General features: G+C 44.6%; 2 long non-coding RNA genes and 1 pseudogene across 9 annotated transcripts; 1 reads left to right on the top strand and 2 right to left on the bottom strand.

Moving 5' to 3' along the window:
- Positions 1–34694: 34694 nt before the first annotated feature.
- Positions 34695–39200, top strand: LOC127925834 (uncharacterized). 8 transcript variants are annotated; one of them, XR_008122488.1, is made up of 6 exons: positions 34695–34860; positions 34924–35037; positions 35069–35131; positions 38671–38796; positions 38893–38955; positions 39017–39199. It is a non-coding gene; the product is annotated as an uncharacterized LOC127925834 (long non-coding RNA). The 8 variants fall into 8 exon arrangements; XR_008122490.1 differs by lacking the exon at positions 38893–38955 and having other exon boundaries at positions 39017–39200; XR_008122491.1 differs by lacking the exon at positions 38893–38955 and having other exon boundaries at positions 38671–38733.
- Positions 39201–41986: 2786 nt separating this feature from the next.
- LOC127925835 (zinc finger protein 436-like) lies at positions 41987–59425 on the bottom strand (annotated as a pseudogene).
- Positions 43442–44653, bottom strand: LOC127925840 (uncharacterized). The gene is made up of 3 exons (XR_008122499.1): positions 44403–44653; positions 43904–44155; positions 43442–43813 (listed from the first exon to the last, which is right to left on the bottom strand). It is a non-coding gene; the product is annotated as an uncharacterized LOC127925840 (long non-coding RNA).
- Positions 59426–59831: the final 406 nt, after the last annotated feature.

Raw genomic sequence — 59831 nt, forward strand, 5'->3', positions numbered from 1 at the left:
TACCGAGGTGGCTGACTTCGTTGCCATTTTGTTTTTAGGGAGAGTCCCGTCCCGTCCACGAGATTATGTACAACAACAAAAATAAACCGAAAGACTCACTGCCATCTGCTGACTGGAGTTGGTAAAGCAGTTATTCAACGACATTTATTCTCGCAAATAATAATATCAAAATGAGAAAATACATTTTCTCAAACCCCTTTACAGCCAATACTTTCCTTCATCACAAGATAAGATAATTACTTTTTTCATCCCAGTGGGGAAATGTTGTTTTCTGCTCTGTGTATGTACAAACAAATCATCAAACATACAAGGGACATCAAGAGCAGACAATAAATATGAGAATAAAAGATGAGCTTCTACTTCAGTCAAATTTATTGTAAAAGCCTTTACATTTTTACAAAATAATAAGTTATTATTGTTAGACAAAGATTAAACAAAGATGTATTCACTCATAACATTAATAACTATTTTAGTGGTGACTCAAATCTGTAGCCTATAGTACGGTGAGTGGTCTAGATAGCTAATTTAGAAACATCTGTAAAGTACAGTGAGTAGTCTAGATAGCTCATTTAGAAACATCTGTAGTACAGTGAGATAGTCATTTAGAAACATCTGTAGTACAGTGAGTAGTCTAGATAGCTAATTTAGAAACATCTGTGTACAGCCGAGGTTGATAGCTAATTTAGAAACATCTGTAGCCTATAGTACAGCAGTAGTCTAGATAGCTCATTTAGAAACATCTGGTAGTACAGTGAGTAGTCTAGATAGCTCATTTAGAAACATCTGTAGTACAGTGAGTAGTCTAGATAGCTCATTTAGAAACATCTGTAGTACAGTGAGTAGTCTAGATAGCTCATTTAGAAAACATCTGTAGTACAGTGAGTAGTCTAGATAGCTCATTTAGAAACATCTTTAGTACAGTGAGTAGTCTAGATAGCTCATTTAGAAACATCTGTAGTACAGTGAGTAGTCTAGATAGCTCATTTAGAAACATCTGTAGTACAGTGAGTAGTCTAGATAGCTCATTTAGAAACATCTGTAGTACAGTGAGTAGTCTAGATAGCTCATTTAGAAACATCTGTAGCCTGTAGTACAGTGAGTAGTCTAGATAGCTCATTTAGAAACATCTGTCTGTAGTACAGTGAGTAGTCTAGATAGCTCATTTAGAAACATCTGTAGCCTGTAGTACAGTGAGTAGCCTAGATAGCTCATTTAGAAACATCTGTAGCCTGTAGTACGGAGTAGCCTAGATAGCTAATTTAGAAACATCTGTAGTACAGTGAGTAGCCTAGATAGCTAATTTAGAAAAATGTGATATTATTCTTCCTTTCAACATTTAAAGTAATAATAGAAATCGACATCTCTGTCTAATTCAATCTCCATCTGTTTCTTTCTCGTAAGCCTTTTCCCATCCTGGAATCTGAGACTTTATGGGAATCTGTGGTAGAGAAGAAGAATGTATGACAATTTGGCATAGACACTATACATTACTCCCTAGTTATCATCATCGTGATTTCTATAGTTTAGGCTATAGCTAGTTACCTAGCTAGTGTTTGTGTTATCCAGCTAGCAAATAACAGTGTTTGGTAAACATTAATACGTTTGCTAGCCGTTTAGTTACATTGAAAAGGGGTAAACGTTACTCATAGTGTTGACTCAAGTAGCTAGCTATAGCTAGCAGTAAGGGACCCAAACATGCTGGGACCCAATCACCTGGAGAACAATATTACAGTAAGGGACCCAAAATACAGTGAAAACATTACAGTAAGGGACCTAAATATTACAGTAAGGGACCTAAACATTACAGTAAGGTACCTAAATATTACAGTAAGGTACCTAAACATTACAGTAAGGGACCTTAAATATTAATAACAGTAAGGGACCTAAACATTACAGTAAGGTACCTAAAACATTACAGTAAGGGACCTAAATATTACAGTAAGGGACCCAAATCTAAATATTACAGTAAGGGACCTAAATATTACAGTAAGGGACCTAAATATTACAGTAAGATACCTAAACATTGCAGTAAACATTACAGTAAGGGACCTAAATATTACAGTAAGGTACCCAAATATTACAGTAAGGCACCTACATATTACAGTAAGGGACCTAAATATTACAGTAAGGACCCAACATTACAAAAAGGGACCCAAATATTACAGTGGTAACTAAATATTACAAGACCTAACAAATAGGCCCTAATAGTTTGTCCAGAAACACTTATCGATGTTAAAACAGGACTTAGCCAGAATCTTGTTTGACCGAAAATTATAGTTTAAACTATAATCTGTTTTGAGGCTCATATTACAAATGTGTGTGTTTACATTTACATTGTTTACAAAACATTGGTGCAAATCAAGCGTGTATTTTGGAATCTGAGTATGACAGTTGAACTAAGCTCATGAGGCATTTTTATAAGTTGGGTGTTCAATCAAGAACTCAATGAGTATCATTAATTTTAGGAAGTTTTTTAAAAGTAGGCAGCAACTAAGGATTCTATCATCGAACCAAGTTGATTTTACGTGACATGAACAAAAACACTACTTCTCAGTCAAAAACTTAAGTCAGAACACAGCTTCTTCATTCTCTCATGTGCTTTCAGGCACCATAACGGGTAAAACTCTTGCCACACCGGGAACAGTGGTATGGCTTCTCTCCCGTGTGTGTCCTCTCGTGCTCTTTCAGGCTCCCTAACTGGGTAAAACTCTTTCCACAATGAGAGCACAATGGTTTTTCGCCTGTGTGTATTTTTCATGCGCTTTCAAATGACAACGCTGGATAAATCTCTTTCCACAATTGAGAGCATTTGAAAGGCCTCCTCTACAGAGTGTGTTCTCTCATGTTTTTCAGGTCCCATGGTGATAAAACACGTTTTCAACACTGGGGCATTGATACGGCTTCTCTACAGCGTGTGATCTTTTATGCCTTTTTAAGTTCCCTAAATGGGTAAAACTCTTTCCACACAGGAGCAATAAGTGGGCTTCACTCCTGTGTGTGTCCTCGTGCTCTTTCAGTTGCCCTGGCCCAGCTAAAACTCTTGCCACACTGGGAACAGAGGTATGGCTTCTCCCGGTGTGTGTTCTCTTATGTGACTTCAGGGCTCCTGATGAAACATATCTATTTTTCACACTGGGAGCAGTGGTAGGGCTTCTCCCCTGTGAATGTGTCATTTCATGCATTTCAGTTTCCTTAACTGGATAAAACCTTTTCCACATTGGGAGCAGTAATAAGACTTCTCCCCTGTGTGCGTTCTCTTGTGTTCTTTCAGGTGGCTTGACCGATAAAACTCTTTCCACACTGGGAGCAGTGATGAGTTTTTCCCCGTGTGTGTCCCTCACATGTTCTTTTAGGTTCCAGAACCTTGTAAAACTCTTTCCACACTGGGAACATTGGTAGGGCTTTTCTCCTGTGTGTGTCCTCTCATGGTTTTTAAGGCTCCCTAACTTGGTAAAAACTCTTTCCACCCTGGGAAGAGTGGCGTAAATCTTGGTTTGACGTCTCTGGTTCTTCTGAAGACGCTTTTCGCTGTCCAGAGTGATCTTGTCTCTCCTGCCAAAGACAAATAAATAGAGCATTTAGTTAAATACTAAACTGAAGACCCTAAAACAAACCTGAATTATACCTAGGGTTCAACCAGACTCGGTCTCTCAAAATCCTGAGTTCAGTTTGAAGAACATTCTAGAACATCCTGGTTGGGTTCTGGAATGCGTGGCTATATTTGAAATGAACTGACTTCTTTTTCAAAATAATTGTCAGATAGCCCAATGTTAAGGTGTGTGAGGTTCACCGAGGCCCGCATAATCTGTCTGTGGGAAGGGAACAATGGCTGCTCAACACCAGACACCAGAAAGAGTTGGCCACGACTATCAAGAGACTGTGCGTGAGGAAATTACCTCTCTGCCCTCCACTTGCAATTAAGACCGATAAATTAATCTCTTGCAGTGCTCACTTCTAAAGTGGACACCTACTAAGTCTACTTAATGAACTCAAAATGGCATTGGTCCTCGAGGGCTTTGAATAGGCAAATCAGCTGGATCGGATGGTATTCCTACTGAGGTCTATTTAAAAATGTTGGTATCAATATTAGGACTTTTGGTACTTTCTTTGCTTTCGGGCCCCTGGGGAAGGAGGAGTGTTCTGGGGTGGGGTCTCTGGTAATTTTTTGGGGGAGGGTGTAAGGGGGCTGAAAAGCTGGGGGGCAGCGGAGTAGAGGCTTATAGTTTCTGGCTGTGGAAGGGAGGATGAGGCGGAGTGAGGGCTGTGGAAGGGGAGGATGAGGGGCTGTGGAGGAGGATGAGGGTGGGATGAGGAGGGAGGATGAGGGGTCTGTGGAGGGAGGATGAGGGAGCTGAGGGGCTGGAGGAGGGAGGGAGGATGAGGGCGGGGAGGGGCTGAGGAGGGGCTGTGGAGTGAGGATGAGGGGGGGAGGGGAGCTGTGGAAGGAGGGAGGATGAGGGCGGGTGGGGACTGAGGGCTGTGGAGGGGGAGGATGAGGGCGGGTGGGGACCGAGGGGGTAATGGGTTGGTGGGGAGGAAACCTGGTTTCTGGCTGTGGAGGAGGATGAGGAGCAGGTGGGGGCCGAGGAGGGAGGATGAGGCGGATGGGGGCTGAGGGGCTGTGGGGCTGTGGAGGGAGGATGAGGGGCGGGTGGGGACGCTGTGGAGGGAGGATGAGGCGGAGGGGGACTGAGTGGGCTGTGGAGGGGGAGGATGAGGCAGGTAATGGAAGAGGGGAGGATAGAGGGCGGTTGGGGGCTGAGGAGGAGGATGAAGATAATGTCATGTTTATAGGCTGAGCAGAGCTCTATAATAATAGATAATGTCATGTTTAATGTCATAATAGATAATGTTTTATAGGCTGAGCAGAGCTCTATAATAATATATAATGTCATGTTTATAGGCTGAGCAGAGCTCTATAATAGATAATGTCATGTTTATAGGCTGAGCAGAGCTCCATGATAATAGATAATGTTATGTTTATAGGCAGAGCAGAGCTCTATAATAATATATAATGTCATGTTTATAGGCTGAGCAGAGCTCTATAATAGATAATGTCATGTTTATAGGCTGAGCAGAGCTCCATGATAATAGATAATGTTATGTTTATAGGCTGAGCAGAGCTCTATAATAATAGATAATGTCATGTTTATAGGCTGAGCAGAGCTCCATGATAATAGATAATGTTATGTTTATAGGCAGAGCAGAGCTCTATAATAATAGATAATGTTATGTTTATAGGCTGAGCAGAGCTCTATAATAATAGATAATGTCATGTCTTCATGGGCAGAGTCTATAATAATAGATAATGTCATGTTTATAGGCTGGGCAGAGCTCCATGATAATAGATAAATGTCATGTTTACAGGCTGAGCAGAGCTCTATAATAATAGATAATGTCATGTTTATGAGCAGAGCTGAATAGAGCTCTATAATAATAGATAATGTCATGTTTATAGGTTGAGCAGAGTCTATGATAATAGATAATGTCATAAGCTATGCATAGTGAGCTCCATGATAATAGATAATGTCATTGTTTACAGGCTGGGCAGAGCTCCATGAGTTAACAGATAATGTCATGTCTTCAGGCTGAGCAGAGCTCTATAATAATAGATAATGTCAGTTGTTTATAGGCTGGGCAGAGCTCCATGATAATAGAGATAATGTAATGTTTATAAAGAATTAGAGCTCTATAATAGATAATGTCATGTTTTAAGCCGAGCAGAGCCTATAAATAATAGATAATGTCATGTTTATAGGCTGGGCAGAGCTCCATGATAATAGATAATGTAATGTTTATAGGCTGAACAGAGCTCTAATAATAGATAATGTCATGTTTATAGGCTGGGCAGAGCTCTATAATAATAGATAATGTCATGTTTATAGGCTGGGCAGAGCTCCATGATAATAGATAATGTCATGTTTATAGGCTGGGCAGAGCTCCATGATAATAGATAATGTCATGTTTATAGGCTGAGCAGAGCTCCATGATAATAGATAATGTCATGTTTATAGGCTGGGCAGAGCTCCATGATAATAGATAATGTCATGTTTATAGGCTGAGCAGAGCTCCATGATAATAGATAATGTCATGTTTATAGGCTGAGCAGAGCTCCATGATAATAGATAATGTCATGTTTACAGGCTGGGCAGAGCTCCATGATAATAGATAATGTCATGGTTACAGGCTGGGCAGAGCTCCATGATAATAGATAATGTCATGTTTATAGGCTGGGCAGAGCTCTATAATAATAGATAATGTCATGTTTATAGGCTGAGCAGAGCTCTATAATAATAGATAATGTCATGTTTACAGGCTGAGCAGAGCTCTATAATAATAGATAATGTCATGTTTACAGGCTGAGCAGAGCTCTATAATAATAGATAATGTCATGGTTACAGGCTGAACAGAGCTCTATAATAATAGATAATGTCATGGTTACAGGCTGAGCAGAGCTCTATAATAATAGATAATGTCATGTTTACAGGCTGAGCAGAGCTCTATAATAATAGATAATGTCATGTTTATAGGCTGGGCAGAGCTCTATGATAATAGATAATGTCATGTTTATAGGCTGGGCAGAGCTCCATGATAATAGATAATGTCATGTTTATAGGCTGGGCAGAGCTCCATGATAATAGATAATGTCATGTTTATAGGCTGAGCAGAGCTCCATGATAATAGATAATGTCATGTTTATAGGCTGAGCAGAGCTCCATGATAATAGATAATGTCATGTTTATAGGCTGGGCAGAGCTCTATAATAATAGATAATGTCATGTTTACAGGCTGGGCAGAGCTCTATAATAATAGATAATGTCATGTTTATCAGGCTGAATAGGCAGAGCTCTATAATAATAGATAATGTCATGTTTATAGGCTGAACAGAGCTCTATAATAATAGATAATGTCATGTTTACAGGCTGAGCAGAGCTCTATAATAATAGATAATGTCATGTTTATAGGCTGAACAGAGCTCTATAATAATAGATAATGTCATGTTTACAGGCTGAGCAGAGCTCTATAATACTAGATAATGTCATGTTTATAGGCTGAGCAGAGCTCTATAATAATAGATAATGTAATGTTTACAGGCTGACAGAGCTCCATGATAATAGATAATGTCATGTTTATAGGCTGAGCAGAGCTCTATAATAATAGATAATGTCATGTTTATAGGCTGGGCAGAGCTCCTATAATAGATAACGTATTAAGGTGGCCCACTGTTATAATGGATAACGTCATTACATGTAGCTTTAATGATTCTCCAGTTGTATCGTATTGAGTGGCCCACTGTTTAATGGTATACCCGTCTTACATTACAGCTTTAATAATTCCCACAGTAGAGAACGTATTGAAGTATCGAACTTCAGTGGAATGCCCCTTTATAACCACACATTGATTTGCGCCCCTGTTGTTAAGATAGTACTCACTGGTGTTAATCAGATCTCCATTCTTCTCTTCTTCCTTCTCTATAACTGTGACAGTAATCCCCTCCTCTTCTTTCCCTGTAACGTCCTCCTCTTTCACTCTGAACGCGTCTTCCTCTTCTTCCACAGTAACATCCACCTCTTCTTTCACTGAAACGTCTTCCTCTTTCACTGTAACAGCCTCACCCTCTACTTCCTTTTTAACCGTGATAGCCTCATCTTCCTTCTCCTCTTTCACTGGACCTTCTTTCTCCGTCCAGCAGTCCTCCTCTTCTTTAGCAGGTGGGGACAGTGAACTCATGGTCGGGAACGTTAGACTATCCCAGTGCTAACTAAAACAGCTAGCTAGCTGACAACGTAAATATTAAAGTAACTAGTAAACAGTGTGTTTGAAACACTGAGGTTAATATACACACAAATTGTCTAAATATGACCGGTTTTATGTTTGCTAGCGAACAACCGATGTGGTTTAATCAGTAGCCTGTCGTCCTTGTTGAAGAAGTGTCCCGTCCCGTCCACTAGATTATACGTCACGCAACGAGCATCAGCTGAAAGACTCCCATCGCCATCTGTTGACTGGAGTGGGTACCGCAGTTAATAAGGAAAATATTCACCACATTGTTTATACTGTCTAAAATATCAAATGAACTGATATGTTTTCTCTTACTTCTTACAAGTAATACTTTCCTACACACATATATAGAAGCTGAATATAAAATACATATAAACTGAACAAAAATATAAATATATATATAATATAATATAAAATATAAACACAAAGTGTAAAGTGTTGGTTCCGTGTTTCATGAGCTGAAATAAAAGATATCAGAAATGTTCCATATACACAAAAAGCTGAGCATTTCTCCTTTGTTAACAAAACGAAGGAGCTGATTGTGGACTTCAGGAGACAGCAGAGGGAGCAGGCCCCCATCCACATCGACAGGACAGGAGACAGCAGAGGGAGCACGCCCCCATCCACATCGACAGGACAGGAGACAGCAGAGGGAGCACGCCCCCATCCACATCGACAGGACAGGAGACAGCAGAGGAGCACGCCCCCATCCACATCGACAGGACAGGAGACAGCAGAGGGAGCAGGCCCCCATCCACATCGACAGGACAGGAGACAGCAGAGGGAGCACGCCCCCATCCACATCGACAGGACAGGAGACAGCAGAGGGAGCACGCCCCCATCCACATCGACAGGACAGGAGACGGCAGAGGAGCAGGCCCCCATCCACATCGAAGAGCAGGACCCCATCCACATCGACAGGACAGGAGACGGCAGAGGAGCACGCCCCATCCACATCGACAGGACAGGAGACGGCAGAGGGAGCAGGCCCCCATCCACATCGACAGGACAGGAGACGGCAGAGGAGAACGCCCCCATCCACATCGACAGGACAGGAGACGGCAGAGGGAGCAGGCCCCATCCACATCGACAGGACAGGAGACAGCAGAGGGAGCAGGCCCCCATCCACATCGACAGGACAGGACAGGAGACAGCAGAGGGAGCACGCCCCCATCCACATCGACAGGACAGGAGACGGCAGAGGGAGCACGCCCCCATCCATCGACAGGACAGGAGACGGCAGAGGGAGCAGGCCCCATCCACATCGACAGGACAGGAGACGGCAGAGGAGCAACGCCCCCATCCACATCGACAGGACAGGAGACAGCAGAGGGAGCACGCCCCCATCCACATCGACAGGACAGGAGACAGCAGAGGAGCAGGCCCCATCCACATCGACAGGACAGGAGACAGCAGAGGGAGCACGCCCCCATCCACATCGACAGGACAGGAGACGGCAGAGGGAGCAGGCCCCCATCCACATCGACAGGACAGGACAGGAGACAGCAGAGGGAGCACGCCCCCATCCACATCGACAGGACAGGAGACAGCAGAGGGAGCACGCCCCCATCCACATCGACAGGACAGGAGACAGCAGAGGGAGCACGCCCCCATCCACATCGACAGGACAGGACAGGAGACAGCAGAGGGAGCACGCCCCCATCCACATCGACAGGACAGGAGACAGCAGAGGGAGCACGCCCCCATCCACATCGACAGGACAGGACAGGAGACAGCAGAGGGAGCACGCCCCCATCCACATCGACAGGACAGGAGACAGCAGAGGGAGCACGCCCCCATCCACATCGACAGGACAGGAGACAGCAGAGGGAGCACGCCCCATCCACATCGACAGGACAGGAGACAGCAGAGGGAGCAGGCCCCCATCCACATCGACAGGACAGGAGACAGCAGAGGGAGCAGGCCCCCATCCACATCGACAGGACAGGAGACAGCAGAGGGAGCACGCCCCCATCCACATCGACAGGACAGGAGACAGCAGAGGGAGCACGCCCCCATCCACATCGACAGGACAGGAGACGGCAGAGGGAGCAGGCCCCCATCCACATCGACAGGACAGGAGACGGCAGAGGGAGCACGCCCCCATCCACATCGACAGGACAGGAGACAGCAGAGGGAGCACGCCCCCATCCACATCGACAGGACAGGAGACGGCAGAGGGAGCACGCCCCCATCCACATCGACAGGACAGGAGACGGCAGAGGGAGCAGGCCCCCATCCACATCGACAGGACAGGAGACAGCAGAGGGAGCAGGCCCCCATCCACATCGACAGGACAGGAGACAGCAGAGGGAGCACGCCCCCATCCACATCGACAGGACAGGAGACGGCAGAGGGAGCAGGCCCCCATCCACATCGACAGGACAGGAGACGGCAGAGGGAGCACGCCCCCATCCACATCGACAGGACAGGACAGGAGACGGCAGAGGGAGCACGCCCCCATCCACATCGACAGGACAGGAGACGGCAGAGGGAGCAGGCCCCCATCCACATCGACAGGACAGGAGACAGCAGAGGGAGCACGCCCCCATCCACATCGACAGGACAGGAGACGGCAGAGGGAGCACGCCCCCATCCACATCGACAGGACAGGACAGGAGACAGCAGAGGGAGCACGCCCCCATCCACATCGGACAGGACAGGAGACAGCAGAGGAGCACGCCCCATCCACATCGACAGGACAGGAGACAGCAGAGGGAGCACGCCCCCATCCACATGGACAGGACAGGAGACGGCAGAGGGAGCACGCCCCCATCCACATGGACAGGACAGGAGACAGCAGAGGGAGCACGCCCCCATCCACATGGACAGGACAGGAGACAGCAGACGGAGCACGCCCCCATCCACATCGACGGGACTACAGTGGAGAAAGTGGAAAAGTTCAAGTTCCTCGGCGTACACATCTCTGACAATCTGAAATGGTCCACCCACACAGACAACGTGGCTGAAAAAGTTTGGCCCCCAAGACCATCACAAACTTTTCCAGATGCACCATTGAGAGCAACGTGGTATCACGCCTAGTACTGCAACAGCACCGTCCGCAACCCTCTCCAGAGGGCGGTGCGGTCTGCCCAAAGCATCACCGGGGGCACACTGCCTGCCCTGCAGGACACCTACAGCACCCGATGTCACAGGAAGGCCAAAAAGACCATCAACCACCTGAACCACGGCCTGTTCACCCCGTTATCATCCAGAAAGCAAAGTCAGTACAGGTGCATCAAAGCTGAGAGACTGAAAAACAGCTTCTATCTCAAAGCCATCAGACTGTTAAATAGGTGTTATTTTGCCCCCCCAAGTTTTCAGAGCTGTGACTCTACAGGCTCCACACAAAGAAATAAATAGGAGATGAGAAATCTATTTCCATTGATAGAAGGTGTTTGTACTGTTGTTTGGTTTGCATTCATTCCCCTCAAGGTCCATTCTGTTACATGACTGAACGTACATGGGCTGTACAGTGGGGAGAACAAGTATTTGATACACTGCCGATATTGCGATTTTTCATACTTACAAAGCATGTCGAGGTCTGTTATTTTTTTTATGTCCTGCAATATAATGCAAATGAATTACTTAAAAATCATACAATGTGATTTTCTGGATTTTTGTTTTAGATTCCGTCTCTCACAGTCTGAAGTGTACCCATGATAGAAAATTACAGACCTCCACATGCTTTGTAAGTAGGAAAACCTACAAAATCGGCAATGTAACGAATACGTGTTCTCCCCACTGTACACATTATGGTTCATTTGCCATTTTTTAAGACCAACATTTTATTCTAATCCCGATGAATAGGTCTTGTATTTATAAACCCCTTTTATACAGTTAGTGGGTGAATGCGTTTTTTTATTTCTACAAAAGGATTGTCGCTACAACAGTAATGTGGTGAAAACTCAATCCAAAGATTGACAGAGAATATTTAAGGTATAATACAAAACAAATCTTGAATCGAGCAGCTGCGAGGTAGATCTCTCTCTGATCTCAGTCAGGAAGGAAGCTCCCACAGTAAATGGTTCCATGTCTCTTATATAGCGAGGTAGATCTCTCTCTGATCTCAGTCAGGAAGGAAGCTCTCACAGTAAATGGTTCCATGTCTCTTATATAGCGAGGTAGATCTCTCTCTGATCTCAGGAAGGAAGCTCCCAGAGTAAATGGTTCCATGTATCTTATATAGCGAGGTAGATCTCTCTCTGATCTCAGTCAGGAAGGAAGCTCCCAGAGTAAATGGTTCCAATGTCTCTGATATAGTGGGAGGTAATAAGGTACAGTGCCTTACGAAAGTATTTGGCCCCTTGAACTTTGCGACCTTTTGCCACATTTCAGGCTTCAAACATAAAGATATAAAACTGTATTTTTTGTGAAGAATCAACAACAAGTGGGACACAATCATGAAGTGGAATGACATTTATTGGATATTTCAAACTTTTTTAACAAATCAAAAACTGAAAAATTGGGCGTGCAAAATTATTTTCATATCATTATCATATCCAAGGCTGAACAATGTTCTATCATGGACCTCTCAGATCCAAGGCTGAACAATGTTCTGTCATGGACCTCTCAGATCCATAGGCTGAACAATGTTCTGTCATGGGCCTCTCAGATCCATAGGCTGAACAATGTTCTATCATGGACCTCTCAGATCCATAGGCTGAACAATGTTCTGTCATGGACCTCTCAGATCCATAGGCTGAACAATGTTCTGTCATGGACCTCTCAGATCCATAGGCTGAACAATGTTCTATCATGGACCTCTCAGATCCATAGGCTGAACAATGTTCTGTCATGGACCTCTCAGATCCATAGGCTGAACAATGTTCTGTCATGGACCTCTCAGACCCATAGGCTGAACAATGTTCTATCATGGGCCTCTCAGATCCATAGGCTGAACAATGTTCTATCATGGACCTCTCAGATCCATAGGCTGAACAATGTTCTATCATGGACCTCTCAGATCCATAGGCTGAACAATGTTCTATCATGGACCTCTCAGATCCATAGGCTGAACAATGTTCTATCATGGACCTCTCAGATCCATAGGCTGAACAATGTTCTGTCATGGACCTCTCAGATCCATAGGCTGAACAATGTTCTATCATAGACCTCTCAGATCCATAGGCTGTACAATGTTCTATCATGGACCTCTCAGATCCATAGGCTGAACAATGTTCTATCATGGACCTCTCTAGATCCATAGGCTGAACAATGTTCTATCATGGACCTCTCAGATCCATAGGCTGAACAATGTTCTATCATGGACCTCTCAGATCCATAGGCTGAACAATGTTCTATCATGGACCTCTCAGATCCATAGGCTGAACAATGTTCTATCATGGACCTCTCAGATCCATAGGCTGAACAATGTTCTATCATGGACCTCTCAGATCCATAGGCTGAACAATGTTCTATCATGGACCTCTCAGATCCATAGGCTGAACAATGTTCTATCATGGACCTCTCAGATCCATAGGCTGAACAATGTTCTGTCATTGACCTCTCAGATCCATAGGCTGAACAATATTCTATCATGGACCTCTCAGATCCATAGGCTGAACAATGTTCTATCATGGACCTCTCAGATCCATAGGCTGAACAATGTTCTATCATGGACCTCTCAGATCCATAGGCTGAACAATGTTCTGTCATTGACCTCTCAGATCCATAGGCTGAACAATGTTCTGTCATGGACCTCTCAGATCCATAGGCTGAACAATGTTCTGTCATGGACCTCTCAGATCCATAGGCTGAACAATGTTCTGTCATTGACCTCTCAGATCCATAGGCTGAACAATGTTCTATCATGGACCTCTCAGATCCATAGGCTGAACAATGTTCTATCATGGGCCTCTCAGATCCATAGGCTGAACAATGTTCTGTCATGGACCTCTCAGATCCATAGGCTGAACAATGTTCTATCATGGACCTCTCAGATCCATAGGCTGAACAATGTTCTGTCATGGACCTCTCAGACCCATAGGCTGAACAATGTTCTATCATGGGCCTCTCAGATCCATAGGCTGAACAATGTTCTATCATGGACCTCTCAGATCCATAGGCTGAACAATGTTCTATCATGGACCTCTCAGATCCATAGGCTGAACAATGTTCTATCATGGACCTCTCAGATCCATAGGCTGAACAATGTTCTATCATGGACCTCTCAGATCCATAGGCTGAACAATGTTCTGTCATGGACCTCTCAGATCCATAGGCTGAACAATGTTCTATCATAGACCTCTCAGATCCATAGGCTGTACAATGTTCTATCATGGACCTCTCAGATCCATAGGCTGAACAATGTTCTATCATGGACCTCTCAGATCCATAGGCTGAACAATGTTCTATCATGGACCTCTCAGATCCATAGGCTGAACAATGTTCTATCATGGACCTCTCAGATCCATAGGCTGAACAATGTTCTATCATGGACCTCTCAGATCCATAGGCTGAACAATGTTCTATCATGGACCTCTCAGATCCATAGGCTGAACAATGTTCTATCATGGACCTCTCAGATCCATAGGCTGAACAATGTTCTATCATGGACCTCTCAGATCCATAGGCTGAACAATGTTCTATCATGGACCTCTCAGATCCATAGGCTGAACAATGTTCTGTCATTGACCTCTCAGATCCATAGGCTGAACAATATTCTATCATGGACCTCTCAGATCCATAGGCTGAACAATGTTCTATCATGGACCTCTCAGATCCATAGGCTGAACAATGTTCTATCATGGACCTCTCAGATCCATAGGCTGAACAATGTTCTGTCATTGACCTCTCAGATCCATAGGCTGAACAATGTTCTGTCATGGACCTCTCAGATCCATAGGCTGAACAATGTTCTGTCATGGACCTCTCAGATCCATAGGCTGAACAATGTTCTGTCATTGACCTCTCAGATCCATAGGCTGAACAATGTTCTATCATGGACCTCTCAGATCCATAGGCTGAACAATGTTCTATCATGGGCCTCTCAGATCCATAGGCTGAACAATGTTCTGTCATGGACCTCTCAGATCCATAGGCTGAACAATGTTCTATCATGGACCTCTCAGATCCATAGGCTGAACAATGTTCTGTCATGGACCTCTCAGACCCATAGGCTGAACAATGTTCTATCATGGGCCTCTCAGATCCATAGGCTGAACAATGTTCTATCATGGACCTCTCAGATCCATAGGCTGAACAATGTTCTATCATGGACCTCTCAGATCCATAGGCTGAACAATGTTCTATCATGGACCTCTCAGATCCATAGGCTGAACAATGTTCTATCATGGACCTCTCAGATCCATAGGCTGAACAATGTTCTGTCATGGACCTCTCAGATCCATAGGCTGAACAATGTTCTATCATAGACCTCTCAGATCCATAGGCTGTACAATGTTCTATCATGGACCTCTCAGATCCATAGGCTGAACAATGTTCTATCATGGACCTCTCAGATCCATAGGCTGAACAATGTTCTATCATGGACCTCTCAGATCCATAGGCTGAACAATGTTCTATCATGGACCTCTCAGATCCATAGGCTGAACAATGTTCTATCATGGACCTCTCAGATCCATAGGCTGAACAATGTTCTATCATGGACCTCTCAGATCCATAGGCTGAACAATGTTCTATCATGGACCTCTCAGATCCATAGGCTGAACAATGTTCTATCATGGACCTCTCAGATCCATAGGCTGTACAATGTTCTATCATGTCTAATACATCCACAGTGCGATGTCATCTGATTACATTTTTGGGGGAGTAAATTAACAAATTATTGTCTTTTGTTGTATTTATACAACATTTCAAACATAATCTGGTCCAAATATGGAGTGATTCCACTATATGAATCTGTTTGCTTCCGTTTCAAATGCGGGACTTTTATTTTGAAGACAAACCGCAAATTCTACTATTGAGCAAAGCGCTGTGACATTGATCAGAAACCACAGACACACAGACATTTACTTGACAACACCTCTCGTTATCATATTGTGTTAGTTACCACAGACAGACAGACAGACAGACATTGGCTTGACACCACCTCATTATCATATTGGTGTGTTAGTTACCACAGACAGACAGACAGACATTGGCTTGACACCACCTCATTACCATATTGGTGTTAGCTACTACAGACAGACAGACATTGGCATGACACCCCTCATTATCATATTGGTGTGTTAGTTACCACAGACACAGACATTGGCTTGACACGACTATTACCATATTGGTGTGTTAGCAATACAGACAGACAGAGCCAGACATTGGCTTGACACCACCTCATTATCATATTGGTGTGTTAGTTACCACAGACACACAGACAGACAGACATTGGCTTGACACCACTCATTATCATATTGGTGTGTTAGTTACCACAGACACAGACAGACAGACATTGGCTTGACACCACCTCATTACCATATTGGGTGTTAGTTACCACAGACAGACAGACAGACATTGGCTTGACACCACCTCATTATCATATTGGTGTGTTAGTTACCACAGACAGACAGACATTGGCATGACACCACCTCATTATCATATTGGTGTGTTAGTTACCACAGACACACAGACAGACATTGGCTTGACACCACTTCATTACCTCATTATCATATTGGTGTGTTAGTTACCACAGACACACAGACAGACATTGGCTTGACACCTCACCTCATTATCATATTGGTGTTAGTTACCACAGACAGACAGACATTGGCTTGACACGACCATTACTATATTGGTGTGTTAGTTACCACAGACACACAGACAGACATTGGCTTGACACCACTTCATTACCTCATTATCATATTGAGGAAGAAACACAGACATTAATAAATATATAAGATGAATAACATTTATTGAGATTGAAGAATTAAATAATAGATCATTATGGCAGGTTTTGTCCTCGTGATTCACAATTGATTATTTTGATTCACCAGAATCCTAACTAATACAAATGGTGAAGTGAATCATTTGTTTGCAAAACAAACAAGAAGAAAACAGTTTAAATGAATTGTCCAAAAAAGTGAATAAACTTTGCATGGCCTTAACCGGCAAGTGTCAGTGGAATAAATGCTAACAGCTAAACAGTTAACTAGCATGAATAAATGCTAACAGCTAAACAGTTAACTAGCATGAATAAATGCTAACAGCTAAACAGTTAACTAGCATGAATAAATGCTAACAGCTAAACAACTAGCATGAATAAATGCTAACAGCTAAACAGTTAACTAGCATGAATAAATGCTAACAGCTAAACAGTTAACTAGCATGAATAAATGCTAACAGCTAAACAGTTAACTAGCATGAATAAATGCTAACAGCTAAACAGTTAACTAGCATGAATAAATGCTAACAGCTAAACAGTTAACTAGCATGAATAAATGCTAACAGCTAAACAACTAGCATGAATAAATGCTAACAGCTAAACAGTTAACTAGCATGAATAAATGCTAACAGCTAAACAGTTAACTAGCATGAATAAATGCTAACAGCTAAACAACTAGCATGAATAAATGCTAACAAATGCTAACAGATAAACAGTTAACTAGCATGAATAAATGCTAACAGCTAAACAGTTAACTAGCATGAATAAATGCTAACAGCTAAACAGTTAACTAGCATGAATAAATGCTAACAGCTAAACAGTTAACTAGCATGAATAAATGCTAACAGCTAAACAGTTAACTAGCATGAATAAATGCTAACAGCACTTGAGGCCCACTCCACGGTGCTACTGTCTCTCTCCCTTGAGGCCCACTCCACAGTGCTACTGTCTCTCTCCCTTGAGGCCCACTTCACAGTGCTACTGTCTCTCTCCCCTTGAGGCCCACTCCACAGTGCTACTGTCTCTCTCCCTTGAGGCCCACTCCACAGTGCTACTGTCTCTCTCCCCTTGAGGCCCACCCACAGTGCTACTGTCTTCCCCTTGAGGCCCACTCCACAGTGCTACTGTCTCTCTCCACTTGAGGCCCACCCACAGTGCTACTGTCTCTCCCCTTGAGGCCCACTCCACAGTGCTACTGTCTCTCTCCCTTGAGGCCCACTCCACAGCTCTACTGTCTCTCTCCCCTTGAGGCCCACTCCACAGTGCTACTGTCTCTCTCCCCTTGAGGCCCACTCCACAGTGCTACTGTCTCTCTCCCCTTGAGGCCCACTCCACAGTGCTACTGTCTCTCTCCCTGAGGCCCACTCCACAGCTCTACTGTCTCTCTCCCTTGAGGCCCACTCCACAGTGCTACTGTCTCTCTCCCCTTGAGGCCCACTCCACAGTGCTACTGTCTCTTCCCCTTGAGGCCCACTCCACAGTGCTACTGTCTCTCTCCCCTTGAGGCCCACCCACAGTGCTACTGTCTCTCTCCCTTGAGGCCCACTCCACAGTGCTACTGTCTCTCTCCACTTGAGGCCCACTCCACAGCTCTACTGTCTCTCTCCCTTGAGGCCCACTCCACAGTGCTACTGTCTCTCTCCCTTGAGGCCCACTCCACAGTGCTACTGTCTCTCTCCCTTGAGGCCCACTCCACAGTGCTACTGTCTCTCTCCCTTGAGGCCCACTCCACAGCTCTACTGTCTCTCCCCTTGAGGCCCACTCCACAGTGCTACTGTCTCTCTCCCCTTGAGGCCCACTCCACAGTGCTACTGTCTCTCTCCACTTGAGGCCCACTCCACAGTGCTACTGTCTCTCTCCCTTGAGGCCCACTCCACAGTGCTACTGTCTCTCTCCCTTGAGGCCCACTCCACAGCTCTACTGTCTCTCTCCTGAGGCCCACTCCACAGTGCAGTGAGGCCCACTCCACAGTGCTACTGTCTCTCTCCCCTTGAGGCCCACTCCACAGTGCTACTGTCTCTCTCCACTTGAGGCCCACTCCACAGTGCTACTGTCTCTCTCCCCTGAGGCCCACTCCACAGTGCTACTGTCTCCTCCCCTTGGCCCACTCCACAGCTCTACTGTCTCTCCCCTTGAGGCCCACTCCACAGTGCTACTGTCTCTCTCCCTTGAGGCCCACTCCACAGTGCTACTGTCTCTCTCCCTTGAGGCCCACTCCACAGTGCTACTGTCTCTCTCCGAGGCCCACTCCACAGCTCTACTGTCTCTCTCCCCTTGAGGCCCACCCACAGTGCTACTGTCTCTCTCCCCTTGAGGCCCACTCCACAGTGCTACTGTCTCTCCCTTGAGGCCCACTCCACAGTGCTACTGTCTCTCTCCCCTTGAGGCCCACTCCACAGTGCTACTGTCTCTCTCCCCTTGAGGCCCACCACAGTGCTACTGTCTCTCTCCACTTGAGGCCCACTCCACAGCTCTGTCTGTCTCTCTCCCTTGAGGCCCACTCCACAGTGCTACTGTCTCTCTCCCTTGAGGCCCACTCCACAGTGCTACTGTCTCTCTCCCCTTGAGGCCCACTCCACAGTGCTACTGTCTCTCTCCCTTGAGGTCCACAGCTCTACTGTCTCTCCCCTTGAGGCCCACTCCACAGTGCTACTGTCTCTCTCCCTTGAGGCCCACTCCACAGTGCTACTGTCTCTCTCCACTTGAGGCCCACTCCACAGTGCTACTGTCTCTCCCCTTGAGGCCCACTCCACAGTGCTACTGTCTCTCCCCTTGAGGCCCACTCCACAGCTCTACTGTCTCTCTCCCTTGAGGCCCACTCCACAGTGCTACTGTCTCTCTCCCCTTGAGGCCCACTCCACAGTGCTACTGTCTCTCTCCCTTGAGGCCCACTCCACAGTGCTACTGTCTCTCTCCCCTTGAGGCCCACTCCACAGTGCTACTGTCTCTCTCCCTTGAGGCCCACTCCACAGTGCTACTGTCTCTCCTTGAGGCCCACTCCACAGTGCTACTGTCTCTCTCCCTTGAGGCCCACTCCACAGTGCTACTGTCTCTCTCCCCTTGTATGTGCAGGTGATGCGGTCACACAGCATTAAAGCATTCTGATCCTGGTTGATATGGTGATTTGCATGTGATTAATAACATATTTACAAACTATGCCTAAATAAATGGCTAACAGAAGTTCAATTCATTTCCATTGACTTTTTGAAAACACTTTTGGAAAACACAACAACAAAAAAATTCATGACTTTTCCCAGATTTTCATGATGAACCCAGGAAAACACATTCTCAGTCGAAAAGTGTGGAGCACTGCGTGTTATGAGATGTGAAAATCTCTTTCCACACTGGGAGCAGTGGTACGGCATCTTCCCGGTGTGTGTTCCGTCGTGGTCTTGCAGGTTCCCTAACTATTGTTAATGGATGCCTTTTCTAACCATTTCTTTCCACACTGGGAGCATTGGAAATGCTGATCTCCTGTGTGTACTCTTGTGTGTTTTTAGTGTGCTTAACCTGGTAAAACCCTTTCCACACTGAGAGCATTGGAAATGCTGATCTCCTGTGTGTACTCTTGTGTGTTTTTAGTGTGCTTAACCTGGTAAAACCCTTTCCACACTGAGAGCATTGGAAATGCTGATCTCCTGTGTGTACTCTTGTGTGTTTTTAGTGTGCTTAACCTGGTAAAACCCTTTCCACACTGAGAGCATTGGAAATGCTGATCTCCTGTGTGTACTCTGTGTGTTTTTAGTGTGCTTAACCTGGTAAAACCCTTTCCACACTGAGAGCAGTGGAACGGTTTTCTCCTGTGTGTGTTGTCATGTGATCTTTCAGATGTACATGACTGGATGAATCTCTTTCCACACTGAGAGCATTGGAACGGCCTCTGCCTCTCTACTAAGTGGGTTCTTTCATGTGATTTCAGGTCCCTTAATGCGGAAAGGTATTTTGACACTGGGAGCAGCGATATGGCTTCTCTCCAGTGTGTGTCCTCTCATGCGTTTTCATGGACCCTAACTGGGTAAAAGTCTTTCCGCACAGGGAGCAGTGGAAATTATTCTCTCTTGTATGTGTCCTCTCATGTGTTTTCAGGGCCCCTAACTGGGTAAAATGCTTTCCACACAGGGAGCAGTGGAAAGGCTTCTCTCCAGTGTGCGTCCTCTCATGTATTTTCAGGGCAGCTAACTGGGTAAAACTCTTTCCACACTGGGAGCAGTGGAAAGGCTTCTCTCCTGTGTGTATTCGCTCATGCATTTTCAGATTCCCTAACTGAGTAAAACTCTTTCCACACTGCGAGCAGTGGTAAGGCTTTTCTCCTGTATGTACTCTTTGATGAACTTTTAGACTCCTTAAATTAATAATACTCTTTCCACAATGGGAGCAGTGGTGTGGTCTCGCTGGTTTGGCCATCTTTGGGTCTGGTTGCCCTGAAGTACTCTTTCCTCTGTCCGAGTGAGAGTCTGGTCTCGCTCCTGCCAAAGACAAAAAAGTATTTAGTTTAATACTAAAAACATGGATGTTTTTTTTTGACTATACAGTGTTTTTTTACAATTACAAGCTTATCTTTGGGGTTCTGAGGGGTATACTACGACACTAGAGAGAACTAGTCAGGGTTTTCTAAAGCTAGCCAGCTTCCGTTAGCTTCACATTCCAGCTCAGGCTTCATCCCATATTATAAAGGTGAATATTGATCCTGCAGCTGCACAAAGACCATAAACACAAACAACTTTTAATACATTTTTCTGAAAGCTGGTTACCGTTTGCTGTTCTCCTATTGTTGTTAATTAGTTAAACTTGTCTTTCTAAAGCCTAAAGACCGTTTCTAATCTCCCTAATCTACGCTAATCTACTCTAATCTACTCTTGTATTAGAAAGGTACAGGTGGTGAAACCCCTATTGTTGTTAGTTAGTTCAACTTGTCTTTCTAAAGACCGTTTCTAATCTCCCTAATCTACTCTAATCTACTCTTGTATTAGAAAGGTACAGGTGGTGAAACCCCTATTGTTGTTAGTTAGTTCAACTTGTCTTTATAAAGCCTAAAGACCCTTTCTAATCTACTCTAACCTACTCTTGTATTAGAAAGGTACAGGTGGTGAAACCCCTAAAAACAGAATCACCTGGATGAAGGCAGGACAACAATATGACACCCCGGCCCGAACTGCCACGAGTATTCGGTCAGTAGTCATCTTCTTGTCCTTCATTTGTTTGCCCAGATCTTCTATCCTGATATCCTTCAACCCTGATCTTCTTCTTCTTTCTCTCTGCATCAACAACTACCTGTCTACTTCTAACGTGCTGCAGAGAGTACAGAGGTTTCTAGTTGTTCTTAATGATTTCATCTTGGTAAAGGACACTATGAATAATATGCATAACTGTAGTTTGAGTACTTTAATCAACTTAAATCTGAAGAAAAAAACATTTATGTTCAGGTTTATTGATTTATTAGGTGATAAACACAATCTCCATGTGTTTCAATGCAAACTGGGCTTATTTGGAACATCAAGGATTTATGGTATAAAAAAATACAGAATAGCAAAAATGTACTACACATATTTGGAAACCATTGGGTATAAATATACACAATATATTACAACATTATGCAAAGTTAGTATTGATCATAAAGTTAGTATTGATCATACTGAACAATATTTATTTATTTTGATTTTCATTTTGTATAGCTTTGTTGCTACTGTATTTCAGGACAAGCCTCTGAATGTCCTTGAGTGGCTCCAGCCAGAGCCCGGACTTGAGCCCGATCTAACATCTCTGAAAAGACCTGAAAATAACTGTGCAGCAACACTCCCCATCCAACTCACACAGCCTGATAGGATCTGCAGAGAAGAATGGGAGAAACTCTCCAAATACAGGTGTGCCAAGCTTGTAGCGTCAAAAACCCAAGAAGACTGAGGCTGTAATCGCTGCCAAAAGGTGCTTCAACAAAGTACTGACTTCTTATGTAATGTGATATTTCCTGTTTTTTTATTTATTTATATACATTACCTCAAATTAAAATAAAACAGTTTTTGATTTGTCATTATTGGGTATTGTGATGTCATTATTGGGTATTGTGATGTCATTATTGGGTATTGTGATGTCATTATTGGGTATTGTGATGTCATTATTGGGTATTGTGATGTCATTATTGGGTATTGTGTGTAGATTGAAGGGAAAAAATAAGTTAAAGCAATTTTATAACAAGGCTGTAAGAGTTAGTTGAACTAAGTTCATTCAGCATGTATCAGTTATTTTCTCCAATAAACAATAGCTAGGCCTATATATTATTAATTTAAAAGGTAAAAATGCATGTACCAATGGCAGATTGCCTCGAACAATTTCTACAGTCCTGAATAACCTATTGAAGTATATCACTTCAGTAGAACGCCTATTTAAAACAACATATTACTTCACAAGTGCAACGTTTGTGTCCCTGTTTTTAAGACAATACTCACCGGTGCTAATCCGATCTTCAGTCTCCTCTTCTTCTCCTTCCTCCTCCCTTCACTCCCAGAATGTCGTCCTCCTCTTTTACTGAGATAGCCTCCTCTTTCCTCTTTCACTCTAAAAGGTTCTTCCTCTTCTTCTTCAATGTGATAGCCTCTTCCTCCTTTTTCATTGTCGAAGCTTCTACCTCCTCCCTTCCACTGTGACAGCCTCTATCCTGTCTTTCTTCTTCACTCTAATGGGTTCTTTCTCTTCTTTCACTGTAACACCATCCTCCTCTTTTAATATGATAGCCTCCTCTTCCTTTCCAAAAGGTTCTTTCACAATAACATCTTCCTTTCAATGCGATGCTGATAGACTCCTCTTCCTCCTTTTAATTCTGAAAGCTTCTTCCTCTACTTTCACTGAGATATCTTCCTCTTCTTCTTTATGACAACGTTCAGTCCGAGAGATTCTTTCTCCGGCCAACACATCGCTTCTTTACCTGGGGGCGAGTAGCTTAAAAGAGCTCATGGTTGTGGATGCTAGCTAGCTAGTTAGCATTAGCGACTAGCCGAGTACTAGGCTCAGAACAAGTTTGCAAATGTAACAAGTACATTACGTTAAAGTTAACCAGTAGATACCTCAACAGAACTGTTTTTAAAACAACAAGATTAATATTCACAAAAGTGGTCTAACGAGCTTAAATGTTCTCGGTTGCATGTTGGCTAGCAAGCTACCGAGGTGTTTTAAACAGTAGCTGTGTTGTGGTTCTAGAGCGTCTTGTCCACTAGATTATTATTCTTTTTTTTTTTTGGTGGTTAAAATAATTTATTTACAATCAATACCATTCACACTTTACAAAAATCATATCTCTCATTCATTCTTAATTACTTATATTTACAAAACCAAATCACCAAACACCAAGACAAAAACAAACCTCAGGGGAGCATCGTCCCTCCCCGTCATACCTAACCAATACCTAACCCTTTCCCTATCTCCCCTTCCCTAATCTATCCCCTTACCAAACTCACTCTAACACTCCCAGCCCTAAACCCCCTTTCCACCTCTCCCGTGCCGCATGCTTCCCCCACTTCCTCTCCTCCCTCTTCATCCTCCCCCTCAAATCACCTTCCACCCTTCTCACTATCCCTTCCACCCCCAATCTCTCCCTGTCTTGACTAAATTTTTCCTGGCTTCCCACAGTCCCTTTTAAAGAGACTCATGAGAAGCCAGAGCAGAAACCCGTCCCTATCCGTTCCCTTTGCTCTCCCTACGCCTCTAGCTCTAGCCTAGCCCATGTCAAAACAAAATCACTCCTAACCACACCTAGCATCACCCGTGCCCTAGCCCAGACTAGTCCGGCAAAGGCACAGTCCCAGAAGGCATGGTGCACAGTCTCCTCCCTGCCACAAGAGGATCTTGGACAGGTGGGGGATTGCACCAAACTATACCGGTACAAGATGGAAAGTACCGGCAAACGCTTATGAAGGCTCAACCATTCAGGTCCTTGAGCCCGTTGTCCAGGCCCCGCGCCTGCACTCCTCCCAGACCACTGACGAGATGCCCGCTACGGGCGCAGGACTCCCTGCCTGCCTGACCTCCTCGACAGGTGCCTGTGGTCTAAACCTACTCGGGCAACTTCAACTCCGGGGTGCGCACGCAGCCACTTGGCCGCATGACCAAAGTGCCACGGCAGCTGTTCCGCCCCGAGGACCCGCGTTAGACCACACCATTACGCTTCTCGCCTGATACGAGAAGAACACCCTCAGGAGGTAACCGGACGGTGTATCACTGGCTGAGCAAGCTCCGTTAACAAGAAAGAAACAAAATTGAGTCCAGCTTGAGGGGGAAATGTGGTACCCCCTACCTCCCTCCCCGATAGGACAGATCATGCGTGCCCTGGCGACCCACTCCGCACCTGCCACTCCACATAAACTGAAACACAAGCCTCACTAGAGGCCTCCTCAGACAAGCCGGCAATGGGTAGATGTACGCCAAATACAAAAGAGACGGCAACACATCCACCTTTAGGACCAGGACTTTGCCCATAAAAGACAAATACCTAGCCTTCCACATTGCTAGCTTCCTCTGTACCACTGCGATACGCATGTTCCAGTTTAGCGTCGCTGAGCCGGAGGTCTCAAAATGAACCCCGAGAATCCTCAGGGCCCTCACAGAGAGAGAACCCCAGGCACATCCGTTCTACCGCGCCATCTTCCGAAAAACTTGACGGAAGACTTTGCATGGTTCAGAACTGCTCCCGACGCTCGGGGTGAAATCCCCAAAGATGGCAAGGGACCTTGTCAGGCACGAGTCCTGCACAACAGCAAGGAAGTGTCGCCGGCGTACTGCGTCATCTTAACACGCAGCCCACCACTTCCAGGGATCAACAAGTTTTCCACCCCTGTGTCTGCCCTAATGGCAGCCCCCAGAGGCTCCATGTACAGAACGAAGAGGAGAGCCGAGAGTGGGCATCCCTGCCTGACCCCAGACGAGAGGTCAAAACGTCACCTAAGTGACTATTTACACTAACTCGACACCCCGCTCCGACATATAAAGTACGGATCCATCCTATAAACTTCTCCCCAAATCCTAATCTACCTAACACCCTGAATAGAAAAGATCTATTCACGCGATCAAAAGCTTTCGCCTGATCTAGCTGCTACCATTAAAGGCAGCCTCTATCTTCAACCCAAGCGATGGAATTCCTGATCAACTGTAGGTTCCATCTTATAGAGCGGCCCTCTTCCCCGCACGTCTGATCCTCGTGGACGACGAGGGAAGAGCTTTGCAAGAATCTTGTAATCTACGCACAGCATGGTCAATGGCCGCCAGCTGCCAAGGTCAGTTGCTTCCCCCTTCTTATAAAGAAGTGACAGCACACCAACAGCCATTGATCCCCCGGGACCCCCGCCTCAAGGATGGCCTTCAAGACTTCGAGAATCACTGGTCCAAGTATACCCCAAAACTTGAGGTAAAACTCAGCCGGCAGCCCATCCATCCCAGGCACCTTCCCTTTTCCCATCCTCCCAAGAGCGCCTCAACCTCTTCTAGTGAGATCTGGGCCTCCATCACGTCTCTAATGTCTCTGGCAACCGGGACAAGTGTTCTAAAACACGTTTCCCTGCTCTACATCTATTTCCTTTCCTTAAATAAACCTTGGAAATGATCAGTTGTCACCCTGACCATTTCCTCTGGTTTACTTACTATACTACCATTTTCTTCCCTAACTCCATGCATTACCTTCCTACTCTGCCTGGCCCTAACCGACTTACGTCACGCAAGAAGCATCACCTTAAAGACTCACGCCGCCATCTGCTGCCTGGAGTTTAATTAAGCAATTTGACAGCGGTTATGGCTGTGAGTCTTTCTGGGAAAATCTCTAAGAGCTCGTTGTCCATTTTATTTTATTTTTTACATTCTTCAAGCTCTGTCAAATCGGTTGTTAATCATTGTTAATGAACCATTTCCAGGCCTTGCCATAGATTTTCAAGTAGATTTAAGTCAAACCTGTAATCGGTCAATCAGGAACACTCACTGTCTTCTTAGTAAGCAACCCCAGTGTAGATTTGGCCTTGTGTTTTAGGTTGTTGTCCTGTTGATATGTGAATTCATCTCCCTGTCTGGTGAAAAGCAGACTGAACCAGGTTTTCCTCTAGGATTTTGCCTGTATTTAGCTAATTCAGTTCATTTTTTTATTCTGAAAAACTCTCCAGTCCTTAACGCTACAAGCATACCCATAACATGATGCAGCCACCACTACGATTGAAAATATGGAGAGTGGTACTCAGATTTACCTCAAACATAACACTTTGTATTCAGGACAAAAATTGAATTGCTTTGCCACATGTTTTGCAGTATTACTTTAGTGGCTTGTTGCAAATAGGATGTGTGTTTTGGAATATTTATAAATATTTAAAATATTTGTATTCTGTACAGACTTCCTTTTCACTCTGCCAATTAGGTGAGTATTGTAGAGCAACTACATTGTCGTTGATCCATCCTCAGTTCTCCTATCACAGCTATAAAACAGATACAAAGTTTTAAAGTCACCATTGGCCTCATGGTGAAATCACTGAGCGGTTTCCTTCTCTCCAGCAACTGAGTTAGGAAGGAAGCCTGTATCTTTGTAGTGACTGGGTGTATTGATACACCATCCAAAGTGTCATTAATAACTTCACCTCAAAAGGATATTCAATCTCAGATGTGTTTTTGTTTTCCCCTCTACCAATAGGATTCAATCTCAGATGTGTTTTTGTTTTTCCCCTCTACCAATAGGGATTCAATCTCAGATGTGTTTTTGTTTTTCCTCTACCAATAGGATTCAATCTCAGATGTTTTTTTGTTTTTCCTCTCTACCGATAGGTGTCCCTTGTGAGGTATTGGCTGAAACTGTGATGTAAATTCCCTCCTTGACTGAGAGACCTTACAGATAATTGTATGTGTGGGGTACGGAGATGAGGGACCTTACAGATAATTGTATGTGTGGGGTACGGAGATGAGAGACCTTACAGATAATTGTATGTGTGGGGTACGGAGATGAGGGACCTTACAGATAATTGTATGTGTGGGGTACAGAGATGAGGGACCTTACAGATAATTGTATGTGTGGGGGTACAGAGATGAGGGACCTTTACAGATAATTGTATGTGTGGGGTACAGAGATGAGGGACCTACAGATAATTGTATATGTGGGGTACAGAGATGAGGGACTACAGATAATTGTATGTGTGGGGGTACAGAGATGAGGGACCTTACAGATAATTGTATGTGTGGGGTACAGAGATGAGGGACCTTACAGATAATTGTATGTGTGGGGTACAGAGATGAGAGACCTTACAGATAATTGTATGTGTGGGGTACAGAGATGAGGGACCTACAGATAATTGTATGTGTGGGGTACAGAGATGAGGTAGTCATTCAAAATCATGTTAAACACTATTATTGCACACAGTGAGTCCATGCAATTTATTATGTGACTTGTTAAGCAAATGATTACTCCTGAACTTACATAACAAAGGGGTTGAATACTTATTGACTCAAGACATTTCAGATTTCTTTATTTTTTTATTTTTGTTAAATGTTTTATTATTATTATTATAAACATACAATATACTTGCAGTGAAGCCGCCAACAACACCAGTCATCCAACAGACTCCCATCCAACAACTACATCATACCAGTCATCCAACAGACTCCCATTCAACAACTACATCATACCAGTCATCCAACAGACTCCCATCCAACAACTACATCATACCAGTCATCCAACAGACTCCCATCCAACAACGACATCATACCAGTCATCCAACAGACTCCCATCCAACAACGACATCATACCAGTCATCCAACAGACTCCCATCCAACAACTACATCATACCAGTCATCCAACAGACTCCCATCCAACAACTACATCATACAAGTCATCCAACAGACTCCCATCCAACAACGACATCATACCAGTCATCCAACAGACTCCCATCCAACAACTACATCATACCAGTCATCCAACAGACTCCCATCCAACAACGACATCATACCAGTCATCCAACAGACTCCCATCCAACAACTACATCATACCAGTCATCCAACAGACTCCCCATCCAACAACTACATCATACCAGTCATCCAACAGACTCCCATCCAACAACTACATCATACCAGTCATCCAACAGACTCCCATCCAACAACTACATCATACCAGTCATCCAACAGACTCCCATCCAACAACTACATCATACCAGTCATCCAACAGACTCCCATCCAACAACTACATCATACCAGTCATCCAACAGATTCCCATCCAACAACTACATCACACCAGTCATCCAACAGACTCCCATCCAACAGCTACATCATACCAGTCATCCAACAGACTCCCATCCAACAACTACATCATACCAGTCATCCAACAGACTCCCATCCAACAACTACATCATACCAGTCATCCAACAGACTCCCATTCAACAACTACATCATACCAGTCTTCCAACAACTACATCATACCAGTCATCCAACAACCAGATCATACCAGTCATCCAACAACTACATCATACCAGTCATCCAACAACTACATCATACCAGTCATCCAACAGACTCCCATTCAACAACTACATCATACCAGTCATCCAACAGACTCCCATCCAACAACTACACCACACCAGTCATCCAACAACGACATCATACCAGTCATCCAACAGACTCCCATCCAACAACTACATCATACCAGTCATCCAACAGACTCCCATCCAACAACGACATCATACCAGTCATCCAACAACTACATCACACCAGTCATCCAACAACGACATCATACCAGTCATCCAACAGACTCCCATCCAACAACTACATCACACCAGTCATCCAACAGACTCCCATCCAACAACTACATCACACCAGTCCTCCAACAGACTCCCATCCAACAACTACATCATACCAGTCATCCAACAGACTCCCATCCAACAACTACATCACACCAGTCCTCCAACAGACTCCCATCCAACAACTACATCATACCAGTCATCCAACAGACTCCCATTCAACAACTACATCATACCAGTCATCCAACAGACTCCCATCCAACAACTACATCATACCAGTCATCCAACAGACTCCCATTCAACAACTACATCATACCAGTCATCCAACAGACTCCCATTCAACAACTACATCATACCAGTCATCCAACAGACTCCCATCCAACAACTACATCATACCAGTCATCCAACAACTACATCATACCAGTCATCCAACAGACTCCCATCCAACAACTACATCATACCAGTCATCCAACAGACTCCCATCCAACAACTACATCATACCAGTCATCCAACAACTACATCATACCAGTCATCCAACACATTCCCATTCAACAACTACATCATACCAGTCATCCAACAGACTCCCATCCAACAACTACATCATACCAGTCATCCAACAGACTCCCATCCAATAACTACATCATACCAGTCATCCAACAGACTCCCATCCAACAACTACATCACACCAGTCATCCAACAGACTCCCATCCAATAACTACATCACACCAGTCATCCAACAGACTCCCATCCAATAACTACATCATACCAGTCATCCAACAGACTCCCATCCAACAACTACATCATACCAGTCCTCCAACAGACTCCCATCCAATAACTACATCACACCAGTCATCCAACAGACTCCCATCCAACAACGACATCATACCAGTCATCCAACAACTACATCACACCAGTCATCCAACAACGACATCATACCAGTCCTCCAACAGACTCCCATCCAACAACTACATCATACCAGTCATCCAACAGACTCCCATCCAACAACTACATCACACCAGTCATCCAACAGACTCCCATCCAACAACTACATCACACCAGTCCTCCAACAGACTCCCATCCAACAACTACATCATACCAGTCATCCAACAGACTCCCATCCAACAACTACATCACACCAGTCCTCCAACAGACTCCCATCCAACAACTACATCATACCAGTCATCCAACAGATTCCCATTCAACAACTACATCATACCAGTCATCCAACAGACTCCCATCCAACAACTACATCATACCAGTCATCCAACAGACTCCCATCCAATAACTACATCATACCAGTCATCCAACAGACTCCCATTCAACAACTACATCATACCAGTCATCCAACAGACTCCCATCCAACAACTACATCATACCAGTCATACAACAACTACATCATACCAGTCATACAACAGACTCCCCATCCAACAACGACATCATACCAGTCATACAACAGACTCCCATCCAACAACTACATCATACCAGTCATACAACAGACTCCCATTCAACAACTACATCATACCAGTCATCCAACAACGACATCATACCAGTCATACAACAGACTCCCCATCCAACAACTACATCATACCAGTCATACAACAGACTCCCATCCAACAACTACATCATACCAGTCATCCAACAGACTCCCCATCCAACAACTACATCATACCAGTCATACAACAGACTCCCATCCAACAACTACATCATACCAGTCATCCAACAGACTCCCATTCAACAACTACATCATACCAGTCATCCAACAACTACATCATACCAGTCATCCAACAACTACATCATACCAGTCATCCAACAACGACATCATACCAGTCATACAACAGACTCCCATCCAACAACTACATCATACCAGTCATCCAACAGACTCCCATTCAACAACTACATCATACCAGTCATCCAACAACTACATCATACCAGTCATCCAACAACTACATCATACCAGTCATCCAACAACTACATCATACCAGTCATCCAACAACTACATCATACCAGTCATCCAACAACGACATCATACCAGTCATCCAACAGACTCCCATTCAACAACTACATCATACCAGTCATCCAACAGACTCCCCATTCAACAACTACATCATACCAGTCATCCAACAACTACATCATACCAGTCATCCAACAACTACATCATACCAGTCATCCAACAACTACATCATACCAGTCATACAACAACTACATCACACCAGTCATCCAACAGACTCCCATCCAACAACTACATCATACCAGTCATCCAACAGACTCCCATCCAACAACGACATCATACCAGTCATACAACAGACTCCCATCCAACAACTACATCATACCAGTCATACAACAGACTCCCATCCAACAACTACATCATACCAGTCATCCAACAGACTCCCATCCAACAACGACATCATACCAGTCATACAACAGACTCCCATCCAACAACGACATCATACCAGTCATCCAACAGACTCCCATCCAACAACTACATCATACCAGTCCTCCAACAGACTCCCATCCAACAACTACATCATACCAGTCATCCAACAGACTCCCATCCAACAACGACATCATACCAGTCATACAACAGACTCCCATCCAACAACTACATCATACCAGTCCTCCAACAGACTCCCATCCAACAACTACATCATACCAGTCATCCAACAGACTCCCATCCAACAACTACATCATACCAGTCATACAACAGACTCCCATCCAACAACGACATCATACCAGTCATCCAATAGACTCCCATCCAACAACTACATCACACCAGTCCTCCAACAGACTCCCATCCAACAACTACATCATACCAGTCATACAACAGACTCCCATCCAACAACGACATCATACCAGTCATCCAATAGACTCCCATCCAACAACTACATCATACCAGTCATCCAACAGACTCCCATCCAACAACTACATCATACCAGTCATACAACAACTACATCATACCAGTCATACAACAGACTCCCATCCAACAACTACATCATACCAGTCATCCAATAGACTCCCATTCAGAGCGACACACAGAAGCATCCAGGGTCAATGCCCTGCTCAGGGGCATGTTGACTGATCTACCACCAGGCCCTGCTCAAGGGCACGAGGTGACCAAGAACTGACGGTCACTCTGACAGAGTTCCAGAGTTCCTCTCTGTGGAGACGGGAGAACCTTCCAAGAAGGACAACCATCTCTGCAGCACTCCACCAATCAGGCATTTTTGTAGTAGAGTGGCCAGACAGAAGCCACTCCTCAGTAAAAAGGTACATGACAGCCCACTTGGAGTTTTCCAAAAGGGTCCTTACTCTTTATCTCCTGGTTGGATATCATGTTGTGTTCCATCCATCTATCTTTAGTGATGGTTATGAACCCCTGGAGAGATTTCACCAAGCTGTTATAACACATTATCCATCTATCTTTAGTGATGGTTATGAACCCTGGAGAGATTTCACCAAGCTCTGTTATAACACCTCATCCATCTATCTTTAGTGATGGTTATGAACCCCTGGAGAGATTTCACCAAGCTCTGTTATAACACCTTATCCATCTATCTTTAGTGATGGTTATGAACCCTGGAGAGATTTCACCAAGCTGTTATAACACCTATCCATCTATCTTTAGTGATGGTTATGAACGCCTGAGAGATTTCACCAAGCTCTGTTATAACACCTCATCCATCTATCTTTAGTGATGGTTATGAACGCCTGGAGAGATTTCACCAAGCTGTCAAGAGTTGCTGACTAAGACATTTATTATGTCATGTTTATAACCATGTGATGGATGCTGTTATAACACGTTATCCACATATCTTAGTGATGGCAGCGTAGCCTAGTGGTTAGAGTGTAGGGACGGCAGCGTAGCCTAGTGGTTAGAGTGTAGGGGGCGGCAGCGTAGCCTAGTGGTTAGAAGATCGAATCGAGCTCACAAGGTAAAAATCTGTCGTTCTGCTCCTGAACAAGGCATTTAACCCACTGTTCCCGGTAGGCAGTCATTGAAAATAAACATTTGTTCTTAACTGACTTGCCTAGTTAAATTAAGGTAACATTTAAAATGTATAAAATAATAACACCTAAAGGACTCTCACCATGAGAAACACAATTCTCTGCTCTGATGAAACCAAGCTTGAACTCTTTTGGCCTGAATACCAAAAGTCAGGTCTGGAGGAAACCTGGCACCATCCCTACGGTGAAGCATGGTGGTGGCAGCATCATGCTGTGGGGATGTTTTTCAGCGGCAGTGATAGAGGAAATTATGGTTGAAATGACTAATTATGTATACATTCCAATCAGAACTGACTAGTCCAAATGCTATAATGTACTGTACATGTGAATTTTTCTCTTGCTCCCTTTCCCAATTGTATAATGTAGTCAGGAGTTTAGTAACAATGAAGGTCTGTTCCTTAGTTCATTCAGTTGTACAAAATCTCCAGGTGGTGGGAACAGGCCATCTCCAGATTGTCGAGAATGTTGATTTATACTGACTGGCCTTGACTTCGTGCTGATAACGCGAAGGCTCAAGAGCTAGGGGGCCCTCTGCTTGTGAAATGGAACGCTTGGAAAACGCTGACGTCATTTTCAGTTTATAACCTGTGGAAATGTGTGTAAGCATTTAGTACTCTGTAATAAACACTGTTTACCTTTGGCTTTTAAGACTGGTCTCAATCTACTTCATGCATAATTAATGAACTTACAACTCATTAATGAAATAGAAATGAGTACGAATTGATTTTGGCAATAAAACATACAGGAATATAGAATTCTCTATCAGGCAGGGACTGTGAGACTAGTCAGGATCGAGGCAAAGACGAACAGAGCAAAGTACAGAGATATCCTTAATGAAAACCTACTCCAGGACCTCAGAATAGGACCTCAGACTGGGGCAAAGTTTAACCTTCCAGGACAATGACCCTAACTACACAGCCAAGAGAACGCAGGAGTGGCTTCGGGACAAGTCTCTGAATGTCCTTGAGTGGCCCAGCCAGAGCCCGGACTTGAACCTGATCAAACATCTCTGGAGAGCCCTGAAAATAGCTGTGCAGCAACGCAAGAGAGGATCTGCAGAGAAGAATGGGAGAAACTCCCAAATACAGGTGTGCCAAGCTTGTAGCGTCAAACCCAAGAAGACTGGAGGCTGTAACGCTGCCAAAGATGCTTCAAACAGCACTGAGTAACAAAGGGTCTGAATACTGACAATATCAGTCAAAAGTTTGGACACACTTACTCATTCTGAATATTTCAGTTGTTTATTTTTTAATACATTTGCAAAACATTTTACAAACCAGTTTTTGCGTTTGTAATTTTGAGGTATTGTTTGCAGATTCAGGGGGAAAACTATTTCATATATTTTCGAATAAGGCCGTAACGTAACAAAATGTGGGGAAAAGTCAAGGGGTCTGAACACTTTCCAAATGCTCTGTATATATTTATAGAAACAATGTGAACAAATGCTCTGAATATAAGGAACGTAACAATACATTATGTAGATGTATATAATGAACAGACTAGGTCTATACTGCTCCTACATGGTGTAACAATACATTATGTAGATGTATATAATGAACAGACTAGGTCTATACTGCTCCTACATGGTGTAACAATACATCATGTATATAATGAACAGACTAGGTCTATACTGCTCCTACATGGTGTAACAATACATCATGTATATAATGAACAGACTAGGTCTATACTGCTCATATAATGAACAGACTAGGTCTATACTGCTCCTACATGGTGTAACAATACATCATGTAGATGTATATAATGAACAGACTAGGTCTATACTGCTCCTACATTGTAACAGTTTCCTCCTCTTCTTCCGAAGAGGAGAGGCGAAACGGATCAGAGGACCAATACGCGGCGTGGTAATTTTCCATGGTACTTTTTAATGCTATAAGGTACACATGAACAAAACTAACAAAACAAAAAATGTGAAACTCAAAACAGTCCTATCTGGTGCACACTGAGACAGGAAACAATCACCCACAAACACATAGTGAAACCCAGGTTACCTAGAAGATTCTCAATCAGAGACAACTAATGACACCTGCCTCTGATTGAGAACCATACTAGGCCGAAACATAGAAATTCCCAAAACCTAGACAAACAAACATAGACTGCCCACCCAACTCACGCCCTGACCATACTAACTAAACACAAAACACAGAAAAATAAAGGTCAGAACGTGACAGTACGTACTTCAAAGGTGCGGACTCCGGCCGCAAAACCTTGACCTATAGGGGAGGGTCTGGGTGGGCATCTGTCCGCGGTGGCGGTTCTGGCGCGGACGCGGACCCCACTTCACCATTGTCTTTGTCCGCCTCCGTGGCTTTCTCACCATGGCAACTCCCTTCTCAATGACCCCACTGACAGAGGGGCAGCTCGGGACAGAGGGGCAGAAGCTCTGGACAGAGGGACAGGGGCTCTGGACAGAGGGACAGGGGCTCTGGCGCCTTCTGGGCTGAGGGGCTCTGGCGCCTCTGGGCTGAGGGGCCCGGCGCCGGACAGGCGGGACGCTCTGGCAGCGGCGCCGGACAGGCGGGAGGCTCCGGCAGCGGCGCCGGACAGGCGGGACGCCCGGCAGTGGCGCCGACAGGCGGGACGCCCGGCAGCGGCGCCGACAGGCGGGAGGCCCGGCAGCGGCGCGGACAGGCGGGACGCCCGGCAACGGCGCCGGACAGGCGAGAGCACCTGCAGAGAGGAGACAGAGAGACAGCCTGGTGCGTGGGAGCTGCTACAGGAGGCAGCGGCGCCGGACAGGCGGGACGCTCCAGCAGCGGCGCGGACAGGGAGGGACGCCCGGCAGCGGCGCCAGACAGGCGGGACGCTTCCGGCAGCGGCGCCAGACAGGCGGGACGCTCCAGCAGCGGCGCGCGGACAGGCGGGACGCCCGCAGCAGCGCCGGACAGGCGGGAGGCCCGGCAGCAGCGCCGGACAGGCGGGAGGCTCCGGCAGCGGCGCCGGACAGGCGGGAGGCCCGCAGCGGCGCCGGACAGGCGGGAGGCCTGACAGGCGGGAGGCCCGGCAGCGGCGCCGGACAGGCGGGAGGCTCCGGCAGCGGCGCCGGACAGGCGGGAGGCTCCGCAGCGGCGCCCGGACAGGCGGGGAGGCTCCCGGCAGCGGCGCCGGACAGGCGGGAGGCTCCGGGACAGGCGGGAGGCCCGCAGCGGCGCCGGACAGGCGGGGGAGGCCCGGACAGGCGGGAGGCTCCCGGCAGCAGCGCCGGACAGGCGGGAGGCTTCGCAGCAGCGCCGGACAGGCGGGAGGCCCGCAGCGGCGCCGGACAGGCGGGAGGCCCGCAGCGGCGCCGGACAGGCGGGAGGCCCGGACAGGCGGGAGGCTCTGCAGCGGCGCGGACAGGCGGGAGGCTCCGCAGCGGCGCCGGACAGGCGGGAGGCCCGCAGCGGCGCCGGACAGGCGGGAGGCCCGGGACAGGCGGGAGGCTCCGGCAGCGGCGCCCGGACAGGCGGGAGGCTCCGGCAGCGGCGCCGGACAGGCGGGAGCACCTGCAGGGAGGGAGACTGAGAGACAGCCTGGTGCGTGGGGCTGCCACAGGAACTACCAGGCTGGGGAGACTTTCAGGAGGCTTGGTGTTAGAGGAGCCTGAAAGACCGGCTGTGGGGGAGCACTGGAGCCTGGTGCGCAACCTGGCACCACTTCCCCAGGCTGGACAACTACTCGAGCCCGGACCTCAAGAGTGCAGGCACAGGCTGAACCGGGCTGTGGGTAAGCACGGGAGATCCAGTGCTTACTACACGCACCTTCCCCTAGGCTCCACTCCCACAGTTGCCCGGTACGAGCGGAGCGCAGGCAGAGGACGCACTGCACCTCCCAGCGCCCCGGAGACACAGCACGCAGAGCCGGGGCAGGATAACCTGGACCAAGACTGCGTACCGGCGACTGCAGACCTCTGAGCAGGCACCATACGCCCTGGCTCAATGCCACACTCGCATGGCACTCTCGGGGCTGCCCTATAGCGCACCGGGCGGGACACGCACTGGCGACACCGTGCGCTCAACCGCATAACACGGTGCCTGACCAGTAATGCGCTGCTTCATAATAAGCACGAGGAGTGAGCTCAGGTCTGCTACCTGGCTTAGTACCACACCTCGTGCCCCCCAAAAAAAAAAAATTTGGGGCTGCCTCTCGTACCGGTCGCACTGCCGTGCTGGCCTCATTGCCGCCGATCAGCTTTCGCTGCCTCCAGCTCTGCCTTGGGGCTGCGATTTTTCCCAGCCAACCTCATTCTCCTGTAACCTTCCTTGCATTGCTCCATCGAATCCCAGGCGTGGCCTGGCACTCTCCCTGGGTCGACCGCCACACCTATCTATCTCCTCCCAAGTTGTGTAGTCCAGATTCAGCTCTGATGCTGGCCGCTGTTGTTGTTGCTGCTGCTGCTGTCGTCGCTGTCCTTTACCACGCCCGCTTGGTCCGATTGTGGTGGGTGATTCTGTAACGAGTTTCCTCCTCTTCTTCCGAAGAGGAGAGGCGAAACGATCAGAGGACCAATACGCGGCGTGGTAATTTTCCATGGTACTTTTTAATGCTATAAGGTACATGAACAAAACTAACAAAACAAAAATGTGAAACTCAAAACAGTCCCATTCTGGTGCACACACTGAGACAGGAAACAATCACCCACAAACACATAGTGAAACCCAGGCCACCTAAGTGATGATTCTCAATCAGAGACAACTAATGACACCTGCCTCTGATTGAGAACCATAGGGCCTAAAACATAGAAATTCCCAAAACCTAGACAAACAAACATAGACTGCCACCCAACTCACGCCCCTGACCATACTAACTAAACACAAAACACAGAAAATAAAGGTCAGAACGTGACATACATGGTGTAACAATACATCATGTAGATGTATATATGAACAGACTAGGTCTATACGTGCTCCTACATGGTGTAACAATACATCATGTAGATATATATAATGAACAGACTAGGTCTATACTGCTCCTACATGGTGTAACAATACATCATGTATATAATGAACAGACTAGGTCTGTACTGCTCCTACATGGTGTAACAATACATCATGTAGATGTATATAATGAACAGACTAGGTCTATACTGCTCCTACATGGTGTAACAATACATCATGTATGTAATGAACAGACTAGGTCTATACAGGGGTCTGAACACTTTCCAAATGCTCTGTATATATTTATAGAAACAATGTGAACAAATGCTCTGAATATAAAGAACGTAACAATACATCATGTAGATGTATATAATGAACAGACTAGGTCTATACTGCTCCTGCATGTAACAATACATCATGTATATAATGAACAGACTAGGTCTATACTGCTCCTACATGGTGTAACAATACATCATGTAGATGTATATAATGAACAGACTAGGTCTATACTGCTCCTGCATGGTGTAACAATACATCATGTAGATGTATATAATGAACAGACTAGGTCTATACTGCTCCTACATGGTGTAACAATAATCATGTATATAATACATCATGCTCCTGCAGTAACAATACATCATGTATATAATGAACAGACTAGGTCTATACTGCTCCTACATGGTGTAACAATACATCATGTAGATGTATATAATGAACAGACTAGGTCTATACTGCTCCTACATGGTGTAACAATACATCATGTAGATGTATATAATGAACAGAAGGTCTATACTGCTCCTACATGGTGTAACAATACATCATGTATATAATGAACAGACTAGGTCTATACTGCTCCTACATGGTGTAACAATACATCATGTAGATGTATATAATGAACAGACTAGGTCTATACTGCTCCTACATGGTGTAACAATACATCATGTATATAATGAACAGACTAGGTCTATACTGCTCATGATGGAACAGTACTCATGTAATAACATGATACATCATGACACTACATATATAATGAACAGACTAGATAGTCTATACTGCATGATGGACCTACATGGTGATAACAATACATCATGTAGATGTATGGAACATAATGGAACAGACTAGACACTACATGATGGAACAGTCTATACTGGAACAGTACTCCTACATGTGGAACAGTACTATGGACACAATACATAGATATAGGTGGAACAGTATGGACAAATGATGGAACAGTACATCCACAGTTTTAAAAAATATCAGTTTACAGTTTTATGATGGAACAGTAGTTAAATGGAACAGTTGAAATAATGGAACAGTACTGATAGAATCATGATTTTGGACAAATCAGCACCTGTGTTTTATCTGATGGAACAGTACTGATGGACACTACATGATGGAATGGAACAGTACTGATGGACACTACATGATGGAACAGTACTGATGGACACTACATGATGGACCAGTACTGATAGACACTACATGATGGAACAGTACTGATAGACACTACATGATGGAACAGTACTGATGGACACTACATGATGGAACAGTACAGTACATGATGGAACAGTACTGAGACACTACATGATGGAACAGTACTGATGGACACTACATGATGGAACAGTACTGATAGACACTACATGATGGAACATGGTACTGATAGACACTACATGATGGAACAGTACTGATAGACACTACATGATGGAACAGTACTGATGGACACTACATGATGGAACAGTACTGATAGACACTACATGATGGAACAGTACTGATGGACACTACATGATGGAACAGTACTGATGGACACTACATGATGGAACAGTACTGATGGACACTACATGATGGAACAGTACTGATGGACACTACATGATGGAACAGTACTGATGGACACTACATGATGGAACAGTACTGATAGACACTACATGATGGAACAGTACTGATGGACACTACATGATGGAACAGTACTGATGGACACTACATGATGATGGAACAGTACTGATGGACACTACATGATGGAACAGTACTGATGGACACTACATGATGGAACAGTAGACACTACATGATGGACACTGATGGACACTACATGATGGAACAGTACTGATGGACACTACATGATGGAACAGTACTGATGGACACTACATGATGGAACAGTACTGATAGACACTACATGATGGAACAGTACTGATGGACACTACATGATGGAACAGTACTGATGGACACTGATACATGATGGAACAGTACTGATGGACACTACATGATGGAACAGTACTGATGGACACTGGAACATGATGGAACAGTACTGATAGACACTACATGATGGAACAGTACTGATGGACACTACATGATGGAACAGTACTGATGGACACTACATGATGGAACAGTACTGACACTACATGATGGAACACTACATGATGGAACAGTACTGATGGACACTACATGATGGAACAGTACTGATGGACACTACATGATGGAACAGTACTGATGGAACATGATGGAACAGTACTGATAGACACTACATGATGGAACAGTACTGATGGACACTACATGATGGAACAGTACTGATGGACACTACATGATGGAACAGTACTGATGGAACAGGATGGACACTACATGATGGAACAGTACTGATGGACAACACTACATGATGGAACAGTACTGATGGACACTACATGATGGAACAGTACTGATAGACACTACATGATGGAACAGTACTGATGGACACTACATGATGGAACAGTACTGATGGACACTACATGATGGAACAGTACTGATGGACACTACATGATGGAACAGTACTGATGGACACTACATGATGGAACAGTACTGATGGACACTACATGATGGAACAGTACTGATGGAACAGTACTGATGGACACTACATGATGGAACAGTACTGATGGTACATGATGGAACAGTACTGATGGAACAGTACTGATGGAACAGTACTGATAGACACTACATGATGGAACAGTACTGATGGACACTACATGATGGAACAGTACTGATGGACACTACATGATGGAACAGTACTGATGGACACTACATGATGGAACAGTACTGATGGACACATGATGGAACAGTACTGATGGACATTGAGGTAGTAAATGTTTTATAATGTCAACAACTTAACAATGTCATCAGAACAATGTCATCTAATTATCACACAGCTTAATAATAACTACTACACACAAATGAACTCAATGAAAAACACAACGACTAAATTCAAGAGGTAAAGATCAGTTTATATTTATCAATAATATCCAAATCATATAATCAAGTTTATATTTATCAATAATTCCCAAATAAAAACACATGAATGATTTTCAATAATATCCAAATCATAATGAACACACAAGGGTTTATATTTATCAATAATATCCAAATCATATAATGAACACACAAGGGATTTATTTATCAATAATATCCAAATTTTAATATTTATCAATAATATCCAAATCATATAATGAACACACAAGGGTTTATATTTATCAATGAACACACAAGGGTTTAAACATATCCAAATCATAATGAAAATGAAATCCAAATCATGCAAAATCAAGGGTTTATATTCAATAATATCCAAATTTTAGATGAAAATGAAAACATGCCAAATCTATTCTAATTTTTTGATGTTTTGAGAGAAAAATTAACTAAAGAACAAAAGTAAGCCTATTTTTTTCTTACAATTTTATTTAATGTGGCATAAACCAAAGCACAAAAAGATTGTTAAAACTATAAGTCAGAACACAGCCCTCTATTCTCTCATTCTTGATTCTATCCTGTGTGTGTTCCTTCATGCCTTTTCAGGTTCACTAACTGGGTAAAACTCTTTCCACACTGGGAGCATTGGAAAGGCTTCTCTCCTGTGTGTGTCATCTCGTGCTTTTTCAGTGTCCCTAAAAAGGTAAAACTCTTTCCGCACAAGGAGCAGTGGAAAGGCTTCTCTCCTGTGTGTATTCTCTCATGCATTTTCAAGTTCCCTAACCAGGCAAAACTTTTTCCACACTGAGAGCATTGGAAAGGCTTATCTCCTGTGTGTGTCCGCTCATGTGATTTCAGGTCCCCGAGCTGGATAAATCTCTTTCCACAGTCTGAACAGTGGTATGGCTTCTCCCCTGTGTGTGTTCTCAAATGCATATTCAGATTCCCTAACCGGGTAAAACTCTTTCCACACTGAGAGCATTGGAAAGGCCTCTCTACAGTGTGTGTTCTCTCGTGTGATTTCAGGTCCCCTGATGAGAAAAATTTACTTTCACATTGGGAGCATTGATATGGCTTCTCTCCAGTGTGTGTTCTTTCATGCACCTTTAGATGCCCTGAGTGTCCAAAACCTTTTCCACACTGGGAGCAGTGATAAGGCTTATTTCCTGTGTGTGTCATCTCATGCATTTTCAGGTTCCCTAAATGGGTAAAACGTTTTCCACAGAAGGAGCAATGGAAAGGCTTCTCTCCTGTGTGTGTCATCTCATGCGTTTTCAAGTTCCCCAAACGGGTAAAACTTTTTCCACAATGAGAGCATTGGAATGGTTGTTCGCCTGTGTGTATTCTCTTGTGTTTTTTCAGATGTGATGACTGCATAAATCTCTTTCCACATTGAGAGCATTGGAAAGGCCTATCTACTAAATGTGTTCTCTCATGTTTTCTCAGGTCCCCTGGTGAGAAAAACCCTTTTGACACTGGGAGCATTGATACGGCTTCTCTCCAGTGTGTGTTCTTTCGTGCACTTTTAAATGCCCCGAGTATCTAAAACCCTTTCCACACTGAGAGCATTGATACGGCTTCTCTCCTGTGTGTATTCTTTCATGCTCTTTCAGATGCGATGACTGGATAAATCTCTTTCCACACTGAGCGCATTGGAAAGGCCTCTAAAGACTGTGTGTGTGTTCTCTCATGTGACTTCAGGTCCCCTGGTGAGAAACATTTTTTTCACACTGGGAGCATTGATATGGCTTCTCTCCAGTGTGTCTTCTTTCATGCACCTTTAGATGCCCTGACTGTCCAAAACCCTTTCCACACTGGGAGCAGTGGTAAGGCTTCTCCCCTGTATGTGTTTTCATGTGTTCTTTCAGGTGCCCTAACCGGATAAATCTCTTGCCACACTGGGAGCAGTGGTGTGCTCTCGCTGGTTTGGACGTCTCTGGGTCAGGTTCTTCTGAAGGCCTCGTCCCGCTTTCAGAATGAGAGTCTGATCTCTCTCCTGTCAAAGACAGAGTATTTGGTTAAACAGAGAGACCTGAATGAAACCTCGACATGGTAAAACGGTCTACCTATGAGGTTTAATCTAGACTAGATCCCTCAATAAAAGAGCAGAGCTTGTCATCACAGAGTGGCTGTAGCGCTTTGAGGCCAATAAATATAAATATAATAATAAATATAAATATATACTAACATATTGTTGTTTTACATGTATTAGACCTGATAAATAGACTAGTCAGTATAGGATACATGTACTAGACCTGATGGATAAATAGACTAGTCAGTATAGGATACATGTATTAGACTAGTCAGTATAGGATACATGTATTAGACTAGTCAGTATAGGATACATGTAATAGACTAGTCAGTATAGGATACATGTATTAGACCTAATAGATAAATAGACTAGTCAGTATAGGATACATGTATTAGACTAGTCAGTATAGGATACATGTATTAGACCTAATAGATAAATAGACTAGTCAGTATAGGATACATGTATTAGACTAGTCAGTATAGGATACATGTATTAGACTAGTCAGTATAGGATACATGTAATAGACTAGTCAGTATAGGATACATGTATTAGACTAGTCAGTATAGGATACATGTATTAGACTAGTCAGTATAGGATACATGTATTAGACTAGTCAGTATAGGATACATGTATTAGACTAGTCAGTATAGGATACATGTATTAGACTAGTCAGTATAGGATACATGTATTAGACCTAATAGATAAATAGACTAGTCAGTATAGGATACATGTAATAGACTAGTCAGTATAGGATACATGTATTAGACCTAACAGATAAATAGACTAGTCAGTATAGGATACATGTATTAGACTAGTCAGTATAGGATACATGTATTAGACTAGTCAGTATAGGATACATGTATTAGACTAGTCAGTATAGGATACATGTATTAAACCTAATAGATAAATAGACTGGTCAGTATAGGATACATGTATTAGACTAGTCAGTATAGGATACATGTAATAGACTAGTCAGTATAGGATACATGTATTAGACTAGTCAGTATAGGATACATGTATTAGACTAGTCAGTATAGGATACATGTATTAGACTAGTCAGTATAGGATACATGTATTAGACTAGTCAGTATAGGATACATGTATTAGACTAGTCAGTATAGGATACATGTAATAGACTAGTCAGTATAGGATACATGTATTAGACCTAATAGATAAATAGACTAGTCAGTATAGGATACATGTAATAGACCTAATGGATAAATAGACTAGTCAGTATAGGATACATGTAATAGACTAGTCAGTGTAGAATACATGTATTAGACTAGTCAGTACCAGTTTTAAATCTATTTCCTGTTTCAACCAGTTAATGTGGTGGTTGTATCCATACCAGTTTTAAATTCTAAGCCAATCAGATGCTTTATTATGTAGTCATTGACAGTTTTGGAAAGTTTCTACTCGTTGACAATTTCAAAAGCTGAAAAAAGATAAACTTGTGTTGAGTTCTTGACTCTCAAGTTAAAAACATTTTCCCCAATATTTTTAGTACCTTGTGAGATAAGTGATCATACTTAATGTAAAAACGAAGATAATATAAGATAAGATGTGACTGTGTTGATAATAGATCTACTTCCTTCCACTTTCACTTGGGTGATGACTATTTCCTGCTAATTAAATTTTTTCAGTTAAGAACACATTCTTATTTTCAATGACGGCCTGGGAACAGTGGGTTAAAAAAATGTTTAACCACTATAGCCTCATCTCTGGTTAAGAAGTTACCGTCCTTCTCTGGACACTATGAACAGTTTGCATTACCAACTTTTACCATAGCAAAGGTATCACAAATGATTTGTTTGCACTGTGCATGATAACAGAGGACCAAGTGAACAATCTACGATGCTTAAAGAGCACCAACAAAAGCAACTGGACTGGATAATCTTCCTGCAAGGTTCATAAAGGGTAGTGCTGGCCTCCCGGGTGGCGCAGTGGTTAAGGGCTGTGCCATCAGAGTCCCAGGGTTCGCGCGACCAGGCTATGTCCGGGTAAAAAAAAAAAAAAAATTCAAACAAATAAAGGGTAGTGCTTGTGTCACTGCTAAAAGGATAACACGTATTTGTAAACCTTCGGGTACAAGGATCTCAAAACAGTCCCGGGCGGTTCCACTCCACAAGAAGGCATGTAGGAAACGCACAATTGGCTCATAGAAACTACAGGCCTGTGTCAATCCTCAGTCATCCAAGAAGGCATGTAGGAAACTACAAAAAAAAAAATTCAAACAAATAAAGGGTAGTGCTTGTGTCACTCAGCACCTCATCCAAAAGGCATAACAGGCCTGTGTCAATCCTCAGCACCTTTGTAAACCTTTCTATTAGTAGTGGCACCTCATACATTTACAGGCCCAAGGCATCTCAAAACAGAAACTACAGGCCGTGTCAAGCCTCAGCACCTCATCCAAGAAGAGCATGTAGGAAACTACAGGCCTGTGTCAATCCTCAGCACCTCATCCAAGAAGAGCATGTAGGAAACTACAGGCCTGTGTCAATCCATCAGCACCTCATCCTCCAAGAAGAGCATGTAGGAAACTACAATCCTCAGCACCTCATCCAAGAAGAGCATGTAGGAAACTACAGGCCTGTGTCAATCCTCAGCACCTCATCCAAGAAGAGCATGTAGGAAACTACAGGCCTGTGTCAATCCTCAGCACCTCATCCAAGAAGAATGCACCTCATCCAAGAAGAGCATGTAGGAAACTACAGGCCTGTGTCAAGCCTCAGCACCTCATCCAAGAAGAGCATGTAGGAAACTACAGGCCTGTGTCAATCCTCAGCACCTCATCCAACGGCCTTGAGAGATTTGTTTTATTAATCAACTTGAGAGATAAAACTTTTATGAACTCCAGTCTGGCTTCATTCCACGGATTACTTGCCTTATTCACCTTTCACATTAAGCAGGAAAGCCTCAGAGAAGGGGAACTATTCAGGTATGGTCATGTTAGACTTGCAGAAAGCTTTTGACACTGTGGACCAATGACATTCCCCTGATTAAACTGACATGCATGGGTCTAAACTATGTAGCAGTGAATTGGTTTAGGTCTTATCTGACCAACAGAACACAAGTATGTAATGTTGGTGATGTTCCGTCAGAGGCCAAATAAATATTTTATGGAGTACCGCAGGGATCCATTTTAGGTCCTCTTATTTCTAATATATGTTATGTGCGGCAGGGTAGCCTAGTGGTTAGAGCATTGGACTAGTAACCGAAAGGTTGCAAGTTCAAATCCCCGAGCTGACAAGGTACAAAATCTGTCGTTCTGCCCCTGAACAGGCAGTTAACCCACTGTTCCAGGGCCGTCATTGAAAATAAGAATTTGTTCTAACTGACTTGCCTAGTAAAATAAAGGTAAAAAATAAAAAATGATATGCCAGATACAGTAAACCTGTATAAACTCTTTATTTATGCTGATGATTCAGCCATACTGGTATCAGGAAGGATACAGTTTACATAGAAGAGAGACCTCAGTAAGGAATTGCATTTTTTTTTGTGATTGGTTGTGTGACAGCAAATTGTCACTACATTTTGGGAAACCCGAATCGATTTTGTTTGGAACAAAACGTAGATTGCTTAGGGGTGACAAGATAACAGTAAACTGTGCAGGCAAGGAGATTGAATCTAAAACAAGTGTATCTTATCTTGGTGTGTCCCTAGATTATCCCATTCTGAGACCTGATTGCTACTAAAATTATTTCTAAAATGGCGAACAAATATATATATTTTTATATCGTAACGTTAGACATTTTAACATTAACGTTAAGGAACTGCTTGTCTCAACCTTGACTCAGTGTCATTTTGATTATGCCTGCTCTGTTTGGTATAGTGGGCTATCAAAAAAGGTCATGCAAAATAATGTTATCAGGTACAGTTGAAGTCTGAAGTTTACATACACCTTAGCCAAATACATTTAAACTCAGTTTTTCACAATTTCTGACATTTAATCCCAGTAAAAAATTCCTTGTTTTAGGTCAATTAGCATCACCGCTTTATTTTAAGATTGTGAAATGTCAGAATAATAGTAGTGATTTATTTCAGCTTTTATTTATTTAATCACATTCCCAGTGGGTCATAAGCTTACATACACTCAATTAGTATCTGGTAGCATTGGCTTTAAATTGTTTAACTTGGGTCAAACGTTTAGGATAGCCTTCCACAAGCTTCCGACAATGAGTTGGATGAATTTTGGCCCATTCCTCCTGACAGAGCTGGTGTAACTGAGTCAGGTTGGTAGGCCTCCTTGCTCGCACATGCTTTATCAGTTCTGCCCACAAATTGAGGTCAGGGCTTTGTGATGGCCACTCCATTACCTTAAATTTGTTGTCCTTAAGCCATTTTGCCACAACTTTGGAAGTATGCTTGTGGTGATTGTCCATTTGGAAGAACCATTTGCGACCTAAAGCTTTAACTTCCTGACTGATGTCTTGAGATGTTGCTTCAATATATCCACATAATTTTCTTTCTTCATGATACCATCTATTTTGTGAAGTGCACCAGTCCCTCCTGCAGCAAAGCACCCCCACAACATGATGCTGCCACCCCCGTGCTTTACGGTTGGGATGGTGTTCTTCGGCTTGCAAGCCTCCCCCTTTTCATCCAAACATAACAATGGTCATTATGGCCAAACAGTTTTATTTTTATTTCATCAAACCAGGGACATTTCTCCAAAAAGTACGATCTTTGTCCCCATGTGCAGTTGCAAACCGTAGTCTGGCTTTTTTATGGCGGTTTTGGAGCAGTGGCTTCTTCCTTGCTGAGCAGCCTTTCAGCTTATGTCGATATAGGACTCGTTTTACTGTGGATATAGATACTTTTGTACCTGTTTCCTCCAGCATCTTCACAATGTCCTTTGCTGTTGTTCTGGGATTGATTTGCACTTCTCGCACCAAAGTACGTTCATCTCTAGGACACAGAACGTGTCTCCTTCCTGAGCAGTATGACGGGAGCATGGTCCCATGGTGTTTATACTTGCGTATTATTGTTTGTACAGATGAACGTGGTAACTTCAGGCATTTGGAAATTGCTCCCAAGGATGAACCAGACCCGTGGAGGTCTACTATTTTTATTTCTGAGGTCTTGGATGATTTCTTTTGATTTTCCCATGATGTCAAGCAAAGAGGCACTGAGTTTGAAGGTAGGCCTTGAAATACATCCACAGGTACACCTCCAATTGACTCAAATTATCAGAAGCTCAGAAGCTTCTAAATCCATGGCATAATTTTCCAAGCTGTTTAAAGGCACAGTCAACTTAGTGTGTAAACTTCTTACCCACTGGAATTGTGATACAGTGAATTATAAGTGAAATAATCTGTCTGTAAATAATTGTTAAGAATATTAAGAACAATTAAAAACCTATGTACTCTCTCCAAGACGTTTGGAGTAGACCGCTCGGGAACGCCTGAAACAGGACGAGAGTAGGAATGGTAGCTCTGAACGGCTGAAACAGGATGACATTAGGAATGGTAGCTCTGAACGGCTGAAACAGGGTGACATTAGGAATGGTAGCTCTGAACAACAGACAGGATGACATTAGGAATGGTAGCTCTGAACAATAGACAGTATGACATTAGGAATGGTAGCTCTGAACGGCTGAAACAGGATGACGTTGGGAATGGTAGCTCTGAACAACAAACAGGATGACATTAGGAATGGTAGCTCTGAACGGCTGAAACAGGATGGATGACATTAGGAATGGTAGCTCTGAACAACAAACAGTATGACATTAGGAATGGTAGCTCTGAACAACAAACACTATGACATTAGGAATGGTAGCTCTGAACAACAGACAGTATGACATTAGGAATGGTAGCTCTGAACGGCTGAAACAGGATGACATAAGGAATGGTAGCTCTGAACGGCTGAAACAGGTTGACATTAGGAATGGTAGCTCTGAACAACAAACAGGATGACATTAGGAATGGTAGCTTTGAACAACAAACAGGATGACATTAGGAATGGTAGCTCTGAACAACAAACAGGATGACATTAGGAATGGTAGCTCTGAACGGCTGAAACAGGATGACATTAGGAATGGTAGCTCTGAACGGCTGAAACAGGATGACATTAGGAATGGTAGCTCTGAACGGCTGAAACAGGATGACATTAGGAATGGTAGCTCTGAACGGCTGAAACAGGATGACATTAGGAATGGTAGCTCTGAACAACAAACAGGATGACATTAGGAATGGTAGCTCTGAACAACAAACAGTATGACATTAGGAATGGTAGCTCTGAACAACAAACAGGATGACATTAGGAATGGTAGCTCTGAACGGCTGAAACAGGATGACATTAGGAATGGTAGCTCTGAACGGCTGAAACAGGATGACATTAGGAATGGTAGCTCTGAACTGCTGAAACAGGATGACATTAGGAATGGTAGCTCTGAACGGCTGAAACAGGATGACATTAGGAATGGTAGCTCTGAACAACAAACAGGATGACATTAGGAATGGTAGCTCTGAACAACAAACAGGACGACATTAGGAATGGTAGCTCTGAACAACAAACAGGTTGACATTAGGAATGGTAGCTCTGAACAACAAACAGGACGACATTAGGAATGGTAGCTCTGAACGGCTGAAACAGGATGACATTAGGAATGGTAGCTCTGAACAACAAACAGGATGACATTAGGAATGGTAGCTCTGAACGGCTGAAACAGGATGACATTAGGAATGGTAGCTCTGAACAACAGACAGCATGACATTAGGAATGGTAGCTCTGAACGGCTGAAACAGGATGACATTAGAAATGGTAGCTCTGAACAACAGACAGTATGACATTAGGAATGGTAGCTCTGAACGGCTGAAACAGGATGACATTAGGAATGGTAGCTCTGAACGGCTGAAACAGGATGACATTAGGAATGGTAGCTCTGAACGGCTGAAACAGGTTGACATTAGGAATGGTAGCTCTGAACAACAAACAGGATGACATTAGGAATGGTAGCTCTGAACGGCTGAAACAGGATGACGTTAGGAATGGTAGCTCTGAACAACAAACAGGATGACATTAGGAATGGTAGCTCTGAACGGCTGAAACAGGATGACATTAGGAATGGTAGCTCTGAACGGCTGAAACAGGATGACATTAGGAATGGTAGCTCTCTGAACGGCTGAAACAGGATGACATTAGGAATGGTAGCTCTGAACAACAGACAGTATGACATTAGGAATGGTAGCTCTGAACGGCTGAAACAGGATGACATTAGGAATGGTAGCTCTGAACGACTGAAACAGGATGACATTAGGAATGGTAGCTCTGAACGGCTGAAACAGGATGACATTAGGAATGGTAGCTCTGAATGGCTGAAACAGGATGACATTAGGAATGGTAGCTCTGAACGGCTGAAACAGGATGACATTAGGAATGGTAGCTCTGAACGGCTGAAACAGGATGGATGACATTAGGAATGGTAGCTCTGAACAACAAACAGTATGACATTAGGAATGGTAGCTCTGAACAACAAACACTATGACATTAGGAATGGTAGCTCTGAACAACAGACAGTATGACATTAGGAATGGTAGCTCTGAACGGCTGAAACAGGATGACATTAGGAATGGTAGCTATGAACGGCTGAAACAGGATGACATAAGGAATGGTAGCTCTGAACGGCTGAAACAGGATGATATTAGGAATGGTAGCTCTGAACGGCTGAAACAGGATGACATTAGGAATGGTAGCTCTGAACGGCTGAAACAGGATGACATTAGGAATGGTATCTCTGAACGACTGAAACAGGATGACATTAGGAATGGTAGCTCTGAACGGCTGAAACAGGATGACATTAGGAATGGTAGCTCTGAACGGCTGAAACAGGATGACATTAGGAATGGTAGCTCTGAACAGTCATCTTTTGAATCACCAAGTCCATTGTGCCTGGATCCGCAATGGTATTAGCTAGGCTAACGTTAGTTAGACCCTGCTGTACATCTACAGGGGTGGTGGTATTAGCTTTGTTAGTTAGCTCCTCCTAAACACGGTGGTGGTTCTGGTCGAGTTCTTAGTAGTTCTGCTGGGCATGTTGTTGGGAAACTTTTGAGAAATAGCCGTCAAGACTCATTGTAGGGTAACTTATTTCAGGTTAGGGTGTTCTACCACTTTTTCAAGCGAAAAAGAAAGCAAATTAACGAATGCCACGGGAGCTCTCTGAAACACAGTGTTTTCTTTTACGGGAGCTCTCTGAAACACAGTGTTTTCTTTACGGGAGCTCTCTGAAACACAGTGTTTTCTTTTACGGGAGCTCTCTGAAACACAGTGTTTCCTTTACGGGAGCTCTCTGAAACACAGTGTTTCCTTTACGGGAGCTCTCTGAAACACAGTGTTTTCTTTACGGGAGCTCTCTGAAACAGTGTTTTCTTTACGGGAGCTCTCTGAAACACAGTGTTTTCTTTACGGGAGCTCTCTGAAACACAGTGTTTTCTTTACGGGAGCTCTCTGAAACACAGTGTTTTCTTTTACGGGAGCTCTCTGAAACACAGTGTTTTCTTTTACGGGAGCTCTCTGAAACACAGTGTTTCCTTTACGGGAGCTCTCTGAAACACAGTGTTTTCTTTACGGGAGCTCTCTGAAACACAGTGTTTTCTTTACGGGAGCTCTCTGAAACACAGTGTTTCCTTTACGGGAGCTCTCTGAAACACAGTGTTTCCTTTACGGGAGCTCTCTGAAACACAGTGTTTTCTTTACGGGAGCTCTCTGAAACACAGTGTTTCCTTTACGGGAGCTCTCTGAAACACAGTGTTTTCCTTTACGGGAGCTCTCTGAAACACAGTGTTTCCTTTACGGGAGCTCTCTGAAACACAGTGTTTTCTTTACGGAGCTCTCTGAAACACAGTGTTTTCTTTACGGGAGCTCTCTGAAACACAGTGTTTTCTTTACGGGAGCTCTCTGAAACACAGTGTTTCCTTTACGGGAGCTCTCTGAAACACAGTGTTTTCTTTACGGGAGCTCTCTGAAACACAGTGTTTTCTTTACGGGAGCTCTCTGAAACACAGTGTTTCCTTTACGGGAGCTCTCTGAAACACAGTGTTTTCTTTACGGGAGCTCTCTGAAACACAGTGTTTCCTTTACGGGAGCTCTCTGAAACACAGTGTTTTCTTTTACGGGAGCTCTCTGAAACACAGTGTTTTCTTTACGGGAGCTCTCTGAAACACAGTGTTTTCTTTACGGGAGCTCTCTGAAACACAGTGTTTTCCTTTACGGGAGCTCTCTGAAACACAGTGTTTTCTTTACGGGAGCTCTCTGAAACACAGTGTTTTCTTTACGGGAGCTCTCTGAAACACAGTGTTTTCTTTACGGGAGCTCTTTGAAACACCGCGTTTTCTTTACGGGGGTCTCTGAAACACAGTGTTTCCTTTACGGGAGCTCTCTGAAACACAGTGTTTTCCTTTACGGGAGCTCTTTGAAACACGCGTTTTCTTTACGGGGGTCTCTGAAACACAGTGTTTCCTTTACGGGAGCTCTCTGAAACACAGTGTTTTCCTTTATGGGAGCTCTCTGAAACACAGTGTTTTCTTTACGGGAGCTCTCTGAAACACAGTGTTTTCCTTTACGGGAGCTCTCTGAAACACAGTGTTTTCTTTACGGGAGCTCTCTGAAACACAGTGTTTTCCTTTACGGGAGCTCTCTGAAACACAGTGTTTTCTTTACGGGAGCTCTCTGAAACACAGTGTTTTCTTTACGGCGCCATTTTGTCCTCCCCGTCCCGGGTGTAACTTTTGCAGGCAACTTTGACACCTTTTGGAAGCAGACAATGCTCTATAAGGAGGGTGGGATCCACCATAATCATTTGGATGCCTGGATCCTGTCCAAAATAAAGTGGTGATCCTAACTGACCTAAGACAGGGAATTTTTTACTAGGACTAAATGTCCGGGATTGTGAAAAACAGAGTTTAAATGTATTTGGCTAAGGTGTATGTAAACTTCCGACTTCAACTGTATATCATATTGAGGTGTTTAGCTATGTGTTAAACCTGATCAATCAACACTAGACAGACATAGAGGGGGGACGGATGAAAGTGAGAGAGGTGGGAAGAGAGTGGAAGACAGAGAGAGGGGGGTGAAAGTGAGAGAGGTGGGAAGAGAGTGGAAGACAGAGAGAGGGGGGGGGGTGAAAGTGAGAGAGGTGGGAAGAGAGTGGAAGATAGAGAGAGGGGGGTGAAAGTGAGAGAGGTGGGAAGAGAGTGGAAGACAGAGAGAGAGAGAGAAAGACAGCAGTGCAAATATACTTAGACTCGAGTATTTCAACAACTCTTCTCTTCCAACTTGTTAGGCAAGGATGGCCAGCCACACAGGAGGGTGATTTTTTTTACTAAGGAGGAGAAGGAGGCCGTGCTGACCGAGATGCATGCTGGTAATATCGGAGTGAAGCGCATGAATGCCAAAATCAACTTTACGCTTCCTTCTGACGGGGAATTACCAAGGAGGTGCAAGTGGATTAACCTTTTTGTTTATCAATCACATTCTATCATATCTGGAATGATTATGAATTCAATGAATGTCATATCAGAGAGCACACCATGTTTCAATTTCACACTTTTTTTCTTTTTTTTTTGCTTAAGAAGGTCAGCACCCTGTCTAGCCTGCCAGAAGTTTGAGAGGGCGAAGACTGTGGTGCCGGAGTTGAAGCCCATCAAACCCGTTTTCACCACGGCACATGATCGGTAAGTGTCCCAATTCAAATGTTGCCCTGATAAGTTGTTTTGTGATGGTTTCTTTGTATTTGACCACAGCAGAGTTTTTTTACAATTAGTTTTTTCATGGTACATAATCAGACATTTTTCAATATCTTCCATTATCAATAGATCCCTTTCCTATCCCCTCTTCCAGGTGTGGTGAACAGAGGGCCGGTGTGGTGGTTCTTATCCACAGAGGGCCGGTGTGGTGGTTCTTATCCACAGAGGGCCGGTGTGGTGGTTCTTATCCACAGAGGGCCGGTGTGGTGGTTCTTATCCACAGAGGGCCTGTGTGGTGGTTCTTATCCACAGAGGGGAGGTGTGGTGGTTCTTATCCACAGAGGGTCAGTGTGGTGGTTCTTATCCACAGAGGGCCAGTGTGGTGGTTCTTATCCACAGAGGGTCAGTGTGGTGGTTCTTATCCACAGAGGGCCAGTGTGGTGGTTCTTATCCACAGAGGGGAGGTGTGGTGGTTCTTATCCACAGAGGGCCGGTGTGGTGGTTCTGTTCCACAGAGGGCCTGTGTGGTGGTTCTGTTCCACAGAGGGCCTGTGTGGTGGTTCTTATCCACAGAGGGTCAGTGTGGTGGTTCTTATCCACAGAGGGTCAGTGTGGTGGTTCTTATCCACAGAGGGTCAGTGTGGTGGTTCTGTTCCACAGAGGGCCAGTGTGGTGGTTCTGTTCCACAGAGGGCCTGTGTGGTGGTTCTTATCCACAGAGGGTCAGTGTGGTGGTTCTTATCCACAGAGGGTCAGTGTGGTGGTTCTTATCCACAGAGGGCCAGTGTGGTGGTTCTTATCCACAGAGGGCCGGTGTGGTGGTTCTTATCCACAGAGGGGAGGTGTGGTGGTTCTTATCCACAGAGGGCCGGTGTGGTGGTTCTTATCCACAGAGGGGAGGTGTGGTGGTTCTTATCCACAGAGGGCCGGTGTGGTGGTTCTTATCCACAGAGGGCCGGTGTGGTGGTTCTTATCCACAGAGGGCCTGTGTGGTGGTTCTTATTCACAGAGGGCCGGTGTGGTGGTTCTTATCCACAGAGGGCCGGTGTGGTGGTTCTTATCCACAGAGGGCCAGTGTGGTGGTTCTTATCCACAGAGGGCCGGTGTGGTGTGGTGGTTCTTATCCACAGAGGGGAGGTGTGGTGGTTCTTATCCACAGAGGGCCGGTGTGGTGGTTCTTATCCACAGAGGGCCAGTGTGGTGGTTCTTATCCACAGAGGGCCAGTGTGGTGGTTCTTATCCACAGAGGGCCGGTGTGGTGGTTCTTATCCACAGAGGGCCAGTGTGGTGGTTCTTATCCACAGAGGGCCAGTGTGGTGGTTCTTATCCACAGAGGGCCAGTGTGGTGGTTCTTATCCACAGAGGGCGAGTGTGGTGGTTCTTATCCACAGAGGGCCAGTGTGGTGGTTCTTATCCACAGAGGGCCAGTGTGGTGGTTCTTATCCACAGAGGGCCAGTGTGGTGGTTCTTATCCACAGAGGGCCAGTGTGGTGGTTCTTATCCACAGAGGGCCAGTGTGGTGGTTCTTATCCACAGAGGGCCGGTGTGGTGGTTCTTATCCACAGAGGGCCAGTGTGGTGGTTCTTATCCACAGAGGGCCAGTGTGGTGGTTCTTATCCACAGAGGGCCAGTGTGGTGGTTCTTATCCACAGAGGGCCAGTGTGGTGGTTCTTATCCACAGAGGGCCTGTGTGGTGGTTCTTATCCACAGAGGGTCAGTGTGGTGGTTCTTATCCACAGAGGGTCAGTGTGGTGGTTCTGTTCCACAGAGGGCCAGTGTGGTGGTTCTGTTCCACAGAGGGCCTGTGTGGTGGTTCTTATCCACAGAGGGTCAGTGTGGTGGTTCTTATCCACAGAGGGTCAGTGTGGTGGTTCTTATCCACAGAGGGCCAGTGTGGTGGTTCTTATCCACAGAGGGCCGGTGTGGTGGTTCTTATCCACAGAGGGGAGGTGTGGTGGTTCTTATCCACAGAGGGCCGGTGTGGTGGTTCTTATCCACAGAGGGGAGGTGTGGTGGTTCTTATCCACAGAGGGCCGGTGTGGTGGTTCTTATCCACAGAGGGCCGGTGTGGTGGTTCTTATCCACAGAGGGCCTGTGTGGTGGTTCTTATCCACAGAGGGCCGGTGTGGTGGTTCTTATCCACAGAGGGCCTGTGTGGTGGTTCTTATCCACAGAGGGCCTGTGTGGTGGTTCTTATCCACAGAGGGCCGGTGTGGTGGTTCTTATCCACAGAGGGGAGGTGTGGTGGTTCTTATCCACAGAGGGGAGGTGTGGTGGTTCTTATCCACAGAGGGCCGGTGTGGTGGTTCTTATCCACAGAGGGCCAGTGTGGTGGTTCTTATCCACAGAGGGCCTGTGTGGTGGTTCTTATCCACAGAGGGCCGGTGTGGTGGTTTTCTTATCCACAGAGGGCCAGTGTGGTGGTTCTTATCCACAGAGGGCCAGTGTGGTGGTTCTTATCCACAGAGGGCCAGTGTGGTGGTTCTTATCCACAGAAGGCGAGTGTGGTGGTTCTTATCCACAGAGGGCCAGTGTGGTGGTTCTTATCCACAGAGGGCCAGTGTGGTGGTTCTTATCCACAGAGGGCCAGTGTGGTGGTTCTTATCCACAGAGGGCCAGTGTGGTGGTTCTTATCCACAGAGGGCCAGTGTGGTGGTTCTTATCCACAGAGGGCCTGTGTGGTGGTTCTTATCCACAGAGGGCCAGTGTGGTGGTTCTTATCCACAGAGGGCCGGTGTGGTGGTTCTTATCCACAGAGGGCCAGTGTGGTGGTTCTTATCCACAGAGGGCCGGTGTGGTGGTTCTTATCCACAGAGGGCCGGTGTGGTGGTTCTTATCCACAGAGGGCCAGTGTGGTGGTTCTTATCCACAGAGGGCCGGTGTGGTGGTTCTTATCCACAGAGGGGAGGTGTGGTGGTTCTTATCCACAGAGGGCCGGTGTGGTGGTTCTTATCCACAGAGGGCCAGTGTGGTGGTTCTTATCCACAGAGGGCCGGTGTGGTGGTTCTTATCCACAGAGGGGAGGTGTGGTGGTTCTTATCCACAGAGGGCCGGTGTGGTGGTTCTTATCCACAGAGGGCCGGTGTGGTGGTTCTTATCCACAGAGGGCCTGTGTGGTGGTTCTTATCCACAGAGGGCCAGTGCGGTAGTAGATTTTTGTTCTAACCAATCAGTAACAACAAATCAAGTCGTGATTGAAGTCTATGATTGGTTTATAAGTTGAATAGGGTGTGTACTGGTTGATCTCTGCGGATGTGATTGGACTTGTGATGAGTGCTACTTCCATGACTAATAGTAATAAATGATTTCAGTAACTTCAGGGGAAGGTGATTATCATTCAAGATCACATAACAAAAATGTCTGTTTTTGGAATTTTTTATTGATTATATTTAAAAATGTATTATTTAATGGGTAATGTTTTTAACAGTTGGATTTTTACATGTTTTAATTGATTATATTTAAAAATGTATTATTTAATGGGTATGGCTATTAAACCCAGTCTGGACATTTCACATATTTTATTTATAAAACTAAACGTGAACGATTCCTCTTTAATTTTAGCTCCACTTTCTTTCAGGAACATTAGGACTGTATACGTTAGAAATGTCTACGTTTAGATTTGTGTTTTGCTTAATGTACAACTTAACCTATATTATTGGTTCTGATGGGAACTGTGACAGTTGAACTAAAGCTCGTGGGGGCATTTATAAATGAGGCTATATTTAAATAATAAGGCCCTGGGGGGCAATATTCCACGGCTGTGGGCTGTTCTTAAGCACGACGCAACGCAGAGTGCCTGGATACAGCCCTTAGCCGTGGAATATTGGCCATATACCACAAACACCGAGTTGCCTTATTGTTATTATAAACTGGTTACCAACGTATTTAGAGCAGTAAAATGTATGTTTTGTCATACCCATGGTATACCATGGCTTTCAGCCAATCAGCATTCAAGGCTCCCAGTTTATAATCTCCAATAAAGAATGGCTATAGGCCGATATATCACTAGTTTAACCGTTTTAAAAACCGCAAGGACCAATCGCAGAATCGTTCAGTAAAGAACAACATTCATGTGTCGAACATCAGTAGAATCTTAAAAACAACACAGTTCAACCACTGGTCCTTCTGTAGCTCAGTTGGTAGAGCATGGCGCTTGTAACGCCAGGGTAGTGGGTTCGATCCCCGGGACCACCCTTACGTAGAATGTATGCACACATGACTGACTGTAAGTCGCTTTGGAGAAAAGCGTCTGCTAAATGGCATATATATTTTTTATATATATACTGCAGAGTTCCTGCCCCTGTTTTTAAGACAATACTCACTGGTGTTAATCAGATCTTCTGTCTCCTTCTCCTCCTCCTCCCCTCCTCCTTCTTCTTCTTCTTCCTCCTCATCATCATCCTCTTTCGCTCCCAAAACGTCTTCCTTCTCCTCTTTTATTGATATAGCATCCTCTTCCTCTTTCACTCCAAAATGTTCTCTCTCTTCTTTCAGTATAACATCCTCCTCCTCTTTTTTCAATGTGATATCTTCCTCTTCCTCCCTTTTCATTATCGAAGCTTCCACCTCCTCCTCTTCCACTGTGACAGCCTCATCTTCCTCCTTTTTAATTCTGAAAGCTTCTACCTCCTCCTCTTCCACTGTGACAGCCTCTATCCCCTCTTCCTCTTTCACTCCAAATTGTTCTTTCTCTTCTTTCACTGTAACATCCTCCTCCTCTTTTTTCAATGTGATATCTTCCTCTTCCTCCTTTTTCATTCTGAAAGCTTCTACCTCCTCTTCTTCCACTATGACAGCCTCTATCCCCTCTTCTGACCCAAAATGTTCTTTCTCTTCTTTCACTGTAACATCCTCCTCTTCCTCCTTTTTAATTCTGAAAACATCTTCATCTCCTTTCACTGTAACACCCTCATCTTCTTCTTTCACGACAATGTTCAGCCCCAGAGCTTCGGTCTCCGTGCAACAAACCTCCTCTTCTTTAGCAGAGGGGGAATAATTTAATGAGCTCATGGTCGGAGATATCAGCTAGCTATTTAGCATTAGCGACTATCCTAGTGCTAGGCTCAGTATCAATCTTAACAGGTTTGCAAATGTATTGAGCAAATTAGGTCAAAATTAACCAGTAGATACGTAAACAGACGCGTGTTTAAAATAGTAAGATTAGTTAATGTTCACAAAAATGGCCTATGACCGTCAATGTTTCGGTTTATTGTTGGCTATCAAGCTGCTGAGGTGGTTGAAAGAATAGCTTTGTTGACCGCTGCGAAACAGGCAAGAAGACCTAAGTACGTCCGGGTCAAAGGTTTTGGAATCCTTCAGGATAAGAGTCCCATCCTGTTTACTTTGAAAATGAATAATTATGGCGAAAATTATGGAAAATGTGCACAATTCTGGATATATTTTGTACTATCTGTCATTAAAATACTAATCAGTGTTGAGTTCGAGACCGACTCAAGACCGAGACTGGGAGGGGGCGAGTGGTCCGAGACCGAGTCGAGACCAGAAAAATGTGAGTCCAATTCAGGACCATGATTGTAATTTTGTCAAATCGCCGCCATAATAAAGAGTCCAAAATGTTCAGTGTTTCTGTGTTCATATTTCAGAACAACATTAATTATTTAGACGTTCAGAATGTTGAAAAAAAAGAAGCAAATAGAGCCGCTTTACAAATTATTACTAACTGAAA

The sequence above is a fragment of the Oncorhynchus keta genome, unplaced genomic scaffold, assembly GCF_023373465.1.
Source record: "Oncorhynchus keta strain PuntledgeMale-10-30-2019 unplaced genomic scaffold, Oket_V2 Un_contig_6342_pilon_pilon, whole genome shotgun sequence".
In the NCBI taxonomy this organism is placed as follows: Eukaryota; Metazoa; Chordata; class Actinopteri; order Salmoniformes; family Salmonidae; genus Oncorhynchus; species Oncorhynchus keta.